At 40.4% G+C, this 68,268-nt stretch overlaps 1 protein-coding gene and 2 long non-coding RNA genes across 3 annotated transcripts; 2 read left to right on the forward strand and 1 right to left on the reverse strand.

Moving 5' to 3' along the window:
• The first annotated feature begins 18,515 nt into the window (after positions 1–18,515).
• On the forward strand, positions 18,516–20,310 carry LOC134034208 (uncharacterized). Its single transcript, XR_009932210.1, has 3 exons — positions 18,516–18,621; positions 19,299–19,335; positions 19,787–20,310. It is a non-coding gene; the product is annotated as an uncharacterized LOC134034208 (long non-coding RNA).
• Positions 20,311–45,121: 24,811 nt separating this feature from the next.
• On the reverse strand, positions 45,122–49,249 carry LOC134034115 (uncharacterized). The gene is made up of 4 exons (XM_062478478.1): positions 49,058–49,249; positions 48,114–48,293; positions 47,709–47,870; positions 45,122–46,575 (listed from the first exon to the last, which is right to left on the reverse strand). The coding sequence occupies exons 2-4, from the start codon at positions 48,289–48,291 to the stop codon at positions 46,160–46,162; spliced, it is 756 nt and encodes a 251-aa protein (XP_062334462.1). The 5' UTR covers positions 48,292–48,293; positions 49,058–49,249; the 3' UTR covers positions 45,122–46,159.
• A 7,718-nt stretch (positions 49,250–56,967) lies between these two features.
• Positions 56,968–58,168, forward strand: LOC134033904 (uncharacterized). The gene is made up of 2 exons (XR_009932180.1): positions 56,968–57,258; positions 57,762–58,168. It is a non-coding gene; the product is annotated as an uncharacterized LOC134033904 (long non-coding RNA).
• The last annotated feature ends 10,100 nt before the right edge of the window (positions 58,169–68,268 follow it).

The raw sequence follows: 68,268 nt of genomic DNA on the forward strand, positions 1-68,268 counted from the left end.
GGAGGGCGATGCTCGGTACGGCTCCGCGCTGCAAGAGAAGCCGTGTGTCCGTGAACCCCGTCTGTCTCTGGTCCATGTTAAAACTATCCGCTGTGAAATGGTCACTGCATTTAGTCATTTAGTAGACTCTCTTATCCACTGCAGAGGCGGCTGTTGGAGTTTATCCGAAGCTTTCCATCAGCGTGGCTCTTCACAAAATCTATCCACCTATTTTTCCTTTCATTATCAATAGGGAACTTAAATGGCGTTGCAGCGCAGCTGGATTTCTTGCATCCAGGAAAGATGCAGTTGCGGTTGGTGGGAGACATCCTGAAGCTAGCTAGCTAGCTGATGTAGGCTACAATAACAGTACAGCAGGAGGAGCCATTCAGTGATCTGACGTCGATAGGGCGAAATGACGTAGATAGGGCATTTTTTGGCTCCGCCCATTAAAACCTGATCTGAAAACGGAAGAGAAACTGTTCTTCGGTCTAACTCCACATTTCAGTGCGACAAAGTTTTAGCGCTTTGCACATGCTTTCAGGAACTCATTTCACACGTATATAATGTACTTAGAAGCAAAACATGGAATTTACTTTACAGGATCTTTAAGCACCTTTAATTTTGCTTGACTTTCAGCGTTAGCTGAAAGTCTCTAATTCTTCTTTTTCAGCTTGAATTCTAGCGGTTTCAAATTCCTTTTCAGCTTGGATTCTAGCGGATTCAAATTCAAGCTCTTGCTTTCTCTTCAGTGCTGCAGCACGCTCTAGCAGAGCTGCATGTTGTGCTTCCTGCCTAACCAGTGTTGACGAAACACGTGATGCGGCTGTTGCATGACTTACTTGTGTTCCACATAGGCTACAACGTTCTGCATTTCTATCTCCTGCCTGGGAAATACTGTCATTTGGTCTAACAGCTTCTTGCAGGCTATCCATCCGATCAAATTCTTTTTGCTGTACGTTTTCCATTGGCAGCACTGATGTTGATTCATGCACAGCTGCTATCCATCTTTTAGTTTCTTTCATAAATTCTCTGATTGGTGCCATTTTAATTTCAAACCAATTATCCTGGTCAAATGTTCGTTCATCCTCACTTAAAAGATTTGCAACTTCACTGTTGAGACTTCTGAACTCTCCTAGCAACTCTGCAAAATCTTTTTCCATTGCATCTTGCACATTTTGGACGTTTCTAGCATCACGCATTAATATCTCAAACTCCCTTATTGTGTTTGTCAGAGTTCTTAATTTTCGTCTCCTCAATGCAATGTACTTCTGCAACTTGTCTTCTAATGCCTTCCCAGTTAGCTTACGTGATCGTCCCTGCGCCATCATATCCTCCTCACCTCTCTGTTCTTCCCCATCAGCCATCGTACACGTTGCCGAGTTAATGCCTAAGCTGTATGCCACAGTTCAAAAGCTTTTTCTTACACAGAACTTTTCTTAATAAACGAGTGCAAAACAGCTTTTCAAAAATCGCTAAAAACTCCGCATTGACTGAGGCTTGCCATCAGCGTAGGTTCTTGCTAGGGGTGAATCACGTTGCTATTTCCAGCATGGAGCAGTTACAGTTTTAACTTTTGTTTTCCTCCAATCTCACTAATTATCTTCATTCATCCATAGATCTTCGTGTCTTCTTAATACTCAAAGATAAAAAGGAGTTTTCGATACCTGTTCTCGTAGAATACTTCAATGGATTACCGGTTCCAACGTTAGCTTCCAATCCTTTTTACTCCAGCGGCAGGCTATCTGTGTTCTTCTCCTTGTTAAGGCAATCCAGTTAAGCTCGGCTAAGATAGTAGATAAGATAGAAAATGTAAAGTTACAAGTTCACACGGTCAAAAAAACGATGTCGCTTCCAACCTCTCTGAGGTCAAATCTAAACTAAACGTCCAACACGCAGGTTTATACTGACGTAACGTCATCTGATGGAAGCTTACATACTGACAAGTTATTCAGCTTTGAAAATCCAATACTAAATTATATAGTTTAACCTAAACATTCTTTCAAATCATAATGAAATTATTTATCTTCAGTTACCTTTTTAAATATTTTTAAACTAAATTATTATAACACATGAAACTAGAGAGGGTACAATTTCTGGGGAAATTGTGAGGGTGTGCTTGCTTGCGTCGGTTGCACAGGGGTCCAATTACATTTTTACAACTGATATTTCTGTATATTTTATATAAAAATGCATACTTATTATTTATAAAGATTACATAGATTTAAAAGCATTTTTTTTGCTGCTCATTTACAACTTAAAATACGAGTGAAGTGTAGAATGAAATAGATGTCTTCTCTTCTCAAATGAGAAGACATCTATTTCATATGCAGCCTCATAGCTGAATCAAAACGAATACATTTGGCAGACCGGTGTAAAAATTGACCTAATCTCTATGACTTAAACGTCCTTTTAAGTTTTTTCCTTCTTGTGATATGTTAAGGCATTTAGCCTACTCATATTGCATTCATTCATGAATAAAGAACCCCCTTTGAAGATTATTCTACGACGTTACCGGCAGTAGAAGATGGAATCGCGATTCAAACAGTACCATCTGCTAACTGAAAATATGCCCCCAAAAACGTTAAAAAAAGGTTGCCAAAAACGCTTGACATTTATTTAGTGGAAAATCGCTTTTATAAAAAGCTCACTGGTAGCACTCATTGTCAGTAATAACGCCAAGTGCGATATAGCCCTGTGTGGAGAGCTGCCCCGGTAAATTGTACTACTACGGTACAGTACTAGACTACTGCTGTGTTCGTCTTGGTAGCGATTGCGTTGGTTGAATTGGATTTAACGTTCCGTTGTACGGTTTAGGCTGAAATTAATAATTTTCATGAACAGATTGACAAAGTTTAGGCTGTGGCAATGAAGTTAAGGTTAGCAGTTAGATAGACTTTTGATTTAAGTAAGGGGAGTGCCGAACATGTTCTGTCGCCGTTTGACTTCCTACAGCTGTGTAGATGTTTTTGTAGTGTCTCGCGTAGGCTACAGCGTTGCAGTGAGCAACACTGGTTTGAAACCACAGGTAATGATAATTTCACCCACAAATCGTTTACTTGTAATGTAATGTCATAATAAATCCTACAACGAAAATGTATTTGTGAGGAATGTTTATTTTAACGATTGAAAACAGATGCATCATAGACCACTGTAGTATGTGTTGCCCGGGCAACAGAGGCTAATGTCATGATGCTAATGCTTCAGTGAAATAGTAGACTACCGTTTCCAAAAGTAGATGTGGGCCTACTTCCTTAACCCTTTGACGCGTACGAACACACCGGTGTGTTGAGAACTGGCTGGTCCCTGAAGCATACCAACACACCGGTTTGTTGGAACGCGTCCTTTAGAACGTCCAATTTTGTTCAAAAACGTCACAATAGAGAGTTCAACATTAGCCTACATGTATATTATGAACATGTGTTTACCTTACCTTTACAAGTTAACCTTATCCATATGAAAACGTTCAGACAATTTAGTTTAGCTAATGTGAGCTAACAGCTAACCAAAAAATAACTCACGCTTCACTCACTGCACCTAGTAAACCATGATATTATCCGTTTTCCTTGACTTGGTTATCACTTTCAACACATTTCACTATTGTATAACCAACCAGAGATCGAAATAATATACATACACTGTATATTTGGAGAAAGTTTACCTTTATTATCTAACCATATGAAATCGTTCAGACAATTTAGTTTAGCTAATGTTAGCTAACAGCTAACCAAACATAACTCACGCTTTACTCACATCACCTAGTAAATGTGTTGAACGTTTCAACACATTTTACTATTGTATAACCAACCAGAGATCGAAATAATAGATATACATTCACAAATATGCATCCAAAACATCCGACAAGCGTCTGTCTTTCGTCTCGTTGTGAGCTACTAGAGGCCATCTTTTTTTGTGTTCCGGCAACAGACATGACCCTTGATGATGTACCACTTGACCCCGTACACCTCAGTATTTTCTCGTGAGAAGAGTAGGTTATCTCGTTGACCCTTTGACACCCACAATGCATTGAGTACTGATCAAAACAAAAAAACATGGCAGCCTACATTATCGGTATTAGCCAAGTTAGCTTGTCGACAGCTACACTACGATAATATATCATATCCATTCACTGTGGATTCACTTGTGTGAATATTTGAAAATCGGAACAGTAATGACAGTACTAAGTTATTTTAATAAATATTTTAGTAAATTAAAAAACCCACACAAACACGTTTCTTAATTTTTACCACAGTATCCCTTTACTCATTTCAGGTACATGTCCAGGAAAGGGTACAATCTTGTCATTGTCACGTTACATATCAAGGAATATCATTACCACAAACATTCAGCACACAGCTATAAAAAATATATACAAATTATTTAAAACCTTGATGCTGTGTAGGGGTAGGCAAGGCTTCCGTCAACATATCGGCAAAAAGGTACAGCATGTTTGAGTTGTGTGATGTACTGGCTATATTTAGGACAGGATCCACTATGGACATCCAGGATCATGAAGGGCTTGGGATTTCTGGGTCTGTTGTCATGACAAGTCAGATGGCTGAGCGGTTAGGGAATCGGGCTAGTAATCTGAAGGTTGCCAGTTCAATTCCTGGCCGTGCCAAATGATGTTGTGTCCTTGGGCAAGGCACTTCACCCTACTTGCCTCGGGGGAATGTCCCTGTACTTACTGTAAGTCGCTCTGGATAAGAGCGTCTGCTAAATGAGTAAATGTAAGTCAACTGGCATTTATTGTCATCATATACTTACAGTACACAATGAAATGAAACAACATTCTTCCAGGACCTAGACAACTACAACAACTACGTAGAATTAGGTAAAAAAAGATTGGTCCAACAAGACAAGATCCAATTTGTGACAAATGCCTCAAGACACCAATAAGTGGGGATACTCTGAATGTAAACAAGTAGGCTAGTGCAAGGGAAACTGTGAATGTAAACATAACCTACTAAAATCATATGTGGACATCAGTTATTGAGGTAGCAGCCATATGCAAAAAAAAAGAGTGGAGTGATGATGTACAGGAGCCTGGGGGTGCATGGGTTTGTCCACAATGCGTGTGGCTTTGGGGGTGCAGCGTTTGTGTTTGTGAGGGAAGAGAGATCCTGACTATCTTCTCAGCTGTCCTCACTGTCCTCTGGAGGCCGTGATGCAGCTCCTCGGGATGCTCTCTATAGTCCCTCTATGCAATGTGGTGAGGATGTGGGATGGGAGATGGGCTGTCAGCCTTTGCAAAAAATAAACATGCTGCTGGTACATCAAGGAATTAGGTGTTCGACGGTCTCGTTGATGTTCAGCAAGGAATGGTCACTTTGTGCTGACCGTACTTGCCCGACACCTGAGAGAAGGCCATGTACTATACATGGACAGTTTGTACAGCAGTGCTGTCATTTTCTGTCTCTTGGAACGGGGCCTGTGCGGGCCAACATTCACCTGTAAAATTAGAAAGGGAGATGTTCAATATATAGAAAACGGTCAACAGCAGGCAATCAAGTGGTATGACAAGTGGTGCGTTTCATTACCCTATGAAACATTAGTCATACATTGCCGTCTTGTCATTTCAATAGGTTGTTAGATTGAATAAGCATAAAGTCTGGTTTATTCTACATGTCGTCCATCAACTAGCCCTAGCCCAGATTTTCCAAACAAATTACACTTGCCTCTCATTTTTGCTTGAACTGTGGCCTGACAATAAATGAGGAATACATTTTCTATCAACACGGAAATTAATGACAGTAGATGGTAGCAAGAGATCACAAAACATAGCCATCAATATAGAATGGATGTCTGAATTATTGTGTTTGCTTTAATTTGACTAAACATGGCAAGTTAGTAATCGCTAGTTACCTGAATAATACCCTTTACTACGAGCTAGCTAGCAAAAACATCAGATAGTGGAAAACAACCACAGGTCATGCTTTCGTCTCAATATCATGCCACAGGTATGTGTATATTTTGTGGGTATAAATAATCTACTCACCAGAAAAGTTTCCCAGATAAATTGAAGCCAACCAAAAAAGGTTTGAAGGTATCCAAGCAGCATGAGCTTGCTTGATCGCCTTTCGTCGAGGTGTCTGGTAGTCATGTTCCAGTCTCGCCTATAGCTCAATTTGGTTGACGATCAACAGTTGCTGCTAATTTACTTGGCTATGTTACGTAGTTTGTGTAGTAGGATTATAACAAAGTAATGCAAGTGCATCTAGTCAGTCTAGCGTATTACTAGGATTGTAATGTATCGTTTTGTTTTCGTTTAGCTGGCTTCCATCCAGTAACTTATTTTGTGAACACTGGCTGCGTTGCCAACTCAGAAAGTTTACGAGATGGAAGCCAGCTAAAAACAAAACGATGCATAGCAATCAAATTAGACTGACTGGATGTATCCGAATTATTTTGTATTCGTTATAATCCGACCACACAAACAACGTAACATAGCCTAGTAAATTAGCAACAGCTAACTTGTTGATTGACTCTTTACTACACTACGAGCTAGCTAGTTTGGCAAAAACATCACCATGTGAAACACAACAGTTCATGCTTTCATCTCAGTATCGTGCAAACTATATGGGTGGTATAATTTGAGTTATACAAATACTTCAGTCACCAGAATAATAGCCAAAATATCTACTTTGAAGGTTTCCGCCAGTCCCCTGAAGCGGAAGAAATACGTAACTAGAAGGTGGATAAACAAAACAACCAATGAATGGAGTATTCGTCACTAATACGGGGTGCAAACTAGGTCAATGGAAAATGCGAACCGAGAAATACTGAAATTGTATAGCAATTCAATTTTAATGCGTCATAATCAATTTCTGGAACGTTGAGATTGATCCAAACTCACGCGCATAAAAAACTCACTCTGGGAGACCAGTCAAGGAATTTAGAACCTACGTGTGAAAGGGTTAATAATATCAGCTAATATTGTACATTACATTTCATAATTGTGTTTCACATCACAAAGTAAAATGAGTAAATAGTTATCACCCTGGCCTCTTTGCTTGTGGCGTTCCTGCAGCTGCCTTGCAGTAAAGCTATAGTTAGCCTAGCTATCCCCCAAGTTAACAGACGCGTGTTTTCGTGACGTTAGTGACGTAGTGACGTTAGTAACGTCAGTGACTGTGGCTAGCAAATTAGCCACCGTTAGCTTCACTTTTCACCAAAAAAACGCAATTTCTACTTAAACCATGCAACGGAACGTAAATAAAAAATACAACCAACGCAATCGCTACCAAGACGAACCTTTTGACACCGCCGTTGTGTATGTAGTCCAAATATTGACTGATCCTTAGGGGGGCGAAAATAAACAATAATAAATAATAAATATATATGTGAGAGAACAAAGGTTGTGCCCTTGCCGAAGGCAAAGCACACCCAATAATATATATGTGAGAGAACAAAGGTTGTGCCCTTGCCGAAGGCAAGCACACCCAATTACCATGCAACAAAACACTACATTCTAAGCAGACACAATAAAATAACGAAATTCATGAAGTTACATTTGTATTTCGAACAAACGGCAAATTTATCAGCAAATTTTAACACTATTTACCGCCTTGCATCATGGGAATTGACCAGCCAATGAGCCACGCTATCTTCATTTTTAGTGTGTTTGCTGCAAGCAAAAACACTATTGTTATTCTGCATACTTATTTTTATTGTGAGAATGCTGTTAAGCATTCTCACTGTTGTTTTCCTGTTTCTCTTTATTATTATTGTGAGAATGCTGTTCAGCATTGTCATTATTGTTTTTCAACTTCTTAGTTCTTCCGCCGTTTTTTGGCCTTTAACTAGTTCTGCATACTTTCACCGATTCCTACAATTTATGTATCAAAACGTTCAGCTCCTTCAGGAGATGTTGGCTATGACTTCTGGTATTTCTCACTTTTATACTTTTTAAGACATTAAGGTTTTTGTGCAAATTATTCTCCCATTAAAAGTAATGGTAAATCCTTTCAAATCATTTAAAAGCTTCCTCCTTTTTCAAACGTAACTACTTCAGCATACTTTCAGCTAGAGACACCATTCAACCTTTAAAATGTTCACAAGACATTCAGCTATTCCCAAATGATTCAGCTTTTTCAAATATTCAGCCAATTTTGAATTATGACAGTTTGAAATACATTAAAATGTTTGCTCCTTGATTTTTATGAATGAGCAGCCAGCAGAGTGGCTGCTCTTTTTCTGATATTCAACTAATTTGTCAAACAAATTCCTCTAACGTTCATATAGTTTAACTTACAGAAACAAGTTATACCTTAAAATGTAGGAAAAATTGTCCTCTTTCAGCCAATGTAACTACTAAAGATCTCACATTTACAGATTTTCAGCTATGAGCCTTGAAGCGAGAGCAGCCTTTCAAATTCTCTCACTAACTTCAATGGAGAGGTGAGTAAAATCAGTCAGAGAAAGCAAGAAGGAACAAGATTTTGAAACTGCCGATAGAGTCGTATTTCTGACCGCACAGACATATAAAGGACATCTCTGGTTTCGGCAGAGTCTTGGGTCTCGGAAAATATCCTTATATTTTGGATTGGACGTATAGTTTTGCGTCTAGGTCAACTTGTTTGAGGTGTGGATGCTAGGTAAACGTTCGTTTTTCTCTCTGCCTAGCTCGTTAGCTATCACAGCTGCGCCATCACCGTGGCAACCAAACAAACAAGCACCAGGAAAGCAGAAGGAACACGTTTTTGAAACTGCAGGTAGAGTCGTATTTCTGACTGCACAGACATATAAAGAATATCTCTGGTTTCGGCAGAGTCTTGGGTCTCGGAAAATATCCTTATATTTTGGATTGGACGTACAGTTTTGCGTCTAGGTTATCTTGTTTGAGGTGTGGATTCTAGCTACATTTCTCTTATTCTCTGCCCTCAGCGCATTAGCAATCATAGCTGCACCATCACCGTAACGACAGACACGCACAAACTCAGTCTCTCACACAGGTGATTGGTACGTTTACTTGACCATGAGAAACACGATTACTAGCAATTGTCGGTTTATGCCAATAATACGATTACTCCGTTTACATGTGTAATTAGTTATGCGATTACTCAATAAACGCGTCTACATGATTATTTTTTATTAATCGTTGTATGCTCCACGGACAAAACTTGCACCATCATCCTTCTGCAACAAAGTGTCGCCGTGTCTTCCTGTATCGGCCCTACTGCTGTATGTTTCATTCCATCAACACATTGAATCCAACTAAGAAAGCCGAGTAAACGCATAGGCTACATCTGCTACTTCTATTACTATCCCAACTATAATTTCAGCTGTTAAAACGATAATATTCTTGTTCCGACTAGCTAGCCTACTTCTTCTGTTTAACAGTTCAGCTTTCAGCTTCTCCCGCATTGTAGGCTATTTTAGCTCTTAGCTTTGTTAAGATGATGCAGTTCAGCTTCCACACTGCCTCTTTTGTGTCACTCACACATTTTTGAAATTCATTTCAGCTTGCGGGTATTTTCTCATTTCTCACTTTTATACTTTTTAAAATATAAAGGTTTTTGTGCAAATTATTCTCCCATTAAAAGTAATGGTAAATCCTTTCAAATCATTAAAAAGCTTCCTCCTCTTTCAAACGTAACTACTTCAGCATACTTTCAGCTAGAGACACCATTCAACCTTTAAAATGTTCACAAGACATTCAGCTATTCCCAAATGATTCAGCTTTTTCAAATATTCAGCCAATTTTGAATTATGACAGTTTGAAATACATTAAAATGTTTGCTCCTTCTTGATTTTTATGAATGAGCAGCTTGCAGAGTGGCACACTGCTGGCTGCTCTTTTTCTGATATTCAACTAATTTGTCAAACAAATTCCTCTAACGTTCATATAGTTTAACTTACATAAACAAGTTATACATAAAAATGTAGGAAAAATTGTCCTCTTTCAGCCAATGTAACTACTAAAGAGCTCACATTTACAGATTTTCAGCTATGAGCCTTGAAGTGAGAGCAGCCTTTCAAATTCTCTCACTAACTTCAATGGAGAGGTGAGTAAAATCAGTCAGAGAAAGCAAGAAGGAACACGATTTTGAAACTGCCGATAGAGTCGTATTTCTGACCGCACAGACATATAAAGGACATCTGTGGTTTCGGCAGAGTCTTGGGTCCCGGAAAATATCCTTATATTTTGGATTGGACGTATAGTTTTGCGTCTAGCTCAACTTGTTTGAGGTGTGGATGCTAGGTAAATGTTCGTTTTTCTCTCTGCCTAGCTCGTTAGCTATCACAGCTGCGCCATCACCGTGGCAACCAAACAAACAAGCACCAGGAAAGCAAAAGGAACACGTTTTTGAAACTGCAGGTAGAGTCGTATTTCTGACTGCACAGATATATAAAGAATATCTCTGGTTTCGGCAGAGTCTTGGGTCTCGGAAAATATCCTTATATTTTGGATTGGACGTACAGTTTTGCGTCTAGGTTATCTTGTTTGAGGTGTGGATTCTAGCTACATTTCTCTTATTCTCTGCCCTCAGCGCGTTAGCAATCATAGCTGCACCATCACCGTGGCATCGACAGACACGCACCACTCAGTCTCTCACACAGGTGATTGGTACGTTTACTTGACCATGAGAAACACGATTACTAGCAATTGTCGGTTTATGCCAATAATACGATTACTCCGTTTACATGTGTAATTAGTTATGCGATTACTCAATAAACACGTCTTCTTTTTTATTAATCGTTGTATGCTCCACGGACAACTTGCACCATCATCCTTCTGCAACAAAGTGTCGCCTTGTCTTCCTGTATCGGCCCTACTGCTGTATGTTTCATTCCATCAACACATTGAATCCAACTAAGAAAGCCGAGTAAACGCACTCAATGGTAGGCTACATCTGCTACTGCTATTACTATCCCAACTATAATTTCAGCTGTTAAAAAGATAAAATTCTTGTTCCGACTAGCTAGCCTACTTCTTCTGTTTAACAGTTCAGCTTTCAGCTTCTCCCGCATTGTAGGCTATTTTAGCTCTTAGCTTTGTTAAGATGATGCAGTTGATGCAGTTCAGCTTCCACACTGCCTCTTTTGTGTCACTCACACATTTTTGAAATTCATTTCAGCTTGCGGGTATTTTCTCATTTCTCACTTTTATTCTTTTTAAAATATTAAGGTTTTTGTGCAAATTATTCTCCCTTTAAAAGTAATGGTAAATCCTTTCAAATCATTAAAAAGCTTCCTCCTCTTTCAAACGTAACTACTTCAGCTTACTTTCAGCTAGAGACACCATTCAACCTTTAAAATGTTCACAAGACATTCAGCTATTCCCAAATGATTCAGCTTTTTCAAATGTTCAGCCAATTTTGAATTATGACAGTTTGAAATACATTAAAATGTTTGCTCATTCTTGATTTTTATGAATGAGCAGCAAGCAGAGTGGCACACTCTGCTGGCTGCTCTTTTTCTGATATTCAACTAAATTGTCAAACAAATTCCTCTAACGTTCATATAGTTTAACTTACATAAACAAGTTATACATTAAAATGTAGGAAAAAGTGTCCTCTTTCAGCCAATGTAACTACTAAAGAGCTCACATTTACAGATTTTCAGCTATGAGCCTTGAAGCGAGAGCAGCCTTTCAAATTCTCTCACTAACTTCAATGGAGAGGTGAGTAAAATCAGTCAGAGAAAGCAAGAAGGAACAAGATTTTGAAACTGCCGATAGAGACATATTTCTGACCGCACAGACATATAAAGGACATCTCTAGTTTCGGCAGAGTCTTGGGTCTCGGAAAATATCCTCATTTTATTGATTGGACGTGTAGTTTTGCGTCTAGGTCAACTTGTTTGAGGTGTGGATGCTAGGTAAATTTCTGTTATTCTCTCTTCCCAGCTCACAGCTGCGCCATCACCGTGGCAACCAAACACACACGCACCAGGAAAGCAGAAGGATGCCCATGGTTCCCGCCTTAATATCTTTGCCGTCCAATCACCGATTTTATTTCTGAAAACTGCTAGATATTCATGACAATTCAAGCTCAAAGCACATACCATTGGTTAAGGGGTTACTTGGAGGGGAAAATAAATGTATCGTTAGCAACGGCAGCCATTGTTTTCCGAGGCGGAGCCAGAGAGGATACCATGGGAGATTCCCTACAGTGTTAGATTGAAATCGGAGACGATATTATGAGTAAAGACAAGTTTCTTAATATGTGTTGTCAATATTGTCAATTAAAAGTCTTAACTTTTTACGTACGAAGAATGTGTTTGTGGGAGTGACGTGAGTTATTTCAGGAAATAATTACGTGTCTGGCTTGGCCGTTTGTAACAGGCAGCTATGACAGAAGTAGCACTGTTTATCCTCGATTTTAGCAGATTTCTGTGAAACTTGGAAAAACAACATGAACTAGCTAGATTATGTAAACTTTAAGATAAATGTACATGCCTTGTTTGGCCAATTGGAAGAACGTTTTTTAGTTATTTGGAGTATCCAGCCATAGCGCTAGCTACTTTTGGGGGAGAGGAATTCCAGTTTCCCCCACGTTTCCACTAATCACTAGAATGGTCATAACCTTTTATCAAAATATGATATTTCTAATCTGTCTTCTGTTCTACATTGCCCACAGATTTGTGGATATTCCATCTACTCAAAGTATTCCTCCATCTTGTAATTAAAGTGGTTAAAAATTAAGTTGTCTGATGAGGTATGGTGGATGGAGAAGATTTTTGTAAACAATGGCTGCCTGAAATCACCTTGATAAAGGATGATTTGGCTTAAGTAATAATATATTTATTCACATCGTAAAAAAACCCTAGTTCTCTAATATGAACAGAGCAGGGCTATTGTGACACATACGTGCTTGTAAAATGAGTAATTTACAACTTGTAATGTGAAATTGTATTTCTCAATAATTTTTTTGTCATGATCCCAGCTAACAAGGGACGTCCTGGGGACGTTCGCTGACGTTCCTATTTGGTCCCCTATAGGTTATACCGTGACGTTATCCTTAGGACGTCCTTAGGACCTAAGGATCCTAAGGATCATCATTCAAATGAAAGGGTCGTTATCCAGCTCTGCAGAAGCCTGCTTATGACCATTTATTTGAATCAGGTGTGTTGGAGCAGGGAAACATCTATAACAGGCAGGGTGCCCTGAGGACCAGGGTTGGGAACCACTGCCATAGATGGTTTGTTGTCAAGTGAATGTCCTTATGTAAAAAATAATCCAATAAAAATGTAATGTAGTATCACTGAAACTAAACATCTGCGCTGGATTCAGCCTATCCAAGCACCAGCTGCGTCTCTCGAAATGTTCCATACTAGCCTATTCCAGGACATCTCTCGCGGACCTGCCTGGTTACTTGGTTGGGTCCCTGTCAACGCTCGTGAACCCTGTTATTGAGTGAAGACGTCGTTGAGAGAGACAGCAAAACTTTTTGATCACGCATCCTTCCTTTTATATACCATTTGATAATCAATTCGTGTAAATATATCTAACTTAAGTTTTAGTGTTCATAGTATAGTTCTTTGTTATTGTGTTTTTAATAGTGTTTTTGTGTAGTTAGCTAGTTAGTTTAGACTGTAATTTAGCGCACTTTTGTGAAGGTGGGAAGGACAGACACCCGAAGGACAGAATTTGAGGTAAATATATTTTAATACAAACTTTAACTCTACTGTACCTGTATGTATGTAGAGCTATTTGTATGTTTATCCAACGTGAAATAGCTAGGGATATCGAAAATTAATGTATATTAATTTCTGGCCAGTACTGGTACTACAGTACTACAGTAGCTCCAACTGTGAAGGCGAAGTCGGCTAAATTGAGACGTCGTATCGTCTTAATTTGTATACAGTAACAATGTTATCGATAGCACTAAATAGGAATGCCACACACTAGTGGTGTCGCCCTTTTAAGGATACAGAAAATACAAAACAGCTGAATTGGCTACTTTTGGACAGGTGAAGGCTACTGCTGCTCTAGTCTAGCTCTACAGAAGCTACTTTTGGACAGCTAGAGCTACTGTACAACCAAGACGTTTAGAGAGTAAAGTATCAGAATGACAGTTGCTGTCATTGCCATTTGACGTCATTGTTGTCCTGGTTACGGACTCAGACGCGCATGATCTCTTAGTTACTGTTGCTACGTCGTACAAATGGAGAGTGGAGCCGAGTGGAGAGCAGAGTGGAGCGCCAGTCGTTACGAGTTAACTAGTTGCTCCTATTGTAATGCTGCCTGTAATAAAGATTTAATGGCATTTTGGTGATGAAAAGTGCACTGATATAATGTACGTTAGCCAACGTTAGTAGCTAACCGTTGGCGAACGTTACAGACTAGCTAACGCTTTAGCTATACAAGTTATAACACTGACTGCATTACTAGTAGTAACGTTACTAGTAGCCTACACTTAAACTTACCCTTCCAGTGACGATAAAGCCATTTTTAGCCGGTATGACTCCAAAGCTGAATATTCATCACATATGTGAAGTTTTATGATGGCATATTAGTATAGGGCCTAATCTTATAAATCTCTCGCCATAAAAATAAATAAATCTCTCGCCATTACACACATTCTCTAGCGCACGGCAAAGCCTATTAAAGCAGGAACCGTGGGAATTTTATTTCCCATAGGCTATTTGAATGATCCGGCAGGAAAGGGCTAACCTATATAATAAGTTCTTCGCCAAAACCTGTTTAACGCTATATGTGTTTCGTTAACTATTGAAGTACAGTTCACATAAAAATAATTACTAAGATTTTTCGAGGGCCTTATAGTTCGGTAACGCCAGTTAGAAGATGAAGATTTTTAGTAGTTTTTTTACAAACTAACTTAAATAGCCTCCCAGTTACGCCGACATACGTTGGACTTTAACTAATTGTCAAATTCGTTTTATTCACTCATAACTCTTTCTACAAAAGTTAATGGTCAGAAAAATGAGATATAAAACGGGGGTTCTATTAGAAACTGAGTTTGTAATAGAAACTCAGTATAGAATGTTATATGTTTATATGTGTGTTATATATGTGTATATGACATGTGACTCATGTACATAATGCATGAGTCACATGTCAAGTCATTATTTTTCTATTGTAATTACAGAATGGCACTGACAGCGACCCTCTGCACCACCAAACCCAGCCCGTATTACAGGCCCCCTGAGCTCCAGATAAAGGTCTTGTTAATTCAAGATCAGGCAAGAGTCATCGCCTGGGAGTTCAGGCAGAGCTCTGCGGTGGCTAAAACCACTAAGAATAATAAAATTGTGGCCATCACGGATGGGGAGACGGTGACAAAAATCACCATCTTTGAGGAGTTCTCCTCCAAGATCACAGAGGGGAAAAGTTATTTCATGAGGGGGCACTCCTTGCGGGGGGAGTCCCCTCCTTACTTCATTTTAGTTACCAGGGACACCAAGTTTTTCAGGAGCTCACCTGTGGTCTGCAAGGATGGGCTTATGGAGCAGGCGAGAGCTCTCCTCTGTCCCCCGTCCTTAAAGACAAACCTGCAGAAGGTGAAGGACAGCAAGGGCCTCCTCACAGTGGAGGGGGACATTGTGCAAGTATGCTGATTCTGTTCATAAGCGTAATACACTAAATTTACATTCCCAGTAGTTTCAGTCTGTGTACTTAGCTTATCCTGTTGTAATTCAGAGATATTATGTTTTTAGGTAGACAAAGTAATACAGTAAGAATCTGAAACAATGGATCTTCTGTAGTTTTTGTTTAACCAGACCGATATTATAAATGTTTTTTTACTTAAATTCACAGTGAAATGTTTAGGTCTAATTAGATCAGTAAGTGATGTACTTTGTTGTTGTCAGCTTTCAGCTTTGAAAAAAGTCCGCAGTGGGAGAGAGGAGGTGCCACTAAGAGAGCTGAAGCTCCGGCAGGTAAGACACGAGAATGTGAGGATGAGACAGGGACTACCCCTTCAGATAAAAAATGCAAAATTGCCTGTTTCATCATCCTTGAAAAAGAGTTGTCATACAAAGTTGTCAGTACTTTCAAACAGCTCCATGGTGCCAAGCATTTAAACAGTTTCCTGCCAAACACAATAGAAATTGCTTTTTCTAAAGCATTATAATGTGTGTTGCTCACTATAGCCATGTAATATATCACAGCATTGCTTAGTGGGAGTAGCTGAAACTTTAGCAGTTAAATTACACGTCGGAGGTTTGTTGGATTGCTAAAAATATGAATATGTTTACTGTAATATCTTTATATCAACAAATATCAGTGAAGGCAAGGACCTGCTCAATATCAGAATGTCTGTGTTGAATTATAAAAGTGTTGTAGCAGAAAGCAAAGACATGGTTACACGTACTGAATTAAATTCATTATCATGATTTTCAAAACTCTTGCTCATTGTTTTCTTTTAGGACTTCAGGCTTTAGCATTACCAAATCAATTAGACTCTTCTCAATCTTTATCCATTTTACCTCCAGATCTTCATCTTTCAAAGCATAGGATATATATATATATATACACATATACATATAAAGTAGAACTCTTATGTAGTTCTAATATATCATTCTGTGTTATTTCCAGGATACATCTGATGTCACCATCAACCTGTGGCGTGATGCTGCCGTTGAGGAGCTGGTGCTTGGCAGCACATATAGTTTCTCGCACCTGACAAATAGGGCTGCAGGGGGTCAGCTGCAGTCAACGGCCCACACCAACATAAAGGTAAATTGCAATTCCTATTGACAAGGACATTGATGGAAATAAATGTGGGTTAAATTCAATGCAATAAATGTAAAATAATCTATTTTAACAAAAGTATGTGTAGTTAATACAGACCAACATTCAGGATAATGTGAAAAAAAACTTGAATGTGTTGAATTAGGTATCCAAAATTCGGTATACAACCATAGGTGTCCTTGTTAAGCATTAATCTCCTGAGCAGATCATGACAGGGCATTGAGTATATTTCATTAACCCATGTAAATGGTTGTGGTTTTCAACACTGAAATGTATCATGCAGATATAAAGGGACAAGTGATATCATTGAAATGAAAAAGAAAGGAAGAAAAGAGTTTACTATTTGATCGCAAGATGTCTTGAGACATAAGTAATATTTCTTTTGGCAGATGGTGAGCGTGACACAGGAGGCAGTCGGGGTGGAGGTCCTGGGTGTTGCAGAGGGCAGCACAGAAGGACAGCTGGAGGTTCTGCTGTCCAATGGAGCTCTCCTGGACATCCAGGAGAGTTTGTGGGAGCCATTCGAGGCTTGCCTGGAAAAAGCCAGGCTTTATGTCACCATTAAATGTACAGGGAGAAAAATTTTACAAATGGTGGCAGTACAAAAACCCTCCCCCCCATTAGAGTAGAATTTAACGTTTGTTACGTTTGTTACATTTGTTACGTTTGTTACGTTTGTTACGTTTGTTACGTTTGTTACTTTTGTTACGTTTGTTACGTTTGTTAGTTTGAAAACTTAAAATAGTAATATAAATAATAAAATCATTTATATAATAAAATATTAAGTTCAGAATTTGATTCAGTTGTAGTGTTTTAGCACACTCATATGTAACAAGTATGGCCAGAAGGACTATTTTCAGCTAGAGTCCAATTCATTACAATCCACTGATAATCAAATCCAATCAAATTAATTAAATTCCAAATTAGTTGATTTCATATGCAGCCAGTTAAAAAAGTGACCATGATAAGGAAATTGCTGTGAAATTTCTCCGATCCAATCTCCCTCCTGAGCGTGCAGAGGTAGCTGTGAAAAGAAAAAACTCCCTTTTAACAGGAAGAAACCTCCATCAGAACCAGAACCAGGAAGGGCGGACATCTTTCTCGACCAGCTGAGGGATAAACATTTGCACTGCACGGTCATCAATGCATAAACTATGTCTATGCATCAATGTATGTAGATTTTCCAAGTGACCTTCAACGTATCTGCGTCATGGTCCGCGAGCGACGCACATTCTTCTTCTTGAATGTCTGCTCAGGTAAATAGCCCTCTAACTCGGTCTGTCGCCAATGCAAATTTTATGAGATGTGGAACACTTTTGCTGTTCAAATAAGTTACATAACTGGTTTTAGGCTTAAACCGTATAAAAATAAAGCCACAAACAGCAAAAATATCTTGTTCGTGAGCCACGGTTACTTGACTGCTTTTGGCTAATAACGGTTAGCGACCATTAGCCTCAATGCTAACGGTCGCTTTATAAATTGTCTAAAACTGGTCCTAAGGCTGTGTCTAAGATGACTTACGAGGACTTAACATATAAATGTATTCATGCTGGTCTCTGCTTAGTTAAAACTGTTAGTTCCAGCCTCTGTTCAGTTAGTTTAACCACGAATAATGTTATGAGTGGTAAAAGCTGTTTCTATGCGTGTATTCATGGCTACCACTGACGTCACGTCGACGAGACCGCGGCCATATTTGTCCAATTTGACAGTTCTCCTCAGTTTCGCTATGGCGGTACACACCTCACACTTGAACTGGGTCCTGTGAAATAACACAAACCACATCATGTTCATGTCTCTGTAACTGAGACATTATAATAAATCTATTTAAATTCTTGAATGTAAATGATCAGAGACAGAGACAGCTGATAATGAGCATTACTCTCCCTGTGTTCTGTGGTTCAGGTAGATTCAGTCTTTACACTCAGATAACTAACACTGTCTTTTTTCAGACTGAGAGAGAAACCTGATTGCTGCTTTGGCTGGTAAGTACAGACTTATTGTAAAGTTAAACAGGCTGTAGATCACATCAGCAGACTGAGTTAATATATTTTGTATTTAAAAATCAGATGAACTTTATTTGCGTTACATCAGAGTTTGTGAGTGAATTCCCCCCTGAACAGACATTTAATGAACACAGAAATATTCTGTCCACACTTACTGAAGCTTTTAGAAAACATCTTTACTTTGTTGGTATATTTGTAGCACTGTTGTATTCAGATTCTGTCACCTGGAAATACTGAATGGATGTGTGGACTGGTGATGATTATACTGTGTGCATTGATGCATGTTTTACAGACAGAGTTTTAGTCCAAACTTTCCATTCAGACTGAAATATTTAAAGTGTTTCCAGTTAAAGTGAGTCTCCCATGTCAGCAGAAAGTGTTTCCTTATTTGTGGATGTCCCCATTTTACTGTCCTGTCCCTGTGGGCGGTGTCAGTGACTGACAGATAAAGCAGCCAATCGCAGCAGCTCAGCACATAATGTTCACTGCAGGGCAGCTGACAGAAGATGAAACTTTGTGCTGCTCCATGTCCCAGTGACACACAGTCTAAGCTGCAGTGTCATTACATGGTGTTTTATTGCCCCCCTGTTGGTGAACCTGCTGTGTCCTTAGCTGGAAGAATTTAACTGACAACTTTCTTTTCCTCCTTTCTTTAGACTACCTGAACTCTGACCCCTGCTCCTGCTCTGACTGGTGAGGACCAACATTTAGTTCCTTGATGGATGCGTTCCTGATACCTGCTCTGGTTCATATGAAGTGAAGCTTCCTGTCAGTGTGCAGCTATGTAACATCTAGCAGACCTGTCCTTCTCAAACTGCATGAATGAAGTGAAACATCGATCATTAGTCAGAGAACAGATTTAACAGCTGATGTGTTACTGCTCTGATTTCCATCTGATCTCTGATACCCAAAGTTTTGGATAGTCTCTGAGAGCAGAACTGGGATAGTTTCCATGTTTCTGATCATGAACACATTCAGCCTCTCTGATCATCAACCAACAACATTTAACTACTTCAAGTCCACAAAAGTCTGGACCAAACCTCATCCTGTACAGACAAGAGCAGAACCAATCAGCTGTGAGATCAGATGATGTGTGTGTTCAGACTCTTCTGATCAGATACTAACAAACTGTTTCTCCACTCAGACCCAGAGAGAACTCAGACGCAGAGAGAACCGGACCAGAACTCCTGCTTGGCTGGTGATCAGATTTTTAGTCACTGAGGTTCAGTCCATCACATCACTGAGTATAGGAGTGTTTCACATTTTAATCACAGAGTTTTTGTGGTTTATCACAACTGCTGAGTTCACACATGAATATAAATGTAGTGAAAACAGACCTGTAAACACTGACTGAAGTTAGAGCCATGTGAGCTGAGCTGTTCTGCCTGTATAGTGGATCAGAACAGGTCCCAGCAGCAGAGTCTGACAGTAGAAAGCTGACAGTTGAAAGCTGACAGTTTTAATGGAACATCACTAAAGGCAGAAATCAGTGTGTAAAGTGAGCAGAACATGTTGTGCAGTGATCAGTTCTGTATTGTTCTGCTTCATGTTGAACAAGTCAGTGGGTCTTGAGATTATTTTAATCAAGTCCACATTTCATAGTACCAGCTGTTTTCACACACATCTGGAAACTACTGGCCTAAAAAGTGATTTATTTAACTTTTTCAATATTCTGTTCTGTTGAAGCCATTAAATGTTTACACAGCTTATGTAACAGAATGCTAGATTAGATTTCTGCTATCAACAATGTCTAATTATTGTTTTCTCTGTGTCTTCCTGTTCAACGTGTCTCCTCTCATTGTCCCTATCATTATTGGACATTCTGTCTTTCCTGTCCCACCTACCCCCTCTATCTTATATTTGGACATTCTATCTTGTATCCATCTATCCCCCTCTATCTTATATTTGGACATTCTATCTTGTATCCATCTATCCCCCTCTATCTTATATTTGGACATTCTATCTTGTATCCATCTACCCCCCTCCATCTAATATTTGGACATTCTATCTTGTATCCATCTATCCCCCTCTATCTTATATTTGGACATTCTATCTTGTATCCATCTACCCCCCTCCATCTAATATTTGGACATTCTATCTTGTATCCATCTGTCCCCTCTCTATCTAATTTCAAAACCAGATTTGCTTTGGCTCACCAGAATTGCTTTGGCTCACCAGAATTGCTTTGGCTCACCAGAATTGCTTTGGCTCACCAAATTTGCTTTGGCTCACCAGAATTGCTTTGGCTCACCAGAATTGCTTTGGCTTACCAGAATTGCTTTGGCTCACCGTTCTCAGAACCAGATTTGCTTTGGCTCAACGTTCTCTGAACCAGATTTGCTTTGGAAAACCGAGGTTGTTTGGAACCTGGTCTTGCTGTTTCAGAAATCTGAGATCTCACCCAATTAATGAAGTTTATTCTTACTGAGTAAAACTCTAACTACCATATTTATTTATTTTTGTCCGCTGGTAAAAGTTAAAAACAAATTGTACTTTGTCTTGAGTTTGTATATTTCCTTAATAATTATTTTCTCTGTGGTGTGACCGAGTACTTAAAACATATTACTTATCTTCTGGATATTTACTGTTTTGTCCTATAAAACCTGTTCTTGAGTTGTAAATACATGAAATAAAAATGTTCTGACATAACTGTGTACATAAGGTAGACACTTCCATTCTTAATATTTTCCACACATTTGACAACAAACCGTTTCTACTTTCATAGTTTTTGTAATTAAGCATTGCATGTAAAATTACTAATTAAATAAATTAATTGGTAGATATTGATAAACTAAACAAAGCTACATTTGAAATATCACAACAACCGGAGTGTGTTGGTGACATCAGTACAAATAAAGTACGTTTTGAGGTTTTGAAGCACAGCAACAATGCCAAGGAAGGGTCAACGTTCTCAGGCTCAGAAGCTCAGATGGCAGAAGGAGAAAGAATCTCAGCGTGAACAAGCAGAAGGTATCCCAGTGTCACAGAACGTATCTTATGCTGAGGTTGTAAGGAGAGGACATCACAGTGATGGTATGTGTGTTGGACAGTCTTCTGATGGACAGCAGGTAAACAGCAGAGGTCAGAGTGCAGTTTCTGATGGGAACACTGTCATCGATGCTGTCCAGCATGATAAAGAACAACAGGTGAAGCAGAGTGTACCTCAGGTGTCTTATGCTGACATGGTAAAGAAAGGATGTGATGCAGCTGGAACATCTCATCAACACCGTGTGAATGCGGAACCTCAGCCATCAATGACACATGTCTGTGCCTCACACAGTCAGGCTTCATTAAAATATGGAAAATACAGGAACAGTCAGTGTGTGACCAACAGTTTGGTCTTTCTGTCATTTCTTCATGAGAATGAAAAGATTAGCAGAGCAGATCTTGACCTAGTTCTGGATAAAGGTGATGTTGTGTACAGACAGGCCAGAGAACGGTTTCCTAACAGTGTCCATTTGGCATCTGATGAACTTCCAGATGAAGTGTGTGCACGCAGGTCAAAGTATCAGGTAGACTTGACTCGGCTGTCTGTGTATGGAACATTTGGAGGTGGAGAGAGGCTTCTCAGCCTTGAACATGGACTGAGCTTTCTGTCATCAGGTGTACAGTATGGGCTGCTTATCATGTCAGGGTTATGTATCGCAGTTTTCAGATACAGATCTGGTCAGTACGGATACTTTGACCCACACTCCAGGAACACAAATGGAATGCCAATGTCCTCCAGGCTGTTGAACTTTGGTACTGCTGTGATGCTGAAATTCACACATCTGAGTGACATGATTGACAGGATCAAGTTGTGCTACACAATGTTTGACATCCAGTCATCTTGTATGTATGAACTCAAGCCTCTGTCATTTCACTGTGTGAACACATCCAACCAGAGAAATGCTGTTTCAGACACAGGCTGCAGACACACAGCTGTTGATATACCTCCTCTGTTAGAGGAAGCTGTCAATGAATCAAACATGCAAACAGCCACTGATCAGTCTAAGAACATTTTACCAGAAATGTCAGCTGACACAAATGCTGTTCAACGAGAGGTTGATGTTACATTCCTAACACAGGCTTCTCCTGCACATGAGTGTAACTTCACAGAAGAAGTGATGAACCCTGTTGTAGATGATCTTTGTGACGATGTAATGGAAGGTGTGTCCACTGATATCAGTTTTACATCTGATGTTAAACAACAACATGTCTCATTCCCTCCTACCAGTGCTGACAAAGAAGCAACAAGAGAATCCAGTTTCCTTTTATCGCATGATGCTCACTGTGAATCAAACCTTTCACCCTCAATAAGAAACAATGTGTCCACTAAGCTCTCTGATACTGTACTGATAGGAATCTCCTGTAAACTGACAAAGTTAAATAAACAGCAGAGGAAAAAACTGAAGAGGAGACTAAGGACAGAAAAACCTCGACTAAGTAAAGAGAATAAAAAGAAGAAAGAAAGGGAAAAGTATGCTTCAGATGAAACTTTTAGAGCAAAGAAAAGCTCTTACTCAAACCTGACATATCAAAATAATCTTGATATTAGACAGAAGAAAACCCTGCAAAATATTAAGAAGTATAAACACAACTCTGAATTAAGGGAAAAACATAAATCATACATCAGAGATTCTTACAGGAAAAATCTGAAAGTCAGAGAGAAAAAGAGAGAGAGCGTGAGGAATTCCTACAGGGAAAATGCTGAATTTAGACATAAACGAAAACAGTATCTGAAGCAGTATTTTTCTAATAATTATAGAACAAACAAAGTGTTTCGAGATAGACAAAAGATGAATATCAGAAACCGTTACAGTCAAAGTGAAGCTTTTCGACAGAAACAAATGAGCTACATCAGAAACCGTTACAGTCAAAGTGAAGCTTTTCAACAGAAACAAAGATCTTATATCAGAAACCGTTACGCAAATGACAGAGTATTCAGGCTCAGACACAGACAGCTTATGAAAGATTTAATGAGAAAACGATATAACAATCATTCATTTAGGATGATGCATAACATCAGATGTACAGTGAGCATAAAAAGAAAATACAGACAGATGAACAGAAATACTCAGAGTGAAACAGAGACCAGAGAAACACAGAGTCTGCAACACGAGACAGTTGAGAATAGATTGATCAATGAAGCCATATCTGTGTTTAGATCTAATATTAAGGCTGGTCCCACTTATGTCTGCACTGTGTGCCATAAGGCCTCGTTTCCCAACCAGGTACGAACGTGCACAAGGTCAAACTATGACAAAAATCCAAATGTGGTCGCACAATGTCTGACAGGAAAGTATGTTCATGTTTGTGATGAAGCCTGCAGAAGTGAACCATGCACAGTTCCTGATGAGAGAAGGAAAGAGTGGATTTGTCACACATGCCACGCTCATCTAAAGAAAGGATGCATGCCAAACCTCGCAGCAGCTAATAAACTTGAGTTGTCTGAAATTCCCAGCGAACTGTCAGATCTGAATATTCTGGAAAGACATTTGATTGCTAAGTGCATACCGTTTGCAAAGATCATTCCTCTTCCAAGAGGCAGACAAAGACTGATCAGGGGAAATGTTGTGTGTGTGCCATCTGAGGTCCAAGAAACAGTCAATGCATTACCCAGACTGAGGAGTGAGTCTCAGGTGATGAGAGTGAAACTGAAAAGACGTTTGTCTTACAGAGGGCATCAGCTTTTTCAGACAGTAACCTGGTCTAAACTAGTCTCTGCATTACTGAAACTGAAGCAGGTTCATCCACAATATCAGGACGTTACTATCAGAGATGAAGCCGAACTCTGTGACCCAACACTTCCTGATGATGATGATGATGATGATGATGATGATGATGTTAGCATGGGGGAGGATGACTATGATGATGCAGATTTGATGCAAATTGACATGTGTGAGAGAAATGCACTGTGTGAGGCAGAAAATGAGCCTGAAAATGATCAGAATGGTGAATGTGAACAACCACAGCAGCAGAGAGATGATGGAGACGAAGGTGATCTGCCAAATGGAGGGTTTGCTTTAGAATCATGCCTTCAGCCTCTTGACATATCAGAAGAGATCCTCTGTTACAGTGATAACACTTATTGTGTGGCACCAGCACAGAGGAATAGCCCAGTAAGCTTCTTCAGGACTCCACATTTGGAATCAATGTCATTCCCTGTACAGTTTCCTACGGGCGAGAACACATTGGACCAAATGAGACACATTAAAGTCAGTCCAAGTGGATATTTCAAGTCACGGCTTTTTAATGTGGATGATCGTTTTGCCAGAGAGCCAAACTACTTGTTCTTTGCACAGTTTGTGATAGAAATACACTTGGCTAATAACAGCATGACGATACAGCTGAGGAAAGGTAAAACTATGACCAGAGATGGACGCATGATAACCTCAGGCATGTTACAAGACAAAAGAGAGGTTGAGAAACTGGTGAGAAATAAAGATGCAATCAGATTCATGCAGCCACTGAGAGGGACTCCAGTATACTGGGAGAAAACCACTAAAGATCTGTTTGCCATGATCAGACAGTTGGGAACTCCGACGTTCTTCTGCACATTTTCAGCTGCTGAATTCAGATGGCCTGAAGTGATTGAAGCAATAAAGAGACAGCAAGGTGAAGAGGTAGATTTTAAATCACTTGACTGGACAGCTAAATGTCAGATTCTGCGATCCAACCCTGTCACATGCATGCGTTTGTTTGATAAGCGTGTTGAGGCACTATTCAGAGATCTGCTGCTCTCAGATGCTCAGCCACTGGGGAAAGTGATTGACTTTTTCTACAGAGTAGAGTTTCAGCACAGAGGAAGTCCACATATTCATGGAATGCTTTGGATTGATGGAGCACCTGAACTGGATGTTTGTGATGATCAGACTGTGTGTGATTTTGTAGACAGATACATCTCAGCACAACTACCTGACCCAGAAACACAACCTGAACTGTACCAGAAAGTCTCTGAAGTTCAGAAGCACAGTAAGAACCACACTAGGAGTTGCTTCAAGAGTGTGAACTCTGGTTGTCGGTTTGGTTTTCCAAAGCCACCCTGCACAAGCACAACGATCACAAGACCTGGTGAGGATGATAACACTGGAACTGCAAAGAGCAAACTCAGACCTCTGCTGCAGCTGCTGAATGAACCTGAAATCGCTTCCTTGAGTCTAGAGCAGGTCCTCTCTCAATGCAACTTGACACTGGCAGAGTATGAACGGTACCTTCAGAGTATGAACAGAAAGACTGCGATCCACCTGAAGCGTGATCCCAAAGACTGCTGGATAAACGGGTACAACCCACATCTGCTTAAAGCCTGGGACAGTAACATCGATGTGTCTTTCATTCTGAATGCTTACTCGTGTATACAGTATCTGACTAAATACATCACAAAGAAGGAAAGTGGTCTGTCAGAGTACCTGAAAACAGTCATGGAGAATTCCAACATGGACAGAGTTAATGAGTGTGATGAGATGAGAGCTGTCATGCAGGCTTACTCAAAAAAGAGAGAGATCAGTGCTCAGGAGTGTGTGACTCGTGCATGTGGAATAAAGATGAAAAAGTGTTCACGCAGTGTTGTGTTCATTCCTACTGATGACAATCCAGTGAAAATGAGTCGCCCCATGTCATTCTTGGAGGACACCCCGTCAGAGTCTTGTAATGTCTGGATGACAAGTTTGAGTGACAAATACAAAGCCAGACCTGAGACACCAGAGTATGAGGAGATGTGCTTGGCTGATTTTGCTGCTACCTGCAGGTTTGTCAGTGCAGACCACTCAAAGCGTGATGGCGTTTTACCACTTCTGAATGAGCTGGGATTTGTCCAAAGGCGGAAAAATGATAAGCCCTCTGTCATCAGATATTACCACTGTTCAAAGGAGAAACACCCAGAGCAGTTTTATGCCAGATTACTGAGACTGTACCTTCCTCACCGATCTGAGTATGAAATACGAAGTACCGATCTTCCAACCTACGACTCTTTTTACAACTCTGGCTGGGTCCAGCTACCAGGCTCAAACCGTCCTGAGAGTGTGAAACATATTGTCAAAACAAACAGAGACAAATATGAGAAAAACACTGAGGAGATTGAGAATGCACTTGTAGAGTTTGAGGAGAGCAGAGACCATGTGATTGATGAATGGTGTAATCTTGCTCCTGAATCTGAAGTTGTGAGGTTGCCTTGTGATGATGACCTGCAGGAAAGAGAGCCAGACGATGAACAGGAAAATGTGCCCGACTATTGTCCTCAGTCTGCTGCTGTAACAGAAATGAGAGCCATGAGAGAACCTCCAGCTATGGATACAGCTGTGCTACGACATATGTATCAGAACCTGAACCAGAAGCAGGCCTGTGTGTTCTATGCAATCAGAGACTGGTGCAATAAACTTGTGTGTGGCCTAAATCCAGAGCAGTTTTTCTTTTATGTCAACGGTGGTGCAGGAACAGGAAAGTCACACCTGATAAAATGCATTTACTCTGAGGCATCTAAGATACTGAGCAAACTGCAACTCTACTCAGAGGAGTTTGACATATCAAACCCAACTGTTTTACTCTCTTCTTTCACTGGAACTGCAGCTTTCAACATCTGTGGCACAACACTTCACTCTCTACTGAAGCTTCCCCGCAGTCTGAAACCACCAATCCAAGGACTTGGTAACAAACTGGATGAACTCAGATCTGAACTGTTTAATGCTCAAATCATCATAATCGATGAGATCTCGATGGTTTCGAAGCCTCTTTTTGCTTATGTGGACGCACGACTGAAACAGATCAAAGGCAATCAGAGAGCGTTTGGTGGAATGTCAGTTTTAGCTGTTGGAGATTTTTATCAGCTGCCACCTGTGCGACAGTCTAAACCGCTCTGTGTACACGATCCAGCAGATATTGACCTGTGGCAGGAACATTTTCAGATGATCACTCTGACTGAGATCATGAGACAGAAAGATGATGTTGCCTTTGCAGACATGTTGAACAGGATTCGGGTGAAACAAAAGGCAGATGAGCTGTCTCAGGCTGACAGAGATTTGTTGTCACAGACCATCACTGAACGAGCTCGTTGTCCCACTGAGGTTCTGCACATTTTCCCCACAAATAAGTTGGTTGATGAACATAACTCAGCAACACTGTCTTTGTTCCATTCCAACATTATAACGATCGATGCAGATGACTTCCAGAAAGATCCCCGAACAGGCACAATGGCACGAAAAGACACACCATATAAGGGAGGTCGAAATGATTTAGCAGACACTCTGAAAGTTGCTGAAGGGGCTCGTGTCATGCTCACCAGAAACTTTGATGTTCAGAATGGTCTGGTTAACGGTGCTTTTGCCACACTGATGAGCATCGTGACTTCTCAAGATGATCAACACATCACTAAGCTGGGCCTGAGGATGGACAATCAGACAGGTGTAACAAGAAACCAGAGTGGAGCTCCAGAATCTGCCAATCTGGTTTACATCGAGAGAGCAGAGGAGAAGCTGAAACAGAATGGAGTGGTACGTAGACAGTTTCCTGTGAGGCTGGCGTTCTCGTGCACTGTCCATAAAACCCAGGGCCTCACAACACATGCAGCTGTGGTGTCACTGCAGAAAATCTTTGAAGCAGGTATGGCTTATGTAGCTCTCAGCAGAGTGACGTCTCTCAGCGGTCTTTATTTACTAGATTTGGATGAAAAGAAAATATACGCCAATCCTGAAGTGACTGCAGCGCTCGAGACCATGAGACAAGTCGATGTGGATCACATGATGCCTCTTCTTCAGGTGAGAGAAACAGTAAACAGGCCTGACACTCTGACCCTTGTTCATCACAACACAGAGGGACTGCCATCTCACATCGGTGACATCGAGAAACATCATGAGCTGAGGCTAGCAGATGTACTGTGTCTGACAGAGACTCGCCTGCAAGGCTCCTTTGTTGCAGACAGTCTTCAGCTGGACGGCTACAACATGTTTAAACGCAACAGACACGCATCCTACACTAGATATCCTCAGATGGCCAGCAAAGAAGGTGGTGGAGTTGCTGTTTATGTGAGAAACCACATTCAGGTGCGTGAAAGACAGTATTTGCATAATGTGACTGATCTTGAGTTTGTGGCTTTGAAGGTTGAGGCTCCATTCTGTGCAGTGATTGCAGCTGTGTACAGACCTCCTGACTACAGTCTGAGACCGTTCCTGGAAAACCTGGTAAGCCTTTTGGATGCACTTGAGGTGTTGGACTGTCACCCTGTTATTGTGTGTGGAGACTTCAATGAGAATCAGGTACTCGGGTCAACAAAGCCAATTCTAGATCTGTTTCAGTCTAAGGGATATGTACAGCTGATCACCTCTGCCACCACAGACAAGAACACACTGCTTGATCTAATTTTCATTTCCCAGCCACAGAGATGTCTCCAGTCAGGGGTCATGAGGACGTATTATAGCTATCACAACCCAGTGTTCTGTGTCCTGTCCACCAGTGAACCATGAAGAGGTCGGTGAGTCTTAAAAATCATGAAAAATGTAAAGAATTACTGCCTGAAGTTTGTATTTTTGGTGAAGAGATAATAATGTTTTCTTTAGAAAAGTATTAAGAAAAGCTATTGATATTTAACAGAATAAGATAATGAATTTTTCCCAGATACTGTAAGTTTTCTCAATATTGAACGTTTCACCTCATAAAAGATTATTTACAGCTGTTATAATACTTATAATTTAAATAATATGACACATATAAGTTATAATGAATCAAATGATGATAATATATTAAAATGATAATGGGTATAATAATATTAAATACATTTATATCACCTCTATATTCAACCCGTTGTGGCCTGTGCATTTATCTGGGTGGGTTGGGTCAGGATTGATAAATGCACAGGCCACCACTGTCTGAGCAGCTCTATAAAAGCTGCTACATTTACCATCAGAAAGCATGAGCTCTAGGTGCAGCACATGCTTTCTGATGTACCAATAACACCAGCTGATACCCCACTGGGGTGGAGGGCAAAGTGGGTTGGGGGTGGGGTGGCCGGTCAAAGAACTATAACTCTACTATAACTTAAACTGTTTAGATGTTTAGCTTTGTTTCCTCCAGACAGGAGACATGTTCTCCTGTATCCTTCATGACAACATCCTTCAGGACCAACTCCAGCACAACAACACACACTTCAACATCATCTTCATGAACTGTCAGTCCAAACCAGACCCATCACAGAGAAATCTTCTATGTCCTGCCATCCCAGTGTTTCTTCAAAGCAGAGCATAAAATGGCCCCTGTTAACCCTCACCTGACCACCTGGCTGACCCTGAGAAAAACCACACATCATGCTGCCTCAGACCACCAGCAACAGTGAACTCAGCACTGCTGCATCATACAGAGACATGTCCTCCTCCTGCCAGTGACCAGGGTTCTTCTCAGCTTTCAGAAGGTAGAGTGGAGATCTTCTCTTTGGAAATACAAAATATTAACTTCATTACTCTGGGTATGCTAATTCCCAGTTCCATTGTCTTTCTGTAGGCCTTTCTCTCCTGTGAATCCTTCATAGCTGAGACCCTCACAGATGAACAGAAAGTTATCATCAACACTTCTGAAACATCCACATGTTAAATCTCACTGACAGGAGATGATTTGTGCTCTGCAGCACTGTTCAAGGTATAAACTTATCATGCATCATGTGACCTTTCAGCTTGTGATTTTAAAGACTAAAGTTCATGACTATATATTTGTTTTCTCCTCAGGATTCCACCTTCATGCTTGCATCATCTTCCTCTCCAGTAGAGACAAACTGCTGTTGACTCTTTGGTTGGTGGTCACATGTCTGTCACCCGTCTTCACACACATCCATAAAGGATGTGAAGGGAACCAAGGGCCTCCTCACGATGGAGGGGGACATTGTGCAAGTATGTTGATTCTGTTCATCACAGTAACACACTGATACACTAACTTTAATCAACATTCCCAGTAATTACAATGTGTGCACTGATCTTCTGTAGGTTTATTGTTAAATAAAACCAGTATTATAAATGTTTTACTAAATAAAAGCTGTCACTGTGACATGTTTCATTCTAACTACATTAATAATTGCTTCACTGTGTTATTTAGCTGTCATCTGTGAGGATGATTGCATCAGGAGAGAGGAGGTCCCACTGCGTCAGCTAAAGCTGCAGCAGGTCCTCTGTGCAGCATCAGGCCTTCATAATGAGGCTCAAAGGTAAAAATACTCCTGGTTTCCTCTTGAAGGACTGTACCCATCTTTCCAGTGTTGCAGCGAACACTGAGCAGGTACATGGAAGCAGCAGTTCAGCAGCCAGTGAAAGTGAAAAATGTCACATGGTGAGAACACTTTACATCTTCACATTGACTCTGTGCTCCTTTGACTCTTTAGTTTGCACCATCAGATTAAACAAACAGCAACCACATAAAAGTGAACTGTGGACAAAATGGAGGACTCTGAGTAACATTTTATCCTGTCCATCTGTGTAAATGTGAATGTTTATTTCATGTTTCAGAACAATGCATTAGTGTTTTTCTCCATCACGTTTCCTCATATCTGGTCACTGTTCACTAGAAACTTTGACTACTTCAGATATCATGTGCAAATGTACTCATGAGCACACCAGAGAGAACTGGTTTAGTCGTACTTGAATAAGACAGGACTCACACATAGAAAATAAACCCCACCATGTGAAAAGAGATACGGCTGAACAAAACTGCGAGTCATTGAAATTGTTATATCTTTGTTTATCAGTGTTCAATAAAACACTTATAAACAGTGTATTTTATCAGTGTATTTGGAAACCGATAAACAAACAGTAATAACCAACTCATATTTACCATGTGAGTTATGGTAAAGACACAGTTATTACCATAACTCACATATTCTATGCCTTGTTTTATTCACTAAGAAAGAAGGACCAAATTCAAACTTGGTTACCATAAAACCACAGAAAATAAGTAATGCAAATGACACAGGATGTCTGAGCAGGTTTAGTGTGTTGGTGACTTATATTGTTCAGCCCTGCCTTTCAATATGATCACAGAAACCAATAATGGGAATTTAGTTTTGTACTAATTTATTTGTCTATCTTCTTTGTGTTATTTATTTTTTCTTATTTAATATATCCAACAGTTTTAGGGTGAGACATAAAGAAATACTCTAGGAACATACTCACATAGAACTACTTCAATCCAAACAAAAACCTTTTATTTTATATATTTAAGTTTGTCCTTTGACAAAAATGTGTCTTCTTTTGTTCTCCATCATGTTTTCCTGTATTTTGGTTATCACTGAAACAATGACGTAGTTAAACTAAATAAACTGACCTCTTCAGTGATAACATATAAATGTACACATGAAATAAGTGGATTGGATGGATTTCGTAGTAATTATAAAAGGAATAATACAGGACCCACACTCATGTTGTGTTGACTCATTATGGAGAGCATTCCTGACATTTGGGAATGCTCACAGCCACCTGCATTGATGATCAGGTTATTATTTAATAAGTAAAACCTTTCTCAACTGTCCACCATATGGAAACTAATGATAGCAGAACAGTTTATAGAACATTTTATTTGGCCATTTTAAAGACCCCAAAAAATTGCAAATGGATGAAGAAACACACTTTTGAAATGGAACACACGATTGAGTGAATCCTGTCTTAGTGTGGGGTATCAGCTGGTATTTTGGTTTGGGAATATTTTTTATTATAACTAATATTCATATTAGTAGTTCTGTAAGTTTTAAAGATTAACATAAGACTATACATTTGATTAATAATATTATTGTTGAAATATAACATAACATATCACATAATTATGGACATTATTTGAAATCCATAACAGAACATGACTGAACCTTGTAATTTCTGTTTTTCCAACTACTTTGTGAAGTGTTTTGTTGAGGTTTTTGTAATAATCAAAAAATTGGTTGTATTGTTAATATTTTATTAAAATGTTTTCTAATGCTTTAAAAACAATTATTGTGTCGCCTTCATAAAAACTGAACAATCATTAATCTTACTGGACTTGGTTCAGTTTAAGATTTCATTTATTCCTTTCCTTCTAATATCAGAGTACATATCAATGGTCATATTGGCTTCTTTAAATATATATTTGTTTAACAGTTGAACTCCTTTACACTGTATTGTTCAGCACTGTTCTTTTTTTACATGTTTTACAGTAGTTTGTTTTTCAATGCTAATTCAGCTCCACGTCCTTCCACAAGTACTTTCCAGCTCTGAAAAGAGTTCCAGCAACTACATTTCTGCTAATTTTTCCCCTTTGTCAACTTATTTAGCATCTTTAAGTGACTTCATTTTATAAGGATTGAAAAAGAATTCAAAATATGAACGGAATTCATTTTCAAAATTCAATATTAATCGTTGTATGCTCCACGGACAAAACTTGCACCAACATCCTTCTGCAACAAAGTGTCGCCGTGTCTTCCTGTATCGGCCCTACTGCTGTATGTTTCATTCCATCAACACATTGAATCCTACTAAGAAAGCCGAGTAAACGCATAGGCTACATCTGCTACTGCTAATACTATCCCAACTATAATTTAATCTGTTAAAACGATAATATTCTTGTTACGACTAGCTAGCCTACTTCTTCTTCTGTTTAACAGTTCAGCTTTCAGCTTCTCCCACATTGTAGGCTATTTTAGCTCTTAGCTTTGTTAAGATGATGCAGTTCAGCTTCCACACTGCCTCTTTTGTGTGACTCACACATTTTTGAAATTCATTTCAGCTTGCGGGTATTTTCTCATTTCTCACTTTTATACTTTTTAAAATATTAAGGTTTTTGTGCAAATTATTCTCCCTTTAAAAGTAATGGTAAATCCTTTCAAATCATTGTTGGAATGCTGCTCCAGCCCCTTTCAAAAATACCTTTCGGTTGCTTTGAAGCTTCAGCTTATAACTTTCTACTAAATTTTCACTATTTTCAGCTTTTTTAGCATGGTCAGCTATCCCCATTCAGGTTTTCAGCATTCTCACTGCTGTTTCGCAGGAACAGCCTTTTCTAGTTATTGTGAGAATGCTGTTCAGCATTCTCACTATTGTTTTTCAACTTCTTAGTTCTTCCGCTGTTTTTTGACCTTTAACTCGTTCTGCATACTTTAACCGATTCCTACAACTTTTGTATCAAAACGTTCAGCTCCTTCAGGAGATGATGGCTATGACTTTTGGTATTTCTCACTTTTATACTTTTTAAGACATTAAGGTTTTTGTGCAAATTATTCTCCCATTAAAAGTAATGGTAAATCCTTTCAAATCATTAAAAAGCTTCCTCCTCTTTCAAACGTAACTACTTCAGCTTACTTTCAGCTAGAGACACCATTCAACCTTTAAAATGTTCACAAGACATTCAGCTATTCCCAAATGATTCAGCTTTTTCAAATGTTCAGCCAATTTTGAATTATGACAGTTTGAAATACATTAAAATGTTTGCTCCTTCTTGATTTTTATGAACGAGCAGCCAGCAGAGTGGCACACTCTGCTGGCTGCTCTTTTTCTGATATTCAACTAATTTGTCAAACAAATTCCTCTAACGTTCATATAGTTTAACTTACAGAAACAAGTTATACCTTAAAATGTAGGAAAAATTGTCCTCTTTCAGCCAATGTAACTACTAAAGAGCTCACATTTACAGATTTTCAGCTATGAGCCTTGAAGCGAGAGCAGCCTTTCAAATTCTCTCACTAACTTCAATGGAGAGGTGAGTAAAATCAGTCAGAGAAAGCAAGAAGGAACAATATTTTGAAACTGCCGATAGAGTCGTATTTCTGACCGCACAGACATATAAAGGACATCTCTGGTTTCGGCAGAGTCTTGGGTCTCGGAAAATATCCTTATATTTTGGATTGGATGTATAGTTTTGCGTCTAGGTCAACTTGTTTGAGGTGTGGATGCTAGGTAAATGTTCGTTTTTCTCTCTGCCTAGCTCGTTAGCTATCACAGCTGCGCCATCACCGTGGCAACCAAACAAACAAGCACCAGGAAAGCAAAAGGAACACGTTTTTGAAACTGCAGGTAGAGTCTATTTCTGACTGCACAGACATATAAAGAATATCTCTGGTTTCGGCAGAGTCTTGGGTCTCGGAAAATATCCTTATATTTTGGATTGGACGTACAGTTTTGCGTCTAGGTTATCTTGTTTGAGGTGTGGATTCTAGCTACATTTCTCTTATTCTCTGCCCTCAGCGCATTAGCAATCATAGCTGCACCATCACCGTAACGACAGACACGCACAAACTCAGTCTCTCACACAGGTGATTGGTACGTTTACTTGACCATGAGAAACACGATTACTAGCAATTGTCGGTTTATGCCAATAATACGATTACTCCGTTTACATGTGTAATTAGTTATGCGATTACTCAATAAACGCGTCTACATGATTATTTTTTATTAATCGTTGTATGCTCCACGGACAAAACTTGCACCATCATCCTTCTGCAACAAAGTGTCGCCGTGTCTTCCTGTATCGGCTCTACTGCTGTATGTTTCATTCCATCAACACATTGAATCCTACTAAGAAAGCCGAGTAAACGCACTCAATGGTAGGCTACATCTGCTACTGCTATTACTATCCCAACTATAATTTCAGCTGTTAAAACGATAATATTCTTGTTCCGACTAGCTAGCCTACTTCTTCTGTTTAACAGTTCAGCTTTCAGCTTCTCCCGCATTGTAGGCTATTTTAGCTCTTAGCTTTGTTAAGATGATGCAGATGATGCAGTTCAGCTTCCACACTGCCTCTTTTGTGTCACTCACACATTTTTGAAATTCATTTCAGCTTGCGGGTATTTTCTCATTTCTCACTTTTATACTTTTTAAAATATAAAGGTTTTTGTGCAAATTATTCTCCCTTTAAAAGTAATGGTAAATCCTTTCAAATCATTGTTGGAATGCTGCTCCAGCCCCTTTCAAAAAAACCTTTCGGTTGCTTTGAAGCTTCAGCTTATAACTTTCTACTAAATTTTCACAATTTTCCGCTTTTTTAGCATGGTCAGCTATCCCCATTCAGGTTTTCAGCATTCTCACTGCTGTTTCGCAGGAACAGCCTTTTCTAGTTAGTTATGCGATTACTCAATAAACACGTCTACATGATTCTTTTTTATTAATCGTTGTATGCTCCACGGACAAAACTTGCACCATCATCCTTCTGCAACAAAGTGTCGCCGTGTCTTCCTGTATCGGCCCTACTGCTGTATGTTTCATTCCATCAACACATTGAATCCAACTAAGAAAGCCGAGTAAACGCATAGGCTACATCTGCTACTGCTAATACTATCCCAACTATAATTTAATCTGTTAAAACGATAATATTCTTGTTACGACTAGCTAGCCTACTTCTTCTTCTGTTTAACAGTTCAGCTTTCAGCTTCTCCCACATTGTAGGCTATTTTAGCTCTTAGCTTTGTTAATATGATGCAGTTCAGCTTCCACACTGCCTCTTTTGTGTGACTCACACATTTTTGAAATTAATTTCAGCTTGCGGGTATTTTCTCATTTCTCACTTTTATACTTTTTAAAATATTAAGGTTTTTGTGCAAATTATTCTCCCTTTAAAAGTAATGGTAAATCCTTTCAAATCATTGTTGGAATGCTGCTCCAGTCCCTTTCAAAAATACCTTTCGGTTGCTTTGAAGCTTCAGCTTATAACTTTCTACTAAATTTTCACTATTTTCAGCTTTTTTAGCATGGTCAGCTATCCCCATTCAGGTTTTCAGCATTCTCACTGCTGTTTCGCAGGAACAGCCGTTTCTAGTTGTGAGAATGCTGTTCAGCATTCTCACTATTGTTTTTCAACTTCTTAGTTCTTCCGCCGTTTTTTGGCCTTTAACTCGTTCTGCATACTTTAACCGATTCCTACAACTTTTGTATCAAAACGTTCAGCTCCTTCAGGAGATGATGGCTATGACTTTTGGTATTTCTCACTTTTATACTTTTTAAGACATTAAGGTTTTTGTGCAAATTATTCTCCCATTAAAAGTAATGGTAAATCCTTTCAAATCATTAAAAAGCTTCCTCCTCTTTCAAACGTAACTACTTCAGCTTACTTTCAGCTAGAGACACCATTCAACCTTTAAAATGTTCACAAGACATTCATCTATTCCCAAATGATTCAGCTTTTTCAAATGTTCAGCCAATTTTGAATTATGACAGTTTGAAATACATTAAAATGTTTGCTCCTTCTTGATTTTTATGAATGAGCAGCAAGCAGAGTGGCACACTCTTTTTCTGATATTCAACTAATTTGTCAAACAAATTCCTCTAACGTTCATATAGTTTAACTTACAGAAACAAGTTATACCTTAAAATGTAGGAAAAATTGTCCTCTTTCAGCCAATGTAACTACTAAAGAGCTCACATTTACAGATTTTCAGCTATGAGCCTTGAAGCGAGAGCAGCCTTTCAAATTCTCTCACTAACTTCAATGGAGAGGTGAGTAAAATCAGTCAGAGAAAGCAAGAAGGAACAAGATTTTGAAACTGCCGATAGAGTCGTATTTCTGACCGCACAGACATATAAAGGACATCTCTGGTTTCGGCAGAGTCTTGTGTCTCGGAAAATATCTTTATATTTTGGATTGGACGTATAGTTTTGCGTCTAGGTCAACTTGTTTGAGGTGTGGATGCTAGGTAAATGTTCGTTTTTCTCTCTGCCTAGCTCGTTAGCTATCACAGCTGCGCCATCACCTGGCAACCAAACAAACAAGCACCAGGAAAGCAAAAGGAACACGTTTTTGAAACTGCAGGTAGAGTCGTATTTCTGACTGCACAGACATATAAAGAATATCTCTGGTTTCGGCAGAGTCTTGGGTCTCGGAAAATATCCTTATATTTTGGATTGGACGTACAGTTTTGCGTCTAGGTTATCTTGTTTGAGGTGTGGATTCTAGCTACATTTCTCTTATTCTCTGCCCTCAGCGCGTTAGCAATCATAGCTGCACCATCACCGTAACGACAGACACGCACCACTCAGTCTCTCACACAGGTGATTGGTACGTTTACTTGACCATGAGAAACACGATTACTAGCAATTGTCGGTTTATGCCAATAATACGATTACTCCGTTTACATGTGTAATTAGTTATGCAATTACTCAATAAACACGTCTACATGATTCTTTTTTATTAATCGTTGTATGCTCCACGGACAAAACTTGCACCATCATCCTTCTGCAACAAAGTGTCGCCGTGTCTTCCTGTATCGGCTCTACTGCTGTATGTTTCATTCCATCAACACATTGAATCCTACTAAGAAAGCCGAGTAAACGCACTCAATGGTAGGCTACATCTGCTACTGCTATTACTATCCCAACTATAATTTCAGCTGTTAAAACGATAATATTCTTGTTCCGACTAGCTAGCCTACTTCTTCTGTTTAACAGTTCAGCTTTCAGCTTCTCCCGCATTGTAGGCTATTTTAGATCTTAGCTTTGTTAAGATGATGCAGATGATGCAGTTCAGCTTCCACACTGCCTCTTTTGTGTCACTCACACATTTTTGAAATTCATTTCAGCTTGCGGGTATTTTCTCATTTCTCACTTTTATACTTTTTAAAATATAAAGGTTTTTGTGCAAATTATTCTCCCTTTAAAAGTAATGGTAAATCCTTTCAAATCATTGTTGGAATGCTGCTCCAGCCCCTTTCAAAAATACCTTTCGGTTGCTTTGAAGCTTCAGCTTATAACTTTCTACTAAATTTTCACTATTTTCAGCTTTTTTAGCATGGTCAGCTATCCCCATTCAGGTTTTCAGCATTCTCACTGCTGTTTCGCAGGAACAGCCTTTTCTAGTTAGTTATGCGATTACTCAATAAACACGTCTACATGATTCTTTTTTATTAATCGTTGTATGCTCCACGGACAAAACTTGCACCATCATCCTTCTGCAACAAAGTGTCGCCGTCTCTTCCTGTATCGGCCCTACTGCTGTATGTTCCATTCCATCAACACATTGAATCCAACTAAGAAAGCCGAGTAAACACACTCAATGGTAGGCTACATCTGCTACTGCTATTACTATCCCAACTATAATTTCATCTGTTAAAACGATAATATTCTTGTTACGACTAGCTAGCCTACTTCTTCTTCTGTTTAACAGTTCAGCTTTCAGCTTCTCCCACATTGTAGGCTATTTTAGCTCTTAGCTTTGTTAAGATGATGCAGTTCAGCTTCCACACTGCCTCTTTTGTGTGACTCACACATTTTTGAAATTCATTTCAGCTTGCAGGTATTTTCTCATTTCTCACTTTTATACTTTTTAAAATATTAAGGTTTTTGTGCAAATTATTCTCCCTTTAAAAGTAATGGTAAATCCTTTCAAATCATTGTTGGAATGCTGCTCCAGCCCCTTTCAAAAATACCTTTCGGTTGCTTTGAAGCTTCAGCTTATAACTTTCTACTAAATTTTCACTATTTTCAGCTTTTTTAGCATGGTCAGCTATCCCCATTCAGGTTTTCAGCATTCTCACTGCTGTTTCGCAGGAACAGCCGTTTCTAGTTATATCAACTTCTTAGTTCTTCCGCCGTTTTTTGGCCTTTAACTCGTTCTGCATACTTTAACCGATTCCTACAACTTTTGTATCAAAACGTTCAGCTCCTTCAGGAGATGATGGCTATGACTTTTGGTATTTCTCACTTTTATACTTTTTAAGACATTAAGGTTTTTGTGCAAATTATTCTCCCATTAAAAGTAATGGTAAATCCTTTCAAATCATTAAAAAGCTTCCTCCTCTTTCAAACGTAACTACTTAAGCTTACTTTCAGCTAGAGACACCATTCAACCTTTAAAATGTTCACAAGACATTCAGCTATTCCCAAATGATTCAGCTTTTTCAAATGTTCAGCCAATTTTGAATTATGACAGTTTGAAATACATTAAAATGTTTGCTCCTTCTTGATTTTTATGAACGAGCAGCAAGAAAGAGTGGCACACTCTGCTTGCTGCTCTTTTTCTGATATTCAACTAATTTGTCAAACAAATTCCTCTAACGTTCATATAGTTTAACTTACAGAAACAAGTTATACCTTAAAATGTAGGAAAAATTGTCCTCTTTCAGCCAATGTAACTACTAAAGAGCTCACATTTACAGATTTTCAGCTATGAGCCTTGAAGCGAGAGCAGCCTTTCAAATTCTCTCACTAACTTCAATGGAGAGGTGAGTAAAATCAGTCAGAGAAAGCAAGAAGGAACAAGATTTTGAAACTGCCAATAGAGTCGTATTTCTGACCGCACAGACATATAAAGGACATCTCTGGTTTCGGCAGAGTCTTGGGTCTCGGAAAATATCCTTATATTTTGGATTGGACGTATAGTTTTGCGTCTAGGTCAACTTGTTTGAGGTGTGGATGCTAGGTAAATGTTCGTTTTTCTCTCTGCCTAGCTCGTTAGCTATCACAGCTGCGCCATCACCGTGGCAACCAAACAAACAAGCACCAGGAAAGCAAAAGGAACACGTTTTTGAAACTGCAGGTAGAGTCGTATTTCTGACTGCACAGACATATAAAGAATATCTCTGGTTTCGGCAGAGTCTTGGGTCTCGGAAAATATCCTTATATTTTGGATTGGACGTACAGTTTTGCGTCTAGGTTATCTTGTTTGAGGTGTGGATTCGAGCTACATTTCTCTTATTCTCTGCCCTCAGCGCGTTAGCAATCATAGCTGCTCCATCGCCGTGGCAACCAAACAAACACGCACCAGGAAAGCAGAAGGAACACGTTTTTGAAACTGCAGGTAGAGTCGTATTTCTGACTACACATACATATAAAGAATATCTCTGGTTTCGGCAGAGTCTTGGGTCTCGGAAAATATCATTAGATTTTGGATTGGACGTACAGTTTTGCGTCTAGGTTATCTTGTTTGAGGTGTGGATTCTAGCTACATTTCTCTTATTCTGTGCCCTCACCGCGTTAGCAATCATAGCTGCACCATCACCGTAACGACAGACACGCACCACTCAGTCTCTCACACAGGTGATTGGTACATTTACTTGACCATGAGAAACACGATTACTAGAAATTGTCGGTTTATACCAATAATACGATTACTCCGTTTACATGTGTAATTAGTTATGCGATTACTCAATAAACGCGTCTACATGATTCTTTTTTATTAATCGTTGTATGCTCCACGGACAAAACTTGCACCATCATCCTTCTGCAACAAAGTGTCGCCGTGTCTTCCTGTATCGGCCCTACTGCTGTATGTTTCATTCCATCAACACATTGAATCCAACTAAGAAAGCCGAGTAAACGCATAGGCTACATCTGCTACTGCTAATACTATCCCAACTATAATTTAATCTGTTAAAACGATAATATTCTTGTTACGACTAGCTAGCCTACTTCTTCTTCTGTTTAACAGTTCAGCTTTCAGCTTCTCCCACATTGTAGGCTATTTTAGCTCTTAGCTTTGTTAAGATGATGCAGTTCAGCTTCCACACTGCCTCTTTTGTGTGACTCACACATTTTTGAAATTAATTTCAGCTTGCGGGTATTTTCTCATTTCTCACTATTATACTTTTTAAAATATTAAGGTTTTTGTGCAAATTATTCTCCCTTTAAAAGTAATGGTAAATCCTTTCAAATCATTGTTGGAATGCTGCTCCAGCCCCTTTCAAAAATACCTTTCGGTTGCTTTGAAGCTTCAGCGTATAACTTTCTACTAAATTTTCACTATTTTCAGCTTTTTTAGCATGGTCAGCTATCCCCATTCAGGTTTTCAGCATTCTCACTGCTGTTTCGCAGGAACAGCCTTTTCTAGTTATTATATCAACTTCTTAGTTCTTCCGCCGTTTTTTGGCCTTTAACTCGTTCTGCATACTTTAACCGATTCCTACAACTTTTGTATCAAAACGTTCAGCTCCTTCAGGAGATGATGGCTATGACTTTTGGTATTTCTCACTTTTATACTTTTTAAGACATTAAGGTTTTTGTGCAAATTATTCTCCCATTAAAAGTAATGGTATCCCCATTCAGGTTTTCAGCATTCTCACTGCTGTTTCGCAGGAACAGCCTTTTCTAGTTATTTTTATTTCTTTTTGCCCCCCTAAAACTCAGTCAATATTTGGCCTACATAGACAACGTAGGTGTCAAAAGTTTCGTCTTGGTAGCGATTGAGTTGCTTCTATTGGAATTTACCTTCCGTTGCATGGTTTAGGCTGAAGTTAAGTTTTTGTGGCGAAAAGTGAAGCTAACGGTGGCTAATTTGCTAGCCACAGTCACTGACGTTACTAACGTCACTACGTCACGAAAACACGCGTGACTACCTTTGGCAGAACATTCGTTTCGCATCTGTTAACTTGGGGGATAGCTAGGCTAACTATAGCTTTACTGCAAGGCAGCTGCAGAAACGCCACAAGCAAAGAGGCCAGGGTGATAACTATTTACTCATTTTACTTTGTGATATGACACACAATTGTGATGTGTAATGTACAGTATAAGCTGATATTATTAAGGAAGTACATCTACTTTCGGAAACAGTAGTCTACTATTTCACTGAAGTATTAGCATCATGACATTAGCCTGTGTTGCCCGGGCAACACATACTACAGTGGTCTATGATGTAGCGTTATCTGTTTTCAATCGTTAAAATAAACATTCCTCACATATACATTTTCGTTGTAGGATTTATTCTGACATTAGTAAACGATTTGTTGGTGAAATTACCATTACCTGTGGTTTCAAACCAGTGTAGCTCACTGCAACGCTGTAGCTTACGCGAGACACACGACAAAAACATCTAACTTACACAGCTGTTTAGGAAGTCAAACGGCGACAGAACATGTTCGGCTCTCCCCTTACTTAAATCAAAAGTCTATCTAACTACTAACCTGAACTTCATTGCCACAGCCTTAACTTTGTCAATCTGTTCATGAGAATAATTAATTTCAGCCTAAACCGTACAACGGAACGTTAAATCGAATTCAACCAACGCAATCGCTACCAAGACGAACACAGCAGTAGTCTAGTACTGTACCGTAGTAGTAGAATTTACCGGGGCAGCTTCTCCACACAGGGCTATATCGCATTTTGCGTTGTTACTGACAATGATCGCTACCAGTGAGCTTTTTATGAATGAGCGATTTTCCACTAAATAAATGTCAAGCTTATTTTGGGGGCATATTCAGTTAGCAGATGGTACTGTTTGAATCGCGATTCCATCTTCTACTGCCGGGTAACGTCGTAGAATAATCTTCAAAGGGGGTTCTTTATTCATGAATGAATGCAATGAGTAGGCTACATGCCTGAAAATATCACGAGAAGGGAAAAACTTAAAATGATGTTTAAGTCATAGAGATTAGGTCAATTTTTACACCGGTCTGCCAAATTTATTCGTTTTGATTCAACGATGAGGCTGCCTCTTGCAGGGGAAATGAGAAGACATCTATTTCATTCTACACTTCACTCGTATTTTCAGTTGTAAATGAGCAGCAAAAAAAATATTTTAAATCTATGTAATCTTTATGAATAATAAGTATGCATTTTTATATAAAATATACAGAAATATCAGTTGTAAAAATGTCATCCAAAAACGGACCCCTGTGCAACCGACGCAAGCAAGCACACCCTACAATTTCCCCAGAAATTGTACCCTCTCTAGTTACACTTCTTCTGCCATTGGAGTCTATGGCAGCCCCTAGAACCGTATGGTAAAAAGTTGTGAAATTTGGCACACTCATTAAGCACAGTCCCCTCTTTATATTCACCAAGTTTCATGTCTCCCATTGGAGCACTCTAGCGCCACCAACGGGTCAAAGTTGGACTTGTGTTTACACACGTAACTTTTGAACCGTATGACCGATTTTCAAAAATGAGGTACCATTGGATTCCCTGGGTCAAGACGAGTTCAACACACCCTATGACGTCAATTTCCGGTTATATATATTTTCCGCCATTTCCGGTTTTATCGAAAACCTTTGAAAGCCTACTCCTCCTACAATTCTTCTTTAATCTTCCCCAGAATTGGCACACATCATCGTCAGAGCAACCCTCACAGAATTTATCCAAAGATTTTTGATTTTCAAAACCGTTTGTCCGGTACAGCCAATCAAAATCGGCAGCAAATACACCAAACAGGAAGTTGGGTCATATCTCAGCCAATCCTTGAGAAATCAACACCAAACTTGGTATGATGACTCGGAACCCTCATCTGAGGATGTCCAAACAATTTGGTGTCATGTGATCACTGGGCGTGGCCGCAGGATGCAAAAATGTGTTTGGGCCAATAACTGTTGATTCGTTTGCCTTTTATTAAGGGATTCCTTTGTCTCATGATATCTTGGGACATCCCGTGTGTGACACATGATAACTTGTGATAACAGCCGAATTGATGCGGCCGCCATTTTGAATTACTGAAAAAAAGTTTTTTCTGTACTCCTCCTACAAATGTTTTCCAATCTTCACCAAATTTGTCAGAGATCATCTTCAGACCAAGCCTCACAAACGCCATAATATGTTTTTTGGATTTTCAAAACCGTTTGCCCGGTACGGCCAATCAAAATGTGCCGTTAAGCCAGCAAACAGGAAGTTGGGTCGTATCTCAGCAAATCTTTGATGGATTCACACCAAACTTGTTCTGTTTGATCTTCAATTATAACATCCTTAATATCTCAAGCTTATTACAATTTTTTTAAATTTGTTTTTCAAGGCAAAAAACAAGACCTTTTCCATCTTTCTCAATCCAACGGGGCTCTGCAATGATTGTAGTTTTGTTGTGTTTTCTGGTGATACTTGTAAATAAATGTATTAGCAGTTAATACACAAGTTCCTTTGCAACATGAAGTATGCGAAAGCATTTTATTGGATTCAAACTATCTGCGCACCTGAGGTCATGGGTTCTTCTAGAAACAATGCAATTTTCCAATAGAATTGATGGGTCAGTAGGTGGCGCTTTCATCATACGTGTTGGTCTGTTATCTTGAACATAACCTGCTCCAGAGATGATACCGTCGTAATACTGAAAACACAGGGTTAAACCTGAAGTTACCTTGCTAACCCCAAATCCTGCTTCATAGTATAGGCCCCTGGTGTGAACACCTCAGAACATCTCAAAAATTTATATTTGCGGTATTCCACACTAACACTACAGTTTAATGAATAAATAATCACACAGAAAGACAATGAACTAAATATTTTACATTTCAAATGGGAAACGTGGACACAAGAGTAGTAATGCTTGGACCAAGGGTTTCTTACAGACCCTGTCTTCACATGAAAAACTCCAGCTTTAAGACTAGGAAAAAGCAATAAAGCCTAGAGTTGTTATCAGTCAATTTACCAATACCAATGATCTACTTTGATAGGTGAGCTCCTTCATTTGTACCTTAACAGTGTGAGAAGATGAGTGGATTCTGATTTATTTATTTTTTGAAAGAAAACACACCATGCCACTATCTGTAAGGCTTGTTTCACTGGTTTCCATCAAGTATACAGTATGAACAGTTGGGTTTTAGATAGTTTGTGCTATTTAATTAGACATGGATGTTTAATTAAACTAGGAAGCACACTGACACAATATGTATGTAGCATCTGTATTAATCTTATGAAATCGGACATGTGAAACATATTTAATCATAAACCGTATAAAGTGTCACATTCAACCGCTCCTAATTTGCATACATTCTATAACATATGAAGTACCACTCAATGAATATGAAGTAACGCTAGCAGCGATAACAGCAAAATAAAAACATAAAAACTAAAAAGCTAAAGTAGACCATATACATTTTCTCCAAAAAGATTTAAAGCTTAGCTAAAACACAGGTAATCTTCAATTTAAAACAAGTTATTTCTGTCTTCCAGAGGGTAAATGAAAAGTGCCACACTGGAAGACTGTGCAAATACTGTAGTTTCACTGTCATTTTCACAAAACCACCTGTGAAGACGAAACTGAAACATTTCCTTTTGGGCTGAACTCAGTGCAGGGATATTTTCTAAATTGAAACCATGAAAAAAGGTTATAACATCACGTGGGCTATTTTCATGGTTACACACAAACTTTCAAACATCAATGTACACCTAATCCTCAAACAATCGATTTTTAAATTCAGAAAGTAAATAATCTGTTTCTGTATGTTTTTTTAACAGGTGCACTTATTTTCATCTAGGTCACTTCTTTACAAATTCCAATACAATAGGTACTTTCATCTTTCCTCTAAACATTCTTAATAACTACAGTAAAAACGTGATCAAAACCTTAAAAAAACTGTGGGTAAATAGGATTACATTTCCCTATTGTATTTAAATCCCAGATTCCCATCATTCAAAGTAATAGGCAGACGAATAAAAGCTTTAAAACAAAATGTTTTGGGGGTGTTTTCTCCAGATTGGGGCTGGATTGCGCTTGAGGAAAATGGGGGTAAGTGACCAAAATAAAACTAGTGGAGATCTACACTGCTCTTACAGCAGCCTTCATTTTCAGTGCAATGGTCAACATCCTATAGTAACTTACGCCCCTGACACTAAAACTCCAGTGGTCACCAGCACACCTGATGGTAAGACACCAACCATGAGGCTAATTGTCACCCTTGTGCTGTTGGAGGCCATTCCAAACGATGTCACTCTGGGAACACCTCCCTCCACTCCTCTCCTATCTCTGCCCCCTGAGCAGGTTCTCTGGGTGTGAGGGGCTCTGTGTTGCAGTGTTCCTCCTCCTCCACCGCCGTGTATCCCCTGTGGGTGTGGTCAAGCTGCATGTTGCCCAGGCCTTTGATACTGATGATTGAGGCCATGCCCGAGAAGAGCAGGCCCAGCCCTGCAATGTAGAAGCTCTCCCCTGGATATGGCTGCATGCCTGTTGCTGCCCCTTCCCCATCCCCTCTACCTCTATCCCTGGTGGGGTGGCCTAAGCCTGGTCCCCACCTGGGCCCCCAGTCCCATAACAACAGCAGCCCCAGCCTGCCCTCTTGCAGGTTATGATGGATGATGTACAAGCAGGCCCCACACACTCCGAGAGCACATAGGAGGAGAGACACTTAATAGAGAGAGAGAGGAAAAGAGAAAATGGAACACATTATTGACTCCCAGAGAATGGGAGGGAGAGCTCAACCAACCAACCTACAACGTGCTCAACCGACCAACCTACATGGTTAAAGTACGGCATATTTTATGTAGGGCTGCAACTAACTATTATTTTAATAATCGATTAATCTGTTGATTCTTTTTTCGATTAATCGATGAATCGGATAAAAAAACAAAAAAGCATTAACTTCCAACAATTTATTCAAAAACAGAACTGACAGTGCAAATTCACAGTGCAAAACATCTTCAGAATGTGCACAAACAAGCACACCATTTTGAAAAAGTTATTAATATTAGTGTGGATGTAATGCTATTTTCCAAGATGAGCAATTTATTTGAGTTTTGTTTAAAACTTTATTGAAAATTGAAAGGTTGTGGAAGTAGGCCAGACTTTATTAGAACAATCTGGTGTATATTTAAGATTTGCGAGGATTAAGCTATTTTCAAAGATTAGTGATTTTCTATCATTTTATTTGAAACTTAATTGAAAAAGTAAAGGCTGTGGAAGTATACCAGACATTGTTAAGATACTCTGGTGTCTGTTTGAGGTTTTATATTCCTAAAAATATTATAAAAGTCTACATTTTTCAAAATGGTATGGGTTTTCACTCGGTCCCTAACGTGATGCTGCAAAGTAGCGTCTTCCGAATGTGAGACGAATGTCGAATATGAAACTAACTTCACCTCGGTCAATTAACACACTGTTTCGATGTATTTAGTGTGAAATGCTCCCACACCTTGGGTCGTACTGATTTCTCTGTCTCCGCCATGTGTTTCAGAACGTTACTCAACAACGTCTCTCCGATGGCCTTTCCTCTGCCTCCGCTCTGCGCTCAACTAAACTTTTTTTTTTAATACTCAAACATCTCCGCGACATATTGAGTGGCGTAATAATTGCACGACACAACAAATCGATAATGAAATTCGTTGCCAACGCTTTTAATAATCGATTTTAATCGATTCGTTGTTGCAGCCCTAATTTTATGCCATCTAAAGGATGCTTCTTAAAAGTCTTTTGATTATCACCTCCTCATAATCAGAGTATAATCAGAGCATGTTCAGGTAAAACAGGAGTTCAGGGGATACCTGTTGTGATGTGGAGGGACACCACCAGCCGTGGGTGGGACATTCCTCCCCCTATGAAGTCCAGCAGGAAGGAGGAGCTGGAAATTAGGACGGTGCTGTAGCACAGAGCAGCCAGGACATAGAGTAGCCACATCCCCCAACTGTTCATGCCACCCAGGGGACCTGCGGGAGACAAGATACAGATTATGGGCACATTATGGCTCTGGCAAGCATACACAGATCTAAAGTCACGCATTAACAAAACGATTATTAACTCACTCGCTCTAACACAAAAAAAACAAACACTATTTAAAAAAATATATACATATAAATAACCACATAAAGCACAATACAGTATATGTTATTAAATAAATGCCAAATGTTGGCGTGCCACCTATAACGTGGTCTTCCTGCACACATTCCTACCTGTGTCTGTGAGGTTCTGGCCAGCATGTAGAGTAAAGGCCACTCCATAGATGAGCCGTTTACCACTAGGGTCAGAGCTGTTTCTGACCTGGATCCAGTTAGGGTCAGCTATGGACGTACACAGTGACACCAGTGTGAAACACTGGCACACTGCGGCCGGGGACATACTAAGAGTCATGTCTGGATAGCAAAGAGGAATAAGCAACAACTGAATTAACTGGCCATATTGTAAAATGCAGAGTCCGCCAAATTGCTTAACTGAGAATAACACTTGTAGGACACTTGTTACAGTCAAATAGATAGTTATTCTAATAGTTAATCTACCCAGACAAGTTTGAAAAAACACCCAAAGCCTGGAAAGGTTTAAATTGCTGTAGGCTGTACTCTTACTACAGCTAGCTTTATTCAGACTGCAGTTGGTTATGACATCTCAATGTAGGCCTACACTAATTAACCACCTACCTACCAGATACAAATCATGTAAGATATTAAACAAGCAAATACGATACAAAATAAATTAAAAAACAACCCAGCTCTGAAACTTCATAGCCAAGATAGAGTTCATAACATCATCTCAAACCAAGGGAAAATGTAATTGAACATAGGCAACAGTTGACATGACACTCAACTATGGGAGTCGGGTGGCTGAGCGATTAGGAAATCAGGATATTAATCAGAAGGTTGCCGGTTCGACGTCCGGCCGTGCAAAATTACGTTGTGTCCTTGGGCAAGGCACTTCACCCTACTTACCTCCGGGGAATGTCCCAGTACTTACTGTAAGTCGCTCTGGATAAGAGCTTCTGTTCAATGACTAAATGTAAACTATGATAACACTGAATTTTTTAATTACGTTTAGCTACGTGCGAAAATATTTTAGTCGAACGTTTCATGCACGCGCATAACATACCAACTAGCTTGCTGCCGTGGTTTACTCATTTACTTACCCGCCAGACATTAATAAAGAATTGCCAAAATGCCTCTAACCATTCACGTTTTGCTTGCCACCTTCTTCATGTGTCTTAACAGTTATTTGTTCAGGCACGAAACACTCAGCATCCGGCTACAGGATCCCAAGCCTAACCCTCGCCAATGAAGAGGATATTTATTTCATTTAGCTAGCTAAATCTTCTGCTTCCGGTGTTGTGCCACCTGATGCATGACTCTCTGGATAGGCAGCCCCTCGCAGGAGCGCGCGCGAACCACTCAGAATCTAAGAGTGAAGGATTTCGTCTTGATATCGCAACCAAACAAAAGGGAGACAGAAGTCTGACATTATACTTTCTTTGTTATAGAATTCAAGAGAAGAATGTCGTTATTTGTGTAAATATCAGATGCTATTTTCAACACAAAATTCTTAAAATTCGTCGTTCAAACAACATTCTTGCTCCACGACATCGCATTCTGAGGAAATATACCCCAGCTATGATTACCAAAGGAAATGTATTTTGTGTAGCAGGTTAAAAGTATTTCACATGGCTCTTCATACTAATGTATAGGTTCAAAGGCATGCGATTTTAATGCAGTTAGCCTGCGCGTAGGGTGGGTTACTCAGACAGGTCGAAAACAAATAGCCTGGTCCTAACCAGGGGACCGTTCTCCGTACGTCGCACATCCAAGATGACATCATCTTGCTTATCATGATCTGGCTAATTCGGTTCTTCGAACACACTTGTTGTTTATGATTAGTATAGCTGGATTGAGTTATACGTTGGTCTAAAAGGGGGTATGTATCGATAGTAGAAACCTTGATCAGCAACGCTGCTATTGGCTGCTCACATAAGTCTATTGCTGCTCACCGTGGCCAAAATGAGCGCCCTGTTTTTTCCGCAACAGAGCCAATAGAGCAACAGCTTGCTCGAAGGTTACTCCGAATTTGAAGATTTTATCAGAACGCCAGGGAACACCTCAAAGTCTGCAAAATCCAAGAAAGAGGGCTGGCAAAAAGTAGCAGACCAAATTAAATGTAGAGGAGTGACGTGTTTTATCGCTTATTACAGTAAGCTAGGCCTATGTTTTTTTTATTTTCATACTTTCATATTTTCATTTATCATGTTTAATGTCATATGATGTGGTTTCAACAAATGTATTATGTAAATGACACCCTCAAAAAGTATAGGCTAGCATATCGCGCTGTGCTTAAGGAGCCTATCTATCACGCAATGAGCAATTAATTTGGTTTCATGTTAAATTCTGCTAATTATTCTTGCACCTTCTGCAACAGGTTCCTGTAGTAAAAACGGACAAGACATGTCTGTGACAGACTTCCTGTATCACCTCTGCTTGTAAAGCCTCAATCTATTCGTGTTTACATAAAATAAACCTGCTCCCTAGCAGGTTTAAGCTTACGGACCTGTTGCTATGACAGCAAGTCCAGGATGAGCTTCGAAGAACAAAACAATCCAAGATAATGACAAATCGCCAACAATCAAATCCAGCTAACTGAGTTAGCGACGTACGGAGAACGGGCCCCAGACCCTCGTACATTTCATTTGTACAGAGGGTCTGGGATTGCTCCATTGACAAGCGTTAACTTCCTTGAAGGCTATGGAGGACCAAACCTGCCATATTTACAAATAAATGAATGAATAAATAAATGTCCACATCCATGCATTTAGACAGAAATAAATGAATACTTGTATTAATTAATGCACAATTGTCAATCAATAGTTAATCATAATTTACATTTATCAGTCAGGTGGCTGAGCGGTTAGAGAATCGGGCTAGTAATCAGAAGGTCGCTGGTTCGATTCCCTGCCGTGCCAGGTGACGTTGTGTCCTTGGGCAAGGCACTTCACCCTACTTGCCTCGGGGGAATGTCCCTGTACTTACTATAAGTCGCTCTGGATAAGAGTGTCTGCTAAATGTAAATTACTAAATGTGTATTCATTTATTTGTGTATTTATTTATTCATTTATTCATTCATTCCTGTATTTCTTCATCTCAATATGTTAATGAGATGTGTCAATCAAAAATAGGTAGGCGGTATTTGACACACCATTGGCTAATCGTTTTCAACGCGTTGTATTCAATTATGTTAGCCTTACATCCAACCTTGCTGTCATGGACGACATAAAAAGGGCAATTGCCAGAGACTTGGCCAGGCTGGCCGATCTTGTTGAAAACGAAAATGTATGTCCCGACTTCCTACTGTTCCGTGTAGAGGCTATAATGGCAAATATAGGACTTGTAGCTGCTGAAATGGACACAGAGTTAGACCCACTTGTTCTTGAAAACTTGGAACGCGTTGCACACCAAATAGGATTCTCAAGTGACAGCACTAGCAGGATCGCGGGACGACCTTTACATCCTTTGCCCATCAGTGCCAGGGCCGGATCCAGGGGGGGGGGGGGTAGATTTCAAGCTCCTTCTGACTTCAGCCAAAATGGTTACATGTTGAATCTATGAAAAAGTCTGTTAGTGCTCTAGTTTTCTACCAATCTTTTTAAAAGATTCTCCAGTGATTGTCTGGCTGATAATGGGCAACGTAGGTTAGAGCTCCGCATCCACGTTTACCGATAAAAGTGAAATCAACCTCGAATCTCTTGCCAGTCACTCACTTGTTCTCGAAGTTATTGTATATCGGTCTTTTGTGGAGGGCTTTGACGAATAGTAAAGTGTAGCATTGGTGTTTAATGTTACACCCTGGAATTTCATACTTTCTGTTTCAATTGTAATCTTTATTTGTTTTCATAGAAGATACACGGGTTAAAGACATTAACAGTAGTCTTTTAGCTTTGTTAGCCATCGATTGTTCTTTGCGTGCGTGTTTGTACCTACAAAGAAAAACCTTTTATCATGCATCGATTTCTGATCCCCAAACCATCTACTACTGCCCCTGCCAGGGGCGCCGCCAGGAATTTCGGGCCCCATGGCAAAAATTCCAGTAGCCGATTTACCTACAGCTGAATGAGCCATATTGAATGAGCACAGGGAGAAATGGCTTGAGTTGCCTGCCCTGTTGTAGCAAGTTTAGCAAATGGTTGTTACACATACATGAAATGTTGTTAATATAGTTTATTCCCGTTATTTTAAAACAGATTTGATATTTCTGTCAATAACGTTTTTACGTTCATGACATGATGGCAAATATTATATTATGTTAAGCATGAGCATAGATTGTTGACATGTCTATCTGGAACAAAGACGAAGATTAATACTTTAACTGATAACCACAATAAGAAATGATATAAATATGATTAGTCTTGCCTTCAGAAGCTTTTGTTAAACACACCCATTATTCTTTTTTTTAATCGTGTCATCAAGCCAGACTGCTTTTGTGGGACAATGAAGGTCCTCAGTGACTGTTTCACCCCCACTTATATCTGATGGAAACGTCTTGTATATAGGCCTAGTTCTGTTAATATGCCCCTTTCAAAGGCAAATGTTAAATAAAGTATATTTTAGACACACTTCTCAAGCTTTTATTTATTACATTATTTCCAAGTCTTGTTAGATCACGTTATATCCATTAATATGCGTTTGGTTTTGTAGAACATATAAAACACAGGCCACATTTCTACACTGATATGTAAATTGCAGGCAGTGTGAATTTCGTGGCATTTCGTTTGAAAATACAGTTGACAGTAAGCTATGGTAAGCCTGCATTATGGAAGATTTCTGTTACCAAAATAACTATTGAGCTTTCTTTGCCTGGCGAGAACAACGACGGAGCTAGTTGTTCATGTTAACAGTTTATTTAATCCGATACAATGCATTGGAAATCATACTCAAATCACAAGAAAAAAACGCAACATATGTGATGAGTTCCATCTAGAATAGCCCTATATTTAGCCTTATAGCCTATTTCTAACAACCAAGTGAAAGGAATACTATACAATGACAGCGTACATTTACGTAAAGTTTGCATCATGTCTCTGATTCTTATAGGACTTGTACCCCATTCTGCCACTGCAATGCCTTAGCTCACACGCTCGCAACCATATAAATCTATGCTCGAAACTGGTTGTCGCAAAGTATGAGGTGTACAGCTAGTTGCAAGCGTGCACGAGGTCTCGGAGCTAGGGAAAAAAAGAGCCACTGTTTAAAGCTAGACCGGAAGAGTCGGAAGTGGAAAGATGGCGCGGTCCGGTTTCGCGCTCTCGCTTGCCTCACTGCGCCACTGAGCCAGAGCCTGTTTAAGGAGAGCCTGGCCACTCCCTATTAAGCCCCATTGTACCGAATTTTGTTGCAGTTCCACCAGAGTTCCACTGGGAGTGATCGCGGTCGAGTGCAGAATGAATGGGAGTCTATGGAGCTAAACGGCTAAATTTGTGTCTTTCACCTGATTGTCGTTGAGAAATCTCAGATTTGATTGTAGTTTTTGCATGTTCAACATGGATTACAGGTCGAAAGTTGAATGAACGAGTACTTTTCGATTTCTTACAGGGTAAGTCGTTATTGCCCATAACACGCTAGCATTCTGCTAACGAATGCTGATTGGTTAGTGAAGGACTGACTACGACCAGAGATCCCGCTTGATGGCATCCGAAGCAGAACCAGAATGTCAGAGCATTAGAAACATTAGCAACAACATTAGCAAACCAAAACTCTTTCTAGCATGTGTATTGACAGGGAGAGCCTAACCTATCAGCTGTGTTGTCGATGCCTCGAGAGAAAAGTGGAAGTAACCAGAGCTTGCCGTCAAGCAGTATCTCAGGCCGTACAATGTGTATCAGAATCAGAATCAGAATGGGATTTATTCGCCATGAAAGTTTGCACAGACAAGGAATTTGCTTTGGCAGGAAGGTGCATACAATAAACATATAGGGACCTAAAATCTAAATATGTGGACTATCTATACTAAGGGTACATAAACTAGCAGTACTAAGTGGGATTAGAATTGAATTAAATATACAATAAAATATAAGTTGCCGTAAATTACAATATAAAAATACAAAAATACAAATATTACAAAAAAATACAAATGTACAAGATACAATTTTGTAATGCAGTGCAAAAAGCAGTGTGTTTTAAGCAGGAAGTCATTAGAGTCAGTGTGGTCCCTTGGCCTTGTTGAAGAGGCCAACAGCGGAAGGGAAGAAACTGTTTTTGTGGCGTGAGGTATTGGTCCTGATGGACCGCAGCCTTCTGCCGGAGGGGAGTGACTGAAACAGAGAGTGTCCAGGGTGGGAGGAGTCGGCCACAATCTTCCTCGCTCGCCTCAGGGTCCTCGAGGTGTGCAGGTCCTCGAGGGTAGGCAGATTGCAGCCAATCACCTTCTCAGCAGTGCGGATGATACGCTGCAGCCTGCTCTTGTCCTTGGCAGTGGCAGCAGCGTACCAGACGGTGATGGAGGAGGTGAGGATGGACTCAATGATGGCTGAGTAGAAGTGCACCATCATTGTCTTTGGCAGGTTGAACTTCTTCAGCTGCCAAAGGAAGTACATCCTCTGTTGTGCTTTCTTGATGAGGGAGCTGATGTTCAATTCCCACTTGAGGTCGTGGGAGAGGATAGTGCCCAGGAAGCGGAAGGACTCCACAGTGTTGACTGGGGAGTCACACAGGGTGATGGGGGTGAGTGGGGCTGTGTTCTTCCTGAAGTCCACAACCATCTCCACTGTCTTAAGAGCATTGAGCTCTAAGTTGTTCTGGCTGCACCAGGTCACCAGGTTGGCCGCTTCCCACCTATAATCAGACTCGTCTCCACCAGAGATGAGCCCAATAAGGGTGGTGTCGTCCGCAAACTTCAGGAGTTTGACGGACGGATGACTGGAGGTGCAACTGTTGGTGTACAGGGAGAAGAGCAGAGGAGAAAGGACGCAGCCCTGAGGTGATCCGGTGCTGATGGACCGGGAGTCAGAGACTTGTGTTCCCAGCTTAACGCACTGCTTCCTGTCAGACAGGAAGTCTGGGATCCACCTGCAGGTGGAATCAGGCACGTTCAGCTGGGAGAGCTTGTCCTGAAGCAGGGCGGGGATGATGGTATTGAAGGCAGAGCTGAAGTCCACAAACAGGATCCTGGCATAGAATGCAGGGGAGTCCAGGTGCTGTAGGGTGAAGTGGAGGGCCATGTTAACTGCATCGTCCACAGACCTGTTGGCTCTGTAGGCAAACTGCAGGGGGTCCAGTAGAGGGTCAGTGATGGATTTAAGGTGTGCCAGCACCAGGGGCTCGAAAGACTTCATTACCACAGAGGTCAGGGCGACGGGTTTGTAGTCATTATGTCCTGTTGGCCTTGGCTTTTTGGGCACAGGGATGATGGTGGAGGACTTGAGACAGGCTGGCACATGGCATGTCTCAAGGGAGGTGTTAAAGATGTAGGTAAACACCGGAGACAGCTGGTCAGCGCAGTGCTTGAGGGTGGCTGGAGAGACAGAGTCCGGCCCAGCTGCTTTGCGGGGATTCTGCCTCTTGAAAAGTCTGTTAACTTCACCCTCCTGAATGGAGAGAGTCGTCACTGTAGAGGGGGGAGGTGGGAGGCCTCCTGGGTGGGAAGGGGTAGTTCAGGACTGTCCAATTGTCTTTCAAATCTGCAGTAGAACTCATTCAGGTCGTTGGCCAGGCGGGAGTCGTTAGTGGAGTGGGGGGCTCTGGGCTTGTAGTTGGTAATCTGCCTGAGCCCTCTCCAGACAGAAGCTGAGTCGTTTGCAGAGAATTGGTGTTTTAGTCTCTCTGAGTACAGTCATTTAGCCTCCCTCACCGCCTTGCTAAACCTGTTCTTCGACTCCTTGAAACTGTCTTTGTCCCCACTCCTAAACGCAGCCTCTTTCTCTGACCTCAACCTTCTGAGTTTAGCTGTAAACCAAGGTTTGTCGTTGTTGTAGCTTACCCTGGTGCGTGTTGGTATACAGCAGTCCTCACAGAAGCTGATGTATGATGTCACAGCCTCTGTGAGCTCATCCAGACTATTGGTAGCAGTCGTGAACATGTCCCAGTCAGTGCAGTCCAAGCACGCCCGCAGATCCTCCATAGCTTCACTGGTCCACTGTTTTGATGTCCTCACAGCAGGCTTACAGCGCTTTAGCTTCTGCCTGTATGCAGGAATCAGGTGGACCATGGCGTGGTCAGAGTGACCCAGTGCTGCTCGGGGGACCGCATGGTATGCTTTGCTGATTGTAGAGTAGCAGTATGTATGACGTCAATGACATTTTAAAAGGCTTTTTAGAACAGACAGGTGACTTTTAAAAAATCTATCACCCAGCGGTGTGTATTTTTTTTCCTCCCCTTTCGAATTCAGAATTCAAATTACTAGACAAAAAATTATATCCTGAGAAAAGTGGATTTTGAGGGGTATAGCTCCATAGACCTCCATTCATTCTGCACTCGACCGTTAGCGCCCTCATATGGAACTAGAGTGGATAGTAGGTCAGCACCCATAGGTTGCTGACCTATGTCAGACTAGTCAGACATTCTCTGACTGAGCACTTTTCATAGAAATGAATGGGGACGCCATCTTGGAAGACAAAAGTTGCTTCCTCTAGTTATATTAACTCTATGAGTAAGACTGTTGCGCACAGTAGGCTACTGGCTATGGAGGACCAAACCTGCCAAAATTAAAAATAAATAAATAAATGTATAAATAAATGTATTTATACATAAATAAAAAAAAATATATAAAAATAAATGTATGAAAACATCTTAATTACGTATTTATTTATTTACATGGCCTTTTATTTCTGTATTTATTTATTTTTGTATTTTTATTTCTGTGTACATTTATTTCTGTATTTATTTATTTCTGTGTACATTTATTTCTGTATTTCCTTGTCCTTAAGCTAATGAGGTAAGCTGTCAATCAATGTATGTCACGGTGTCACCTTAACCCCATTGGTTGATCGGTATCAGAGTGCGAAGATGGACTTTCCATGCCTGGGTTTGCTATGACTACCTTAGTAAACAAAAGACTGCACACACGCAATAGATAGCGAGATATGAGAGTTTTGGCTAGCTAACCTTGCTAAAAAAAAGTGCTAGTCAAGATGTTTAACTTTTTCGCGTTGAGGCTCTGGATACCAATTTGTACCATTTAGCTGCCTGCAGAGTCATAAAGAGAAAGAGTTGCGTCAATTGCCTTTACGTTCATGGTACTGTACTGTACTGTACTGTAGGCTAGTTAGAACTAGAGCGAGCTAGCATCAGTTTCAAACACAGCAGCATCGTCGTTGAGGAACAGTTGTACTGTACTGTATGATGGAGTTGTGCCAAGGTAAGAATGTGGAAGTTCTTGGCCCATTTTCTGGCATCTAGTACAGTTAACATTTCAGTATCTTAAAGTGCCGAGATTTTTTGATGCTAGCTAGACATGTAGAAGCCAGAACGTAGCAAAAACAATGTGCTACGAAGTGAGTGATGACCTGTTTATGTAATGATCAGTGTAGCTAGCTAATTTAGTGCACTATTTATATTTATTGAGAAACTAATGCCTACAAACAAGTTTGTGTGAGAGGAAAGCTGTATTTAATTATTAATCCGTAACTGTGGTCGCTTATTTGCACCATAGTCTGGGGGTTGGTACAGTAAGAAATTGGATGATATTATACAGTGTCAAGGAACCATCAAAGAACATAGTACAACATGGTTAATCTATTCATAAAGTGAATGTTTACTAAGCAAACTATGAGTTAGAGACCATTGTAACATTCAGTCCATCATGTGATTATCATTACAGCTTACTGTCTGTTTATGTGTGTGTGTCTATGGCCCTTGCAGTCTGGCATTGCTACTGATGTTGATGTGAGCTGAAAAGGAGGCCCAGTGCCTTGGAGGTGGATGTCAGACCACTGGACGAAGGAGCGCTGGATGGGAGACCACTAGTTGAAGGAGCGCTGGATGGGAGACCACTGGATGAGAGATTTCTGGATGAGGGAAAATGTGATGGAGTGGGCTGTCTTATATTTAAACCACAGTATTTTTGTCATTACTATGCTTTTAATTGTGGTCGTTATTGAGTTATATTGAGTTTGCTCCAGTTGACTTTAGCAAACCACCTCTTTCTCCTCTCACTATCAGCTGGGAAGCCGTAGCCTACATCACGACTCCCTATTTGGAGCATGCAATACATCCCCATGCATCACACCCAACCATTATGAAATCCAAGATGCTAGGTGCAAGACCAAGACAGCGCGGTGTAGACAAAAGCGTTACCTTTATTGTGTCACCCTTTACACTCTTTTCATAGCAGAGACTAAAATAACGTGTACATATTTGAATAGTCATGTTGACTATCATGTAGTTGTACTGTAGCCTTTCACAACCAAGTCCTTGAGGTTTAATCATTGTGCACTACACATGCATAAAATGATACTATATAGTAGGGAAAGATTAAATAAAGATGCAGAACAAACTACTTGTTTCCAAGTTACATTTAATGACAACACATGAAGGGTATGAAGAGATTCTTAACCCAGCTCGTCTGCACTGTTGGGTCTGGTGTCTCTCATCTTCCTCTTGACAATACTCATAGAGTCTATGGGTTCAGGTCAGTCAAGTTTGCTGACCAATCAAGTGATACCATGGTCATTAAACCAGGTTCTGTTACTTCTGGCAGTGTGGGCAGGTGCCAAGTCGTGCTGGAAAATGAAATCAGCATCTCCATAAAGCTTGTCAATGGAAGGAAGCATGAAGTGCTCTAAAATGTCCTGGTAGACGGCTGCATTGACTTTGGACTTGATAAAACTGTGGACCTACCAGCAGATTACATGGTTCTGCAAATCATCACTTGGAAACTTCAAACTGGACTTCAAGCAACTTGGATTCTGTGCCTCTCCACTTTTCCTCCAGACTCTGGGACTTTTATTTCCAAGTGAAATGCAACATTTACTTTAATCTGAAAAGAGGATCTTGGACCACTGAGCAAGTCCTTTCCCTTTTCTCCTTCGCCTGGGTAAGACGCTTCTGACGTTGTCTCTGGTTCAGGAGTGGCTTGACACGAGGAATGCGACAGTTGTAGCCCATGTCCTGGATACATCTGTGCGTGGTGGCTTTTGATGCACTGACTCCAGCCTCAGTCCACTCCTTGTGAATTTCCCCCAAATTCTTGAATGACCGTTGCTTCACAATCCTCTCAAGGCTGCAGTTATCCCTGTTGCTTGTGCACCTTTTTCTACCACAATTTTCCCTTCCACTCAACTTTCTATTAATATGCTTGGATACAGCACTTTGGGAACAGCCAGCGTCTTTAGCAATGACTTTTAGTGGCTTACCCTCCTTGTGGAGGGTGTCAATGATTGTCTTCAGGACAGCAGTCTTCCCCATGACCGTGTAGCCTACTGAACCAGACTTAGAGACCATTTAAAGGCTTAGGAAACCGTTACAGGAGATAATCAGCTGATTAGAGTAGGACATCATGAGTCTACAATATTTAACTTTTTCAGTCAAATGTTCTAGGATACTGAAATTTGGGTTTTCATTAGCTGTAAGCCATAACCATCCAAATTAAAAGAAATAAACACTTCAAATGTTTCACTCTGTGTGTAATGCCTCTGTATAATATATGAATTTCACCTTTTTCCATGATATTCTAATTTACTGAGATTCACCTGTGTCGGTCTAACTGCAGAGTATAGTAGTATAACCATGCTTATAAACTAGACCGCACCATTTCAATGATATGCAATCTACATAATGTATTTGTGACCTGCTAGGGAAGTTACCCGGCTACTTATGTAATGTTACAACACTGGATTAAAATCAAAATGATTAGAGCTACGTCTAAATTCATTTACACAAGTTTCTTAGTTTGACCCGTCTGACACACTCGTCGACACACTGCTAGCTGGAGTTTGCTAAATTGATCAGAATTTGTGGTTGTCGTAGGCCTACGCGATAAGTAGGCTACACTTCAAAATATAGGCTACACTTCAAAACATCATCTGACCAGATATCAATAGTCTGATCAACTGCCTTTAGTAGCTCCTTTTACCCGTCTAGACATGTTTACTGTGACTTTACTTCTCTAATGTATCTGGGCTGGATTGCTATGGCATAATGCTTGTCTGAACGTCCTGCCCCGATCCCGCCCTGATCCCGCCCCAATCCCGCCCCCTAATTAGCTTAAGGATGAAGAAATACAGAAATAAATGTACACAGAAATAAATAAATACAGAAATAAATACAGACAGAAATAAATTACGTAGAAAATAAAAGACTATCCATCCATCCATCATCTTCCGCTTGTCCGGGGGTCGGGTCGCGGGGGCAGCAACCTAAGCAGGGAGGCCCAGACTTTCCTCTCCCCGGCCACTTCCACCAGCTCTTCCTGGGGGACCCCAAGGCGTTCCCATGCCAGCCGAGAGACATAGTCCCTCCAGCGTGTCCTGGGTCTTCCCCGGGGCCTCTTCCCAGTGGGACGTGCCCAGAACACCTCACCAGGGAGGCGTCCAGGAGGCATCCTTATCAGATGCCCGAGCCACCTCAACTGGCCCCTCTCAACGCGGAGGAGCAGCGGTTCTACTCTGAGCCCCTCCCAGATGACCGAGCTTCTCACCCTATCTCTAAGGGAGAGCCCGGACACCCTGCGGAGAAAACTCATTTCGGCCGCTTGTATTCGCGATCTCGTTCTTTCGGTCACTACCCACAGTTCGTGACCATAGGTGAGGGTAGGAACGTAGATCGACTGGTAAATAGAGAGCTTTGCCTTTCGACTCAGCTCCTTCTTCACCACAACGGACCGATGCAGAGCCCGCATCACTGCGGACGCCGCACCGATCCGCCTGTCGATCTCGCGCTCCATCCTTCCCTCACTCGTAAACAAGACCCCGAGATACTTGAACTCCTCCGCTTGGGACAAGATCTCCTCCCCGACCCGGAGATTGCACTCCACCTTTTTCCGGTCGATAACCATGGCCTCAGATTTGGAGGTGCTGATTCCCATCCCAGCCGCTTCGCATTCGGTTGCGAACCGCTCCAGTGAGAGCTGGAGGTCACGGCCCGATGAAGCCAACAGGACCACATCATCCGCAAAAAGCAGCGACCCGATCCTGAGGTCCCCAAACCGGACCCCCTCAACGCCCTGGCTGCGCCTAGAAATTCTGTCCATATAAGTTATGAACAGAATCGGTGACAAAGGGCAGCCCTGGCGGAGTCCAACCCTCACCGGGAACAAGTTCGACTTACTACCGGCAATGCGGACCAAACTCTGGCACCGGTCGTACAGGGACCGAACAGCCCCGATCAGGGAGTCCGGTACCCCGTACTCCCGGAGCACCCCCCACATGAGCCCCCGAGGGACACGGTCGAACGCCTTTTCCAAATCCACAAAACATGTGTAGACTGGTTGGGCGAACTCCCATGCACCCTCCAGAACCCTGCCGAGGGTATAGAGCTGGTCCACAGTTCCACGGCCAGGACGAAAACCACATTGCTCCTCCTGAATCCAAGGTTCGACAATCCGATGGACCCTCCTCTCCAGCACCCCTGAATAGACTTTCCCAGGGAGGCTGAGGAGTGTGATCCCCCAAAAGTTGGAGCACACCCTCCGGTCCCCCTTTTTAAAGAGGGGAACCACCACCCCGGTCTGCCAGTCCAGAGGCACTGTCCCTGATGTCCACGCAATGTTGCAGAGTCGTGCCAACCAAGACAGCCCTACAACATCCAGAGCCTTAAGGAACTCCGGGCGGACCTCATCCACCCCAGGGGCCTTGCCACCGCGGAGCTTTTCAACCACCTCGGCGACCTCAGCCCCAGAGATAGAAGGGCCCCCCCCAATGTCCCCAGACTCTGCCTCCACGTCGGAACGCGTGTTGGTGGGATTAAGGAGGTCTTCAAAGTATTCCTTCCACCGATCCAGGACGTCCCCCATCGAGGTCAGCAGCGCACCATCCCCACCATATACAGCGTTGACAGTGCACTGCTTCCCCCTCCTGAGTCGCCGGATGGTGGTCCAGAACCTTTTCGAAGCCGTTCGGAAGTCATTCTCCATGGCCTCGCCGAACTCCTCCCACGCCCGGGTTTTTGCCTCCGCGACCGCCAAAGCCGCATTCCGCTTGGCCTGCCGGTACACATCAGCTGCCTCTGGAGTCCTACCAGCCAACAAAGTCCGATAGGCCTCCTTCTTCAGCTTGACGGCTTCCCTCACCTCCGGCGTCCACCACCGAGTCTGAGGGTTACCGCCGCGACATGCACCGACCGCCTTGCGTCCGCAGCTCCGGTCAGGACTGCTGTCCTGAAGACAATCATTGACACCCTCCACAAGGAGGGTAAGCCACTAAAAGTCATTGCTAAAGACGCTGGCTGTTCCCAAAGTGCTGTATCCAAGCATATTAATAGAAAGTTGAGTGGAAGGGAAAATTGTGGTAGAAAAAGGTGCACAAGCAACAGGGATAACTGCAGCCTTGAGAGGATTGTGAAGCAACGGTCATTCAAGAATTTGGGGGAAATTCACAAGGAGTGGACTGAGGCTGGAGTCAGTGCATCAAAAGCCACCACGCACAGATGTATCCAGGACATGGGCTACAACTGTCGCATTCCTCGTGTCAAGCCACTCCTGAACCAGAGACAACATCAGAAGCGTCTTACCCAGGCGAAGGAGAAAAGGGAAAGGACTTGCTCAGTGGTCCAAGATCCTCTTTTCAGATTAAAGTAAATGTTGCATTTCACTTGGAAATAAAAGTCCCAGAGTCTGGAGGAAAAGTGGAGAGGCACAGAATCCAAGTTGCTTGAAGTCCAGTTTGAAGTTTCCAAGTGATGATTTGCAGAACCATGTAATCTGCTGGTAGGTCCACAGTTTTATCAAGTCCAAAGTCAATGCAGCCGTCTACCAGGACATTTTAGAGCACTTCATGCTTCCTTCCATTGACAAGCTTTATGGAGATGCTGATTTCATTTTCCAGCACGACTTGGCACCTGCCCACACTGCCAGAAGTAACAGAACCTGGTTTAATGACCATGGTATCACTTGATTGGTCAGCAAACTTGACTGACCTGAACCCATAGACTCTATGAGTATTGTCAAGAGGAAGATGAGAGACACCAGACCCAACAGTGCAGACGAGCTGAAGGCCGCTATCAAAGCAACCTGGGCTTCCATAACACATCAGCAGTGCCACAGGCTGATCGCCTCCATGCCATATTGATGCAATTATTCATGCAAAAGGAACCCAGACCAAGTATTGAATGCCTATATGAACATACTTTCCAGTCGGCTGACATTTCTGTATTAAAAATCCTTAGGTTTATTGGTCTTGTGTAATATTCAAATTTTCTGAGATACTGAATTTTGGGATTTCATTAGATGAAAGTCAGAATCATCAAAATTAAAATGAACGCTTGAAGTATTTCACTGTGTGTGTAATGCACCTGTATAATATATGAGTTTCAACTTTTGAATTTACTAATCAAAATAAACAAACTTTTCCACAATATTCTAATTTACTGAGGTACACCGATACTCATAGTTCAAGCAGTGCATTTGTAAGGGAGCGTGCTGCACATGTCATTATCAACAGGATTTGGAAAATCAACCGATGCAATAGGAGCTGTATTCCAATTTAAGAATGTCTTCAAGAATCTCTTTAACCCTCGTGCTGCCTTCGGGTCACATGACCCAAAGGTTCATAACGAACCATCGTTGTGTTTACCCAATTTTACCCAATACAAAAACAAATACAAATAATTTTCCTTTAACCATTCCAATGTGGGGGGTCTGAGACAGCCCGACAGTTAAAAGAAAATGCTTCACTTTGTTTTTGTATGAGGTAAATTTGTCGCAATACGACGGTGGGTCACAATGACTGATGGGTCAGAATGACCCGAAGATAACACAAGGGTTAAGAATCTCTTCATACCCTTCATGTGTTGTCATTAAATGTAACTTGGAAACAAGTAGTTTGTTCTGCATCTTTATTTAATCTTTCCCTACTATATAGTATCATTTTATGCATGTGTAGTGCACAATGATTAAACCTCAAGGACTTGGTTGTGAAAGGCTACAGTACAACTACATGATAGTCAACATGACTATTCAAATATGTACACGTTATTTTAGTCTCTGCTATGAAAAGAGTGTAAAGGGTGACACAATAAAGGTAACGCTTTTGTCTACACCGCGCTGTCTTGGTCTTGCACCTAGCATCTTGGATTTCATAATGGTTGGGTGTGATGCATGGGGATGTATTGCATGCTCCAAATAGGGAGTCGTGATGTAGGCTACGGCTTCCCAGCTGATAGTGAGAGGAGAAAGAGGTGGTTTGCTAAAGTCAACTGGAGCAAACTCAATATAACTCAATAACGACCACAATTAAAAGCATAGTAATGACAAAAATACTGTGGTTTAAATATAAGACAGCCCACTCCATCACATTTTCCCTCATCCAGAAATCTCTCATCCAGTGGTCTCCCATCCAGCGCTCCTTCAACTAGTGGTCTCCCATCCAGCGCTCCTTCGTCCAGTGGTCTGACATCCACCTCCAAGGCACTGGGCCTCCTTTTCAGCTCACATCAACATCAGTAGCAATAATAAACATAATCTGCACATAAACAGACAGTAAACTGTAATGATAATCACATGATGGACTGAATGTTACAATGGTCTCTAACTCATAGTTTGCTTAGTAAACATTCACTTTATGAATAGACTAACCATGTTGTACTATGTTCTTTGATGGTTCCTTGACACTGTATAATATCATCCAATTTCTTACTGTACCAACCCCCAGACTATGGTGCAAATAAGCGACCACAGTTACGGATTAATAATTAAATACAGCTTTCCTCTCACACAAACTTGTTTGTAGGCATTAGTTTCTCAATAAATATAAATAGTGCACTAAATTAGCTAGCTACACTGATCATTACATAAACAGGTCATCACTCACTTCGTAGCACATTGTTTTTGCTACGTTCTGGCTTCTACATGTCTAGCTAGCATCTTAAGCACTATAAGGCACTTCAAGATACTGAAATGTTAAATGTACTAGATGCCAGAAAATGGGCCAAGAACTTCCACATTCTTACCTTGGCACAACTCCATCATACAGTACAGTACAACTGTTCCTCAACGACGATGCTGCTGTGTTTGAAACTGATGCTAGCTCGCTCTAGTTCTAACTAGCCTACAGTACAGTACAGTACCATGAACGTAAAGGCAATTGACGCAACTCTTTCTCTTTATGACTCTGCAGGCAGCTAAATGGTACAAATTGGTATCAAGAGCCTCAACGCGAAAAAGTTAAACATCTTGACTAGCACTTTTTTTAGCAAGGTTAGCTAGCCAAAACTCTCATATCTCGCTATCTATTGCGTGTGTGCAGTCTTTTATTTACTAAGGTAGTCATAGCAAACCCAGGCATGGAAAGTCCATCTTCGCACTCTGATACCGATCAACCAATGGGGTTAGGGTTAGGTGACACCGTGACATACATTGATTGACAGCTTACCTCATTAGCTTAAGGACAAATAAATACAGAAATAAATGTACACAGAAATAAATAAATACAGAAATAAATGTACACAGAAATAAATAAATACAAAAATAAATAAATACAGAAATAAATGGCCATGTAAATAAATAAATACGTAATTAAGATGTTTTCATACATTTATTTTTATATATTTACATTTTTTATGTATAAATACATTTATTTATACATTTATTTATTTATTTTTAATTTTGGCAGGTTTGGTCCTCCATAGTTCTCGCCCTCTACAGTGCAATTCGGCAAGGTATACATCCGCGCTAAAATATCAAGGTGAAAGTCATTATAGCTTGCGTAGTACAGACCCAGCTTCCAACCCAACTTTGAGAATAGATTCACGGCGATATTTTTTTTATCGCCCGATAAGAGTCTCAGGTTAACGCAGCGCGTTAACGCCGATAACGGCCCACCACTAGTTAAAAGTATTAAAGAATGAAAGATTGAGAAACAGAAAAAAGTTTGAAGTTAGAAAAATGAGCAAATATAGTGATGAAGAGTATATTGCATAACAGTTATCAATATCATAGCAGACAAAAGTATGTCAGCAGTATGAAGGTGAAAAAAAGTGTTGCTTTGAAACCAAAATGGTGAGACAGTGTTAAAAGTATATCTGTCATTGTTATGCATTGCAATATTTTCTCACGGTTGAAAAAGGAGAATAAAAGAGTGATGAAAAGGGTATCTTATTTAATTTCATAAATGTTAAAGCGTTATGTTAGAGCCATTTTATATTTTATTTCATTCTAAACCTTTTACATTTTTAAACCCCTAGTATTAGTTTGACTTGTACACTTCTTATTTAAGATTCTTATATGTTTAATGTGTGCACCTTCCTGCCACAGTAAATTCCTTGTATGTGTGATGTTTCTTGGCGAATAAAACCCATTCTGAAAAGTATTAATAATTGAAAGATGTAGAAACAGAAAAAAGTTTGAGCAGTGGAACAGTGAAGAGCGTTGGCCAATCGGATTGCTTCCTTGTTTCTTGTAACGTAGCAACTGTTGGTCATTGTCAACATTTCTAACCTAGAATCTAGGTTTTAGGTTCAAGATGAAGGAGAAACTAATCATGTGTGCCTGCACAACCAGTCCTGTTCAGACACTTAATTTAAAGATGACATCAAAATAATAATCCATAGTGCAGGGTTGCCGATGTTGTCGTTGTCCCTGGTGAGTTTTTTAAATTCAATCTCGTCACATTATGTGACTTTGTTGTGCAACTGGAAAAGCTAGCTACTCTAACTCAGAATGCTGCTGCAAAAAAAAGCAGAACTATTGTGGGTGGTAAATAAGATCATGCTACATCTAGCCAGCGGATCATTTCTTGCAAGTGTGTCAAAGTTGTATTTTTACAGACTGTATTAACACCGTAGGCGTGAATAATGCATGCATCGTCATTGTCGTCCATCTTTAGCCGAAGAAGCTAGAGAGGATGCAATGGGAGATTTCCTACAGTAAGGTAGATACTGCTTCAAATTGAAAACGGAGACGATCTTTTGATTAAAGACAAGTTCCTCAACCTCTGTTGTCAATATCGCCGATAAAAAGTAAATACTGTTACGAAGCATTTGTTTGTAGGTAACGAACGATAGACGTAGCTAGTTTCGCCGTTCTATGGCAGCTAGTACAGTACTGTATCATGATGACAGTCGTAGCTAGAGTTGTAAGCACTCGTCACTAGAATGACCAGAACTTTAAAACAAAAGATCATATTTCAAATCTGTCTGCTGTTCTACATTGCCCACACAATTTATGTATATATATCAACTCTAACATGGCCTGTATCTTGTATTGAAAGTGCTCGAAAATTAGCTCGTCTAATGTATGGTGGACTGAGAAAACATATTTGTCAAAGCAGAGCGAGCGGATGTCGTGGGAGAATTCCTAATGTGTTAGATTTACTGCTTCAAATTGAAAACGGAGAAGATATTTAGAGTAAAGACAAGTTTTTTAACGTCTGTGTTCAATATCGTCAACTAAAAGTAAAAACTTTTCAGTTACGAAGCTTTTGTTCGTAGTAATGCCAGCTGCAGTAAACCTTTCGTGACCCCGGTTTAACTGTTCGTGACAGTCGGCTATGACAGTGTTGAGCCTCGATTTTTGCAGATTTCTGTGAAACTTTCTTAAAGAAAAATAATATAGCTAGATTATGTACACTTTAAGCTCAATGTACATACCTTGTTTGTCGATTGTGGAAAAAAGTAGAACCGTTTTTAGTTATGGAGAGCCATCGCGCTAGCTTGGAATTGCGTTATCCCACTCATCACTTCAGTGTTCATAACTTTTAAACAAAATAGTCTATCTTAAATCTGTCTGCTGTTCTGAATTCACGACAAACGTACGCACATTTCAAACGCTCTAACATATCCTCTATCTTGTAGAGAAAGTGGTTAAAAATGAGGTTTTCTAAAAAAGTAATGCAGACGGAGAAGATTTTTGTCAGAATGGCTCCGTGAAATCATCTTGATAAAGGATGATTTGCCTAACATGATCATATAAATATTTACATCATTAGAAAGCCCTAAATCTTGTCTTCAAAATGGTATGAACAGTTCAGGTATATTATTTGAAAAAGTCTGCATATTCAGGCAGGAAAGTGTTAAACAGTGTCAAAAATTGACGCGGTGAGAAACAGTTCTGTCAGTGCATGACGTCACAATTGAATTTGACTTGAACATTCTGAAACATTGAAACCCATTCATTTTTTTTAGCACTTTAAACTTTAATACCTTAAAAACTTTAAAAGTTATCAATGAGAAAAGTAATAGCACACTAGAGCAGTTCAGACTTTATCAAATGAAGTTT

Source organism: Osmerus eperlanus, chromosome 14, assembly GCF_963692335.1.
Source record: "Osmerus eperlanus chromosome 14, fOsmEpe2.1, whole genome shotgun sequence".
In the NCBI taxonomy this organism is placed as follows: Eukaryota; Metazoa; Chordata; class Actinopteri; order Osmeriformes; family Osmeridae; genus Osmerus; species Osmerus eperlanus.

Bases quoted from the DNA above. Each gene is read 5' to 3' on its own strand.
- LOC134034115 (XM_062478478.1), bottom strand. From the start codon at position 48,291: ATGACTCTTAGTATGTCCCCGGCCGCAGTGTGCCAGTGTTTCACACTG. The intron at 47,871-48,113 runs GTAGGAATGTGT...TGTCTCCCGCAG, and splicing joins CCAGAACCTCACAGACACAG to GTCCCCTGGGTGGCATGAAC. The intron at 46,576-47,708 runs GTATCCCCTGAA...CTCTCTATTAAG, and splicing joins GTCCCTCCACATCACAACAG to TGTCTCTCCTCCTATGTGCT.